Here is a 69,631-nt window from a genome sequence, read left to right as displayed (position 1 = left end):
GCGACCTGGGAAGAGCGAGTCACTCAGGCAATGGAGTTCTCTGGGTTGGAGGGAAATGGGAACTAAGGCTGAGGAGCTGCTAAGGGGCTGAATTCTCACCTTCTGGCCTGCTAATAATAATAATAATAATAATAATGATGATGGAAATTAAGTGTCCCACATAGTCTTAATCCCCATTTTAAAGATGATAATAATAATGATAATGATGGCATTTGTTAAGCATTTACTATGTGCAAGCACTGTTCTAAGCGCTGGGGGGATAAAAGGTGATTAGGTTGTCCCACGTGGGGCTCACAGTCTTCATCCCCATTTTCCAGATGAGGTAACTGAGGCTCAGAGAAGTTAAGTGACTTGCCTAAAGTCACACAGCAGACATGTGGCAGAGCTGGGATTAGAACGCATGACCTCTGACTCCCAAGCCCGGGCTCTTTCCACTGAGCCACACTACTTCTTCTCCAAATTCCTACTGTGTATCAAGCAGTGTGCTACATGCTAGGGAGGATACATTCAGATCAGACCCTGTTCGTGAACCCCACGGGGCTCGCAATCATAATGAGGGAGACCAGGCATTTAATCCCGGTTTTACAGATGAGGGAACTGAGGCCCGGAGAAGTGAAGTGACTTGCCCAAGGTCACACAGCAGGAAAGCGGCAGAGCTGGGACAAGAAACCTGGGACTCCTGATACCTAGTTCAGTGCTCTTTCCACTGGGCCACTTTGCTCCCTTGCATTTTCTGACTGTAGGAGGTCAGGGCTGAAGTGGGCAAGGACTAAAATCTCCCTTCGGCTTTTGTGCTTTTTGTCCCAAAGCTATTTTTGGGGCCTCCAGAAAATTCCCCAGGGACTCCCTGCCTCTCTCCCAGGTCCCAGGGCACTGGTGCCTTGCGGCCTGGGATAGTCCAGGGAAGGGGTGGCCCTTCTGCCCCCATTTCCTGGTTCATTCCTCCACTGATCCCTCTTCAGACTGTGATGATGATGATTATGATGATGACTGTTCCCAGGCTTGTGTTGGACCCCTGGTTGCCGATTTGTACTTCCCAAGCACTTAGTACAGTGCTCTGCACACAGTAAGCGCTCAATAAATACAATTGAATGAATGACTGAATGAACAATAGTAATAATTATGGTATTTGTTAAGTGCTTACTATGTGCAAAGCACTGTTCTAAGCGCTGGGGTACGTTCAAGGTAGTCAGGTTGGACACAGTCCCTGTCCTGCCTGGAGCTCACTGTCTTAATCCCTATTTTATAGATGAGGTAACTAAGGCAAAGCCAGGCTCCGGGGCTCAATCTGGGGGTTGGGGGGCTGATTAAGTGGGAACCTGCTGCTGCACTGGCCCTTCACCCCTCACTGGCTCTGCCGACTTGTTCAGGCCTAAGCCCGCTGCCTTCTTGCTACAGGGTAACACTCTAGCCCCCAGCCTGATTCCTTTTAGACCCAACCTTATTTCTTTCCAAAGTACTGTTCTAAGCACTGGTGTAGATACAAGGTAATCAGGTTGTCCTACCTGGGGCTCACGGTCTTCATCCCCATTTTACAGATGAGGGAACTGAGGCCCAGAGAAGTTAAGGGTCCTGCCCAAGATCACACAACTGACAAGTGGCAGAGGCGAGATTAGAACCCATGACATCTGACTCCCAAGCCCGTGCTCTTTCCACTAAGCCACGCTGAATAAAGGGAGCAAGTCAGGGCAATGCAGAAGGGAGTGGGAGAACAGGAAAGGAGGGCTTAGTCAGGGAAGGCCTCTTGAAGGGACAGAGACTGTGTCCAACCTGACTGTATTGCACGTACAGTGCTCTGCACATAGTAAGCGCTCAATAAATAATAATAATAATAATGGCATATATTGAGCCTTTACTATGTGCAAAGCACTGTTCTAAGCGCTGAGGGGGATACAAGGTGATCAGGTTGTCCCATGTGGGGCTCAGTCTTAATCCCCATTTTACAGATGAGGGAACTGAGGCCCAGAGAAGTTAAGTGACTTGCCCAAAGTCACACAGCTGACAATTGGCAGAGCCGGGATTTGAACCCATGACTTCTGATTCCAAAGCCCGGGCTCTTTCCACTGAGCCACGCTGCTTGCCATTGATTGAGCTACCCTAGCACTTAGCACAGTGCTGGGCACCTAGTAAGCTTAACTAATACCACGGTGTTCTTCATCGTCTTTCCTCCTCTCCCTCCCCCACGCCTCCCAGTGAGATGCCCTGCTCCAGCCTCCTGCCCTCCTTGCCCCCGTGGCTGACTGGTGGGTGGAATGGCCCAGGGCCTGGGCATCTCTCACCTGACCAGCCCCTGGGAGAGGTGGAGGTAGACCAGAGGGACAATAAGCCACTTCATCCCTGGCGAGCATCCTCTTCCCCAAGCGGTTCCTGGAGGCTCCGGGTTTCATCGGGCAGTCCGAGCTGCAGGGGACTCCAGGGTCCAGCTTGTAAAGCCGCTGCCCACCTCTGGCTGCCCGGATCCAGCGGCCCCCTGGCAACGAGACCCCAGTTGGGGTTGCAGGGGGGTCAGGGGCATCGGGGTGGGGGGCATCTCTGGGTTCACACAGCTCCCGGCCCCAGGCAGGCTCACCCTGTCTCAGGCTTTTAACACCCCTACTCTTTTCCCACTTCCGGCTCTGACTAGAGAAGCAGCGTAGCTCAGTGGAAAGAGCCCAGGCTTTGGAGTCAGAGGTCACAGGTTCAAATCCCAGCTCTGCCAATTGTCAGCTGTGTGGCTTTGGGCAAGTCATTTAACTTCTCTGTACCTCAGTTCCCTCATCTGTAAAATGGGGATTAAGACTGTGAGCCCCCTGTGGGACAACCTGATCACCTTGTAACCTCCCCAGTGCTTTGCACAGAGTAAGCTCTTAATAAATGCCATTATTATTATTAACCCAGGGGCCCAACCTGGAATTTTTCTGCTCCATACCAACATTTTCCGTGGTCAGGGAATATATGCCAAGCTAGCCAAGCTAGTCAAGATAGCTCTCCGCCAAGCTAGCTCTCTTCCTCCCTTCAAGGCCCTACTGAGAGCTCACTTCCTCCAGGAGGCCTTCCCAGACTGAGCTCCTTCCTTCCTCTCCCCCTCATCCCCTCTCCATACCCCCATCTTACCTCCTTCCCTTCCCCACAGCACCTGTATATCTGTATATATGTCTGTACATATTTATTACTCTATTTATTTATTTTACTTGTACGCATCTATTCTATTTATTTTATTTCGTTAGTATGTTTGGTTTTATTCTCTGTCTCACCCTTTTAGACTGTGAGCCCACTGTTGGGTAGGGACTGTCTCTATATGTTGCCATCTTGTACTTCCCAAGCGCTTAGTACAGTGCTCTGCACACAGTAAGCGCTCAATAAATACGATTGATCGATTGATATGCCTCGCTTCTGGTGTACTCTCCCAAGTCAGCATTTAGAGAAGCAGCGTGGCTTAAGGAAAGTCAGAAAACCTGGGTTCTAATCCTGACTCGGCCACCTGCCTGCTGTGTGACCTTGATCAAGTCACTTCACTTCTCTGGACCTAAATTTCCTCATTTGTAAAATGGGGACTGAGCACATCATGTGTGACAGGGCTGTGTCCGGCCCAATTACCTTCTCTCTACCCCATCGCTTAATACTGTTCTACTTATAGTAAGCACTTAAAGACCATGATTATTGGTGGAGTCTTGTCTTGTCTTATGCTGTCGAGTCGTCTCCGACCCGTAGCAACGCCACAGACTCATCTCTCCCAGAACACCTCACCTCCTTCTGGCAGTGTATCCATAGAGTTTGCTTGGTAAAAATACAGAAGTGGTTTACCATTGCCTCCTTCCGCGCAGTAAACTTGAGTCTCCGCCCTTGACATTCTCCCATGCCGCTGCTGCCCAGCACAGATGAGTTTTGACTTGTAGTAGATTGCCTGCCACTGGCTAGTCATGGCCAAGCTAGGAATGGAATGGGTAGGCCTTTGCTTGACTCTCTGTCCTGTAGTCGAGGCTGGTAGAGGACTGGAAACTCCAGGAACAACTCTGAGAGGGGCATTGGTAAAGTAGCACTTAAATACCATTCAATACAGAGCTTTTCACTCGGAAGGTCAGAAACACTGCTAATTTGCAAACACGAAGAGACACACTCCCCACCCACCCCCCATTTTTCCACCCTCTCCGGGAGATTTTCCCCTCCCAATCTTCTCTGACTCCTCTTTCTTGGGAATGAATGTTGGTCTCTCCCAGGCCCCAACGAAAAAGGATGCAAGGTCTGGACTTGGCCAGAGGCTCTGTCCAGGATTCCCTCTAGCCTGTAAGCTTGATGAGGGCAGGGAATGTATCTGTTTATTGTTATATTGTACTCTTCCAAACGCTTAGTGCAGTGCTCTGCACACAGTAAGCACTCAACAAATAAGATTGATTGACTGATTGACAGGATTCCTCACTCCCACTGCCCTCTGCCACTGTGGCAGGGCCGGCAGCGTCCCCTGCTCCGGGATTGTCTGCTTTTCCTGGATCTGGGTTCAGGGATGTGACGGGAAGAGGCAGGGGGCATCTGGGAAGGGGCAGGGGAAGGTTAGCCAGACTCGGCCGGCACTTGGCCCCACCTCGGCCACAGCTACGGTCCCCATCAGGAAGCCAACTTCAACCTGTACGGAAATCGGATAAGCCGTGGGTGGGAACCGGGGTCGTTCCCCAAATCAGAAACGAAACCGAGAGGCTGCTCCCTGATCCCTCTCTGCCCTGGGGTGGGAGAAGCCAGGCCCAGGCTTCTCAGGAATCACGAGGGTGCTGGAGGTGAGGAGGGAGCAGGAAAGCCAAACCCTTGGAGATCCGGCCTGTGGGGTGAGGAGATGGGACGGGGGAAGAACGGGAGACATAGGCAGGAACGGTGACTGCAACAACTTTAATCTCAGGCCCATTTGAGGTCAGGGCCGGTGGGGCCAAAGGGAGGCAGGGAGGTGGGACTGAGGGGGTGGGCAGAGCTCTGGCTGGGGGGCCAGGAGCCAGCCGGGGAGGGGCCGGGACCACCTCCCTCGGGGTCCACCCAAACACCCTCTGATATTTTCCCCTTCCCAACTTCCCGTGGAATCAATTCCATCACCACCCCCAGCCCCTCTCCCCCCAGTAATGATAATAACTGTGGCATTTGTTAAATGCTTACTTTGTGCCAAGCCATTGTTTTAATTGCTGGGGTTGATACAAGATCATCAGGTCCACGTGGGGCTCACCGTCTAAGAGGGAGAAGAGGTACTGAATTCCCATTTTGCAGATGAGGGAACTGAGGCACAGAGAAGTTAAAGATCTTGCCCCAAGTCCCCCAGCCGATGGGCAGCAGAGCCAGAATTAGAACCCAGGTCCTCTCTTTCCACTAGACCATGTTACTGCTTAACCAGGTGAAGACATTTCCTTCGGTTTTACTTCCCACCTTCCATCTTCCCATTTCAAAAGCATCATCTGGTCCAGCAGATCAGATTCCACATCCCCCCACCAGACTGGAGTCCTGACCACCCCCCCACCCCCCCAACCCCAGCCTCTCACGGAAGCTTCTCCATCCCCCCGGCCTCCTCCTCTGGCCTTCTTTGTCCAGGCTCTGGCCCCACCAGGTCCATTCGGCACTCACCCCTCTGGGAGGAGAGGACCCTCCGCAGCCTTACTGAGTTAGCAAAAATAACTCTGCCTCTTGTTTCCTTTCCTTCCCAATGAGGCTCTTTGCGGTGACCTTGGCTACAGCTCTCCATGCCCAACCCAGGCCCGAGACCCTCAGCTAGGAGTGTTTTGACAAACCGACCCTCATCCCACTTCTCAGCTCCTAAACCTGAATCCAAACCTTCCCAGAGGGCACTTTTCCTCCTGCCGGCAAACTGTTCCCAATGAGACTGGTGGAAGGTGCCTTACTGAAGGCCCACCTCCTCCAAGAGGCCTTCCCAGACTAAGCCCCACTTTTCCTCATCCCCCACTCCCTTCTGCATCGCTCTGACTTGCTCCTTTTGCTTTTCCCCCCGCTTCCCAGCCTCCCAGTATATATATATATATATATATATATATATATATATATATATATATATAAATATATATCTGCAATTTTATGTATTTGTATCTCCCCTGCCAGACTGTGAGCTTACTGTGGGCAGGGAGTCCATTCAATCGTATTTCACTTAATCGTATTTATGGAGCACTTACTGTGTGCAGAGCACTGCACTAAGCGCTTGCAAAGTACAATTCAGCAACAGAGACAGTCCCTGCCCACAACGGACTTACAGTCTAGAATGTCACTGTTTATTGTTGTACTGTACTTTCCCAAGCGCTTAGTACAGTGCACTGCACACAGTAAGCGCTTGATATATATAATTGAAGAATGAATGATTGAATGCCTGGGGTCTGAGAGGCCCTTCTGTGAGGGTGGGGCTGGGCATCAAAAACGACCACCCTCACCCCTTCCTGGGCTGCGCCGACGGTCCCGGCACCAGGTGCGGGGGAAGCCCAACAAGGGATGGCAGTTTCCTAGGGGGACCAGCCTCTCTCGGACCCCCTTGGCCAGATCCCAGGCCTCCCGCCTGCCAGCGGCCCCTCTTCCTGACGTCCTGGGTCGGGAATTCACTCGCGGTGGCTTTCCCTCCCCTTAGTTGGACCAGGATGCTTCCAGACCTCCTTGTCCATCCCAGGAAAGCTCCGTGAAGGACCCCAGAGAGCAGTTCTCCTCAGTAGGACCTCCGAGGACACAGAGCCAGTATTAAAATAAACAAATAAATTATATTACTCATTCTGTTAAATAACATTTAAACCAATAAATAGAAAAATAACCCGATAAATAAACAGATACAAAACGTTTCCAAAGAGCAACAAAAAAACCCCCAACAGAAGAACAGACGGACGGATGGACGGACGGTTGGTCTGACAGACAAGGGGGCAGCTCAACCCCCAGCGGTGTCCAGCTTTTCTCTCTCCACTGCTCACTTTGTCCACGAGGGCTAGAGCTGGGGACCCCCAAAAGCACACGGCGGGGGTCCTTGAGAACATCCAGCCGAGATGTTGGCTGTAGAAGGTGTGAACCCACTGGGGCCCCGGAGTGATGCACAGCCCACCCTGTGTGTGTGTGTCAGGGGGTGGGAGGAAGGGGCCCCACACCCGGGATGGACACCCACACACCTACACATATTCGCTCACACACATACATACATTGGGGGCAGCAGCCAAACAGTACCAGAATAGAAACCAAAGAGGAGGAGGAAGAGGAGGAGGAAGAGGAGGGAGAAGCGAACATGAGGATGAGGTGCAGGGAGGAGGAGCGGCCAGGAGTTGGCCGGGTGTCGGGGGGACCCTGGGCCGTTCCCCCTAAAGAGGCAGATCGGTGCTGTTGTGCCGGGTCTTCCTGGCTGTGCCGTCATCGCGGGGCAGGGCCCTTTGCAGGCTGGACATGGCCGCGGTCTTTTTGAGGTCGATCACGGCGTAGGAGTCCACTCTGCGAGCGGGGGCGGGGGCGGCGGGGGCAGGCCCGAGGGCCCAGGGTGCCCCGGGGCTCTGGAGGCTGGCTCTGGGGGCGTCGCCGCCCTGGCCCTTCAGCTCCACCTGGACGTAGTTGAGCTGGCGAGGCTGGCCCGGGCCCGCCCCGCGCAAGTCGAAGCTGAAGACGCGGGCCGGGGCAGGCTGGCGGGGCGAGAGCGGGAGGGGCGAGGGCTGGCAGGGCGAGAGCGGGAGGGGCGAGGGCAGGCAGGGCGAGGGCAGGCCGGCGTCCCGCTCCCAGGCCCGGTCCCGGGCACAGGGGGTGTTCACGTAGTTCCGCAGCGGGTCCTGGCCCCCAGCCCCGGGGGGGCAGCCGTTCAGGGCCGGGCTCCACCCCTCCCCGGCCCCAGGGCCCGGCCAGAGGGCCGGGCGCTCCCAGACGGGTGGCAGGGCGGGCAGGTTCTCGTAGTGGAGCACTGGGGCCCGGCGCTGGCTCCCGGCCCAGCTCAGCTCCTCCTGGCTCAGCCTCCAGCCGGCCCCGCGCCCTGGGGGCCCGGCCACATTCTCGTAGGCCCAGCCTGTCCCGGCCGGACACTCGTCCCCGTCGTCGTCGTCATCGTCGTCCTCGTCGTCGTTGGTGTACGGGGGGTGGGGTTCTCGCGGGTCGGGGCAGGCGGGGGCCACCCCGCAGAAGCTCCCACAGCGCTCCACGGGCCGGTAGGGGGGCGTGGGGCCCAGCACGAACTTCACCTGGCCTGGCTGCAGGAAGACCTGGGGGTCCCGCTCCTCCAGGGGGGCGCCGGGCCGCAGTGGGGAGAAGAGCATCGCGCCCATGGGCACCCCCAGATGGCTCTTCGCGCCCTCGTCGCCGCCGGGCGTGTTGATGTAGGTGTGCGACTGTGAGGGCAAGGCCGCTGGGTTTACACCAGAGCCAGCCCACCCCGGGCGGGGACGGGCAGAGTACCGCCTCGCCCGGGCCAGGGAAGAGAACCTCATCCCTCACCCTGCCCTGTCCCCGCAGCCGGCCTCCCTCCCTCCCTCCCTCCCGCCCTGCCTGCCCCTGTGCGCGTGCCAGGCCCCGGGTGTGCCGCCGGCCCCCACCTGCTCCTCGGGCCCGATGAGGGCATGCGTGGACTCCTCCCCGAGCGATGAGTGGCGCAGGCTGCCCGCCGACGGGGGCCGGGGAGCCGAGTAGGGGGGCCCATCCCCGGGAAGCCTCGGGAAGCCACCAGGGAAGCAGCTGTGCACAGTGTAGCCCAGAGCTGGGAGGAGACACGGCCCCGACCGGCTCAGAGCTGAGGCAGGCGGGGCGGGAGGAGGGAAGGGGTGGTGTGGATTGGGGGCCGGAGCGGGCACGGCGCTGCCCTTCGCTGACCTCTTTCATGGGGGTGGGATGGGAGTTTTCCGCCCGGTGCGCTTCTCCCACACCGTCACCTTCCCCCAGTGGGGACGATGCTCACCGGAACGGACTCCCACCCCGGTGACCCCGACGACCCCGGCCACCGCTAACCCCTAGGGCGGGTAACGGGTGGGCTCTAAGAATCAAGCGCAGCCTCTCCCTCCTTCCCCAGCCTCCCGTGAGTCCCAGGCCCAGGCTCTGGCCTCTCCCTCCGGTTGCTCGGAAGAGGAAAATGTTTTCCTCAGCTGTGTGACCTTGGGCAAGTCACTTAACTTCTCTGTGCCCCAGTTACCTCATCTGTAAAAATGGGGATGAAGACTGCAAGCCTCACGTGGGGCAACCTGATTACCTCGTATCCCCCACCAGTGCTTAGAACAGCGCTTGGCACATAGTAAGCGCTGACCAAATACCAACATTATTATTAATCTACATTTCGGTGCCCCGGGACCTACCGCTGGGAGCGTGGGGGGCCCTGGGAAGGGGCAGGTGGAGCTGGGTCGGGTGGCTGGTCCTGGGAAAGATGACTGGCTCTTCCATCACGTTGATACTGTTACATTGCATGAGCTCCTGTAGCAGATTGAAGATCTCCTCCGCCCGGGAGCACTTGAAAGCAAAGATCCCTGTGGAAGAGAAGGGACGGCCGGGATTCATTCATTCATTCCTTCAATCGTGTTTATTGAGCACTTACTGGGTGCAGAGCACTGTACTAAGCGCTTGGGAAGTACAAGATGGCAAGGTATAGAGATGGTCCCTACCCAACAACGGGCTCACAGTCTAGAAGGGGGAGACAGACAACAAAACAAAACATGTGGACAGGTGTCAAGTCATCAGAATAAATAGAAATAAAGCTAGATGCACACTATTTAAATAGAATAGTAAACATGTACAAGTAAAATAGAGTAATAAATCTGTACTAACATATATACAGGTGCTGTGGGGAGGGGAAGGAGGTAGGGCGGGAGGGATGGGGAGGAGGAGAGGCAAAAGGGGGCTCAGTCTGGAAAGGCCTCTTGGAGAAGGTGAGCTCTCAGTAGGGCTTTGAAGGGAGGAAGAGAGCTAGCTAGGAATGGCTGGGGTCGGGGCTGGGGGGTCGTCGGTCAGCCCAGCTGCGGCCTTACCCACCCTGGGGGTTCTGGAGAGCGACTGTGGCAGCCCCTGGTGGGAAAGTCTCTCCTAGAACCAGCCCCCAGGTGCAGCACTGTACTGTACTCTTTCAAGCGCTTAATACAGCGATCTGCACACAGTAAGCACTTAGTAAATATGACTGACTGAATGAATGAGCAGCCCCACCTCCATCCCAGCCTCTCCTGAGCGCTGACCACGTGCCTCTGGACACCTTTCCCCCTGGGGGGGGGTTATGGCCCAGGAGAGCCATCTAAGTAGGCGGGAACGGGACTGAATCCCCATTTTACGGATGAGGCAACTAACACTGAATTCATTCAATCATATTTACTGAGCACTTACTGTGTGCAGAGCAGCGTACTAGGCGACTAATTTGCCCAAGGGCACACAGCAGACATGTGGCAGAGGCGAGATGAGAACCCAGAGTGGCCTGGTGGCGAGAGTACGGGCCTAGGAGTCAAAAGAACCTGGGTTCCAAGCCCGGCTCCTCCACTTGACTGCAGTGTAACTTTGAGCAAGTCATGTGCCTCCTCTAGACCTCAGTTACCTCATCTGTAAAATGGGGATGAAGACTGCAAGCCCCATGTGGGACACAGACTGCATCTAACCTGACAACCTTCTATGTCCCCCAGCGCTTAGTCCAGTGCCCGGCACTTAGTAAGTGCTAACAACCACCATAAAAAAACAAAAACAAAAACAAAAACCAAACCCGAGGACCTCTGATTTCCAGGCCCGGGCTCTTTCCATTAGACCACACTGCTGGCCAAGCTCTGCGCTCTCTTCTCTGGAGGGAGATGAGAATGGGATATGGCAGCAGGGTCCAAGGTCAGGGGGCGGCCGGCCCTGACTGGCCAGAAGCTGCAACCAGGACAATCCAACTGGGGGGTTGGATGGGGCTCTCTCCTGGGCCTCTGGACCCGATCCACCCTCAGGAGGAAACTGGAGGACCAGATCCCAGCGGCTCCCACGTGTCAGCAGGGGAGACTTCTCCCTCAAGCTCCGCCCGGGTCTGCGTTTTCTCCTTCTTTCTCTGGGGCTGGGTCTCTGGGTCCACTTCCTACAATTCACTGGAATCTTTTGTCGCCCCTTCAGCCTCACAGGCAGGGATGGGCTACATCTCCTCTGTTGAATTGTTCTCTCCCAAGCGCTTAGTACAACGCTCCACACTCAGTAAGTGCTCAATAAATATCACTGATTGACTGGACCCCACGAGTGCACACACGCATGTGTTTTACGCACACGTGTCTGCCTGGCACGTGTGCTCTGTCTCTCCACCTCTGTGCCCCTGTCTCTTCATGTTTCCCTGTGTTCATCTCTCATTATTAATCATTATCAGTGGTATTCATTGAGCCCTCACTATGGGCAGAGCACTGTACTAAGCACTTAAGAGAGTACAATACAACAGAATTGGCAGATGTGTTCCCTGTCTACGATGAGTTTGCAGTCTAGAAGGACAATCATCGCTGGGCCTCTGTCTCTCCATCTCCCATCTCTCTACCATGTGCCTCCTTCTTGCCCTCTGTCTCTGTGCTTCCTTCTCGCGATCTGTCTCTGTGCTTTTGCCTCACTGTCTTTCTGTCTCTGTGCCTCCATCTCGCCATCTCTCTCTTTGCCTCTTTTGCCACCTCTCTGACTCTGTGCCTCTGTCTGCCAGTCTCCCCGTCGCCTGCCTCCCCCTCACCGTCTCTGTGTCTCCGTCTTGCTGTCTTCACCAGAGGGGAACGAGAAGGGAACGAGGACACGGGGGCGAGTAGAATGGGCTATTCCCGTTCTGCTTGCCTCCCACTCGTCTCCCACGTCCTGAAAGGGATGCCGCCCGCCCCCGCCCTGCCTGCCCAAAGTCCCAACCCCGGTGCAGAACACCTTCCCTGCTGCCCGCCCTGAGGCCGGCCCACTGAATCTGATTCTGTCGGCCTGGTCCTCCCGCTCCCCAGCCAGAGAACCGGCTCCCGCCCCACCCCTGCGGCTGTCTGCAGGCAGCCGCAGCGGAACCCGGGCCTCACCCTGGCCGGTCTGGCAGCGGCGCCCACTCTCGAAGGAGAAGAGGCTGGCATCGTAGCCGTAGCGGCGCAGGCAGAGGTAAGGCCAGCGGACGGCTTCGCGCCCGGGCATATGCAGCACCAGTTCCAAGCGGGTCAATTCCATGACCCCAGTGCCCAGCTCTGTGCCCGCGTCGTCCACGTTTGACACCTGTGGGGGAGGAGAAACTGAGGTCACTCCCCTGGTCCAGCTCTTGGTGCCATGTTGGGTCAGCAGACTGGCCGGAAGGCTCTCGGCCCTTTGGGCGCAAACCAAGGCGAGGGGAAACGGGCAGCCCGGACACTGAGCCCTAGATGAGCCTCGGGGGAGGGCAGAGTGATGCCAACTGGGGGCCTGTCACACCCCCCCCGGTCTCCCTCTGGCCTCCCCTGACACCTGCAGGGCCTGGCTACGCCCATCACCAGACGTGTGGTCTGGAACCTCCGGCACCCTCCGGGCCAGAACTGGAGGGGGCCGTGTCCACCCACATCCGTGTGGCAGAATTCTTCTAACTTGCCCTGGGACCCCACAGGCCCTTGCGGAGCAGGGGGTGGGATTCAGCCAAAACCAAACCCATAGCAGAGCCGGTGGAGCATCATGGCCACCGGGAAAGAGCTTGGGCCCGGGAGCCAGCAGGTCAGAGGGTCATGGGTTCTAAACCTGGTTCCACCACTTGTCTGCTGTGTGACCTCAGGCAAGTCACTTCACTTCTCTGGGCCTCACTTGTAAAATGGGGAGCTAGACTGTGAGCCCCACGTGGGACTGTGTCCAACTCAATTTGCTTGTATCTGCCCCAGCACTTAGTACAGTGCCTGTCACATAGCAAGCGCTTAATAAACACCATGATTATCGTCATTACTATCATCCTGTCTCCGCCAATCGCTCTGTCAATTGCTTTCTGTGTGACCTTGGACAAGTCACTTAACTCCTCTGCATCTCAGTTTTCTCGACTAAAAACTGGGGATTCGATATCTGTTCTCCCTCCTACTTTGGACTGCGATCCCCATGTGGGACAGGGATTGTGTCCAACCTGACCTGTACCTACCCCAGCGCTTAGAACAGCATCTGACACACAGTAAGTGCTCAACAAGTGCCACAGAACAAACAAACAAACAAAGCTGTCCCGAGAGGCCAGGCCCCGGGCGGCAATGACTCCCAGCCCCCGCCCGGGCCGGAAGGAGGGAGAGGCCAGTGGCGAGGACCTTGAACTTGGTGGGGTGGTCATCTGGGATGCCATCTTTGTCCAAGCAGCTGCAGCAGCTCCCCATGATGTCACACCAGCCTGGCGGGGGGCAGGGGACAAACAGAGCGGGACGTGGCTGGTCTGGCAGCCGGGGCGGCCCGGACTTTCGGACCCCGGCCCGCCTTCCACCAGCCCCTCGCGGTCAAGGGTCACCGAGGAAATCAGAGAGCGGGGTTCACCCCACCAAGACCCACTCCCCTTCCCCTCCTCCTGCTTCTTGAGGGACGGGATGCCCGGCTTCTCATCATCTCCTGCTCTGGCCCATCTTCTCCCCGCTACCCCAGGCCTGGCAACGACCTGCTCCGCCTGGTACACCACTCCCCGGGCCCTGGCTCCCCATCTGGCTTCCGGGGGGGCCCTCGGTTCCGGACCCCGACTGGGTGGGTGGTGGGGGGCCAAGGGGGCCCATGTGCTCACCTTGAGCCGGCAGCTCCGGGGTCCGCACAGGTCAGGCTCCGGGGCCGTCACGCTCGCTGCTGGTGGGGAGGGGGGCCGCCCGGGACAGGCCGGGGACGGGCCGGGGCGCCCACCCGGGAGTCGGGCTTGGGCATCTCGGGATGAGCCGGGTTCCCAGATGGGAAGAAGACGCAGGAGCCAAATGGAGGGAGGGAGGAAGGGCTGTCTGAGGGCCGGTCTCCAGCTGGAAACGAGGGGTCGCCAGCTCAACAGTGGGGGGGTCAGGGCAAACTCCCTCGCCCGGGGGGAACCTGGCAGACCCCTCAACCTCACCCCCGGACCCTCGGCTCTTACCTTGGCGGCGGGAGGGGGGACCCGTCTCCCTCTTCATCCCCACATACCTCGGCTCGGCGTCATGGTAACCAGGTGGCGAAGACACCATTGAGGACCAGAGGACCAGCTGGCTGACTTTCACCTGACAGGGAAGGGGAGGATGAGAAGAAAGAGGAGGAGGAGGAGGAGGAGGAGGAAGAGGAGGAGGCCGCTGGTCAGCAGAGAGAGGCCCCTACTCCCTCAGGGACCGGGTGGGGCTCCAGGAATCGAGGCGGGGGCCGAAACCCGGCAGGGAAACGGGCCAGGCCCACCAACTCCGAGTTGGAGGCCAACCCGGAGGAAGCGGCTCCTCCGCTGCCCCCTGAGACCCCTGGGCATCCCTCCTGAGGGAGTCTGGGGGCCAGAGTCCAGACCCTGCTCGGAGGCCCGGAGGGCTTGGTCTGCTCCCGACTGCAGGGCCGGAGGGGCTCAACGGTGGGCACTGGACGCATGGACGGGGCCGGGAAACGCCAGGAAAGGGCAGCCGGGTGGCCAAGGTCCGGTCCTGCTAACCCCCTTCCTCCCAGCTCCAGACCCCTGCGCTGGGGCGGGCAGGGGGCGGGGAAGGGAGCGGGGAAGGGAGCGGGCAGGGGGGCAGGGCCGCTGGCCGGGAAGAAGGGGGAGGGGGAGGGCAGGGAGAGGGCAGGGGGCCGGAGGGCCCGCACTCCTGCGTCCGGGCTCAGGGCCGGGGAGACGATGAGCCGCAGGGCACAGATGCTGGGCAGGGCCCCGGGCTGTCGGGCACGGGGAGGGCGGGGGGGGACTTAGGGGGCACGGGGGAGGGCACCTTGGGGGGGCGCATCGGAGGGGGGCACCGGAGGGGGTTGGGGTCAGGGCGGGGAGAGGGGGCGAGGGGCTGGCAGGGAGGGGGGCAGGGATGGCAGGAGGGGCCGGGGGTCCCGTGGGCACTCACATCGCGCCGGACAGGACGGGCTGGGGGCCTCCCCTCCGCTCCCCTCCGCTCCCCTCCACCCCGCGGCTCCGCCCGGCCGTCGCTCCCGGCGCCGGGGTCAGAGGTCACGCGGCGGAGAGGGACACACAGACAGGGACACACACAGAGACACACAGAGGGAGAGACGGAGGGGGGGACGGAGAGGGAGGAGAGAGAGACAGAGAGAGGACCAACGCCGCCGCCGCCGCCGCCACCGCCTCCTCCGGGGGTGCAACAGGGCGCCGCAGACGCCAGGGGGCGCCCCAGGACCGCCGCCGCCACCGCCGCAGAGGGCGCAATTCTGCGCCGGAGACGCCAGGGGGCGCCCCAGGACCGCCGCCGCCGCCGCCGCCGCCGCCGAGGGCGCAGCACGGCACCGGGGACGCCAGGGGGCGCCCCAGGACCGCCGCCGCGGGCGCAATGCGGCGCCGGGGACGCCAGAGGGCTCCCCAGGACCGCCGCCGCCGCCGCCGAGGGCGCAACACGGCGCCGGAGACGCCAGGGGGCGCCCCAGGACCGCCGCCGCGGGCGCAATGCGGCGCCGGGGACGCCAGAGGGCGCCCCAGGCCCGCCCCCGGGGGAGGGGGGAGAGCTTGGCCTTTAGGGAGATTGGTAGTGATGATAATAATAATGATGAAGATGATGGTGTTTGTTAAGCGATTACTATCAGTCAATCAATCAATCAATCGTATTTATTGAGCGCTTACTATGTGCAGAGCACTGTACTAAGCGCTTGGGAAGTACAAATTGGCAACACATAGACAGTCCCTATGCACATTTACTATGTGCAAAGCGCTGTGCTAAGCGCTGGGGAGGATACAAAGTGATCAGATTGTCTCACGTGGGGCTCACAGGTTTCATCCCCGATACAGATGAGGTAACTGAGGCCCAGAGAAGTGAAGTGACTTGCCCAAAGTCACACAGCTGACAATTGAGCAGACGGAGGAGGAGGAGGCGGCCTCGGGCGGACGGACGGTTCCTCGGGGCTGCAGGGGCCATCGCGGAGGGGATGGTTGGACCGGTCCCGTCCCTCAGGCCGGGGGGTGGGGAGCCGTGCATTCCATTATAATAATAATAATGACATTTGTTAAGCGCTTACTATGTGCCAAACCCCGCGACCTTGCCAACTTGTACCTCCCAAGCGCTTAGTACAGTGCTGTGCACACAGTAAGCGCTCAATAAATACGATTGAATGAATGAATGAATTGGTGGAGATGGGATTTGAACCCATGAACTCTGACTCCCAAGCCTGTGCTCTTTCCATTGAGCCACGCTGCTTCTTAGGGAGGTTGGTAATAATAGTAATGGTATTTGTTAAGCACTTACTATCAATCAATCAATTGTATTTATTGAGCGCTTACTGTCTGCAGAGCACTGTACTAAGCGCTTGGGAAGTACAAGTTGGCAACATATAGAGACAGTCCCTGCCCAACAGTGGGCTCACAGTCTAGAAGGGGGAGACAGAACAAAACCAAACATATTAACAAAATAAAATAAATAGAATAGATATGTACAAGTAAAATAAATAAATAATAGAGTAATAAATATGTACAAACATATATACATATATACAGGTGCTGTGGGGAAGGGAAGGAGGTAAGACAGGGGGATGGAGAGGGGGACGAGGGGGAGAGGAAGCAGGGGGCTCAGACTGGAAAGGCCTCCTGGAGGAGGTGAGCTCTCAGTAGGGCCTTGAAGGGAGGAAGAGAGCTAGCTGGGCGGATGGGCAGAGGGATTGGGGGCATTCCAGGCCCGGGGTCGATGGCGGGACAGGCGAGAACGAGGTACAGTGAGAAGATCAGCGGCAGAGGAGCGGAGGGTGCGGGCTGGGCTGGAGAAGGAGAGAAGGGAGGTGAGGTAGGAGGGGGAGAGGTGATGGACAGCCTTGAAGCCGAGGGTGAGGAGTTTCTACCTGATGCACAGATTGATTGGTAGCCACTGGAGATTTTTGAGGAGGGGAGTAACATGCCCAGAGCATTTCTGGACAAAGACAATCCGGGCAGCAGCATGAAGTATGGATTGAAGTGGGGAGAGACACGAGGATGGGAGATCAGAGAGAAGGCTGATGCAGTAGTCCAGATGGGACAGGATGAGATCTTGAACGAGGGTAGGGTAGGGTAGGGTATCTACTATGGTACTATGTGCCAAGCACTGTTATAAGCACTGGGGGGAGATACAAGGTCATCAGGTTGTCCCATGTGGGGCTCCCAGTCTTAATCCCCCTTTTACAGATGAGGGAACTGAGGCACAGAAAAGTGAAGTGACTTGCCCAATGTCACACAGCTGACAAGTGGCGGAGCTGGGATTAGAACCGATGACCTTTGAGTCCCAAGCCCGGGCTCTTGCCACTGAACTACGCTGAGCTTTCCTACTAAACGCAGAGCAGGACCTGTCAGCCCCCTCCTCAAAAATCTCGTGGTTGCCTATCCACCTCCATCAGCTTGCCCCCCCCTACCTCACCTCCTTTCTCTTCTTCTCCATCCCAGCCCGGACCCTCCTCCCCTCCTCTGCCGCTAACCTCCTCACTGTACCTTGTTCTTGCCTGTCCCACCATCGACCCAGCCTACGTCCTTCCCTTGGCTTGGAACGCCCTCTCTCCTCAAATCTGCCAGTGACTCTGCCCTGGTTCAAAGCCTTATTGAAGGCCCATCTCCTCTGAAAGGCCTTCGCCCACTAAGCCCCACTTTTCCTCTTCTCCCGCTCCCTTCTGCGTCGTCCCGACTTTCTCCCTTTGCTCTTCCCCACCCGCTCCCAGCCCCACGGCACTGGCTTCTGCACACCGAAACCACCCTCTCAAAGGTCACCAGTGACCTCCTTCTTGCCAAATCCAAAGGCTCCTACTCCATCCTAATCCTCCCCAACCTCTCGGCTGCCTTTGACACGCTATCCAACCTTGGCTTCACTGACTCCGTCCTCTGCTGGTTCTCCTCTTATCTCTCCGGCCGTTCATTCTCAGTCTCCTTCCCTCCTGCAAGGTACCTGTAACTGTCCCCTCCCAGGGCAGGGGAGCAGAGGCTCAGGGGGCATGAGGGGCGGCGTGGCTTAGTGGCTTGGGAGTCAAAGGTCATGGGTTCAAATCCCATCTCCGCCAATTGTCAACTGTGACTTTGGTCAAGTTACTTAACTTCTCTGTGCCTCAGTTCCCTCATCTGTAAAATGGGGATGAAGACTGTGAGCCCCCCATGGGACAACCTGATCACCTTGCAACCTCCCCAGCGCTTAGAACAGTGCTTTACACATAATAAGCAATTACCAAATGCCCTCATGATTATTATGAGGGGGGCCGGGGTCACACAGGGGAAGGACGAGGCCGAGCCGAAGCCGCCTCCGGACCAGGCCGCCGTCGGACGGAGCGCCCCCTGCTGGTGTCGCTGGGCCTATGCCGCCGCCGCCGTCGGGCGGAGCGCCCCCTGCTGGTCGCGCCTGGCCTATGCCGCCGCCGCCGCCGTCGGAGCGCCCCCTGCTGGTCGCGCCTGGCCCAAGCCGCCGCCGGCGGGATTGGAGCGCCCCCTACTGGTTTGGGGCGGCCCCTGCGGGCGCCGGCGCGATCGGAGCGCCCCCTGCTGGTTTGGGGCGGCCCCTGCGGGCGCCGGCGCGATCGGAGCGCCCCCTGCTGGTCGCGCCGGGCCCAAGCCGCCGCCAGCGGGATTGGAGCGCCCCCTGCTGGTTTGGGGCGGCCCCTGCGGGCGCCGGCGCGATCGGAGCGCCCCCTGCTGGTGCGGGCCGGCCCATGCGGCCGCCGGTGCGATCGGAGCGCCCCCTGCTGGTGCGGGCCGACCCCTGACTCCTGCGCGATCGGAGCGCCCCCCTGCTGGTATGAGCGGGCCCATGCGGCCGCCGGCGCGATAGGAGCGCCCCCTGCTGTTTTGGGGCGGCCCCTGCGGGCGCCGGCGCAATCGGAGCGCCCCCTGCTGGTGCGGGCCGGCCCATGCGGCCGCCGGCGCGATCGGAGCGCCCCCTGCTGGTGCGGGACGACCCCTGCCTCCGACGCGATCGCGAGCGCCCTCTGCTGGTGCGGCCTGGCCCATGCGTCCGCCGGCACGATCGGAGCGCCCTCTGCTGGTGCGGGCCGGCCCATGCGGCCGCCGGCGCGATGGGAGCGCCCCGTGCTGGCGCGGGCCGGCCCATGCGGCCACCGGCGCGATGGGAGCGCCCCCTGCTGGTGCGAACTATTGGGTAGGGACCGTCTCTATATGTTAACAACTTGTACTTCACAAGCGCTTAGTACAGTGCTCCGCACACAGTAAGCGCTCAATAAATACGGTTGAATGAGTGAATAAATGAACCGACCCCCCCTCCGGCGCGATCGGAGCGCCCCTGCTGGTGCGGGCCGACCCCTGCCTCCGACGCGATCGGAGCGCCCCCTGCTGGTATAAGCCGACCCCTGCCTCCGGCACGATCGGAGCGCCCCCTGCTGGTGCGAACTGTTGGGTAGGGACCGTCTCTATATGTTGCCAACTTGTACTTCCCAAGCGATTAGTACAGTGCTCCGCACACAGTAAGCGCTCAATACATACGATTGAATGAATGAATGAATGAACCGACCCCTGCCTCCGGAGCGATCGGAGTGCCCCCTGCTGGTGCGGGCCGACGCCTAACTTCGGCGCGATCGGAGCGCCCCCTGCTGGTGCGGGCCGACCCCTACCTTCGGCACGATGGGAGCGCCCCCTGCTGGTGCGAGCCGACCCCCGCCTCCGGCGCGATCGGAGCACCCCCTGCTGGTACGGGCCGGCCCATGCGGCCGCCGGCGCGATCGGAGCGCCCCCTGCTGGTGCGGGCCGACCCCTGCCTTCTGCGAGATCGGAGCGCCCCCTGCTGGTGCGGGCAGACCCCTGCCGCCGGCGCGATCGGAACGCCCCCTGCTGGTGCGGGATGACCCCTGCCTCCTGCGCTAACGGAGCGCCCCCTGCTGGTAGCACAGTGCTTTGCACATAGTAAGCGCTTAATAAATGCCATCATTATCATTATTATTATAAGCCGACCCCTGCCTCCGGCACGATCGGAGCGCCCTCTGCTGGCGCGGGCCGGCCCATGCGGCCGCCGGCGCGATGGGAGCGCCCCCTGCTGGTGCGGGCCGGCCCCTGCCTCCGACAAGATCGGAACGCCCCCTGCTGGTGCGGGCCGATCCCTGCCTCCGGCGCGATCGGAGCGCCCTCTGCTGGTGTGGGCCGGCCCATGCGGCCGCCGGCGCGGCGATCAATCAATCAATCAATCGTATTTATTGAGCGCTTACTATGTGCAAAGCACTGTACTAAGCGCTTGGGAAGTACAAATTGGCAACATATAGAGACAGTCCCTTCCCAACAGCGGGCTCACAGTCTAAAAGGGGGAGACAGAGAACAAAACCAAACATACTAACAAAATAAAATAAATAGAATAGATATGTACAAGTAGAATAAATAGAGTAATAAATATGTACAAACATATATACATATATACAGGTGCTGTGGGGAAGAGAAGGAGGTAAGACGGGGGGATGGAGAGGGGGGCAAGGGGGAGAGGAAGGAGGGGGCTCAGTCTGGGAAGGCCTCCTGGAGGAGGTGAGCTCTCAGTAGGGCCTTGAAGGGAGGAAGAGAGCTAGCTTGGCGGATGGGCAGAGGGAGGGCATTCCAGGCCAGGGGGATGACGTGGGCCGGGGGTCGACGTCGGGACAGGTGAGAACGAGGCACAGTGAGGAGGTGAGCGGCAGAGGAGCGGAGGTTGCGGGCTGGGCTGAAGAAGGAGAGAAGGGAGGCTTTGAAGTCAGAGGTCATCGGTTCAAATCCCGGCTCTGCCACTGGTCAGCTGTGTGACTTTGGGCAAGTCACTTCACTTCTCTGGGCCTCGATTACCTCCTCTGTAAAATGGGGATTAAGACTGCGAGCCCCACGTGGGACAGCCTGATCACCTGGTAAATTCCCCAGCGCTTAGAACAGTGCTTTGCGCATAGTAAGCGCTTAATAAATGCCATCATTATTATTATTAGGAGGGGGCGAGGTGATGGAGAGCCTTGAAGCCTAGGGTGAGGAGTTTCTGCCTGATGCGCAGAAACTCCTCACCCTGGGCTTCAAGGCTGTCCATCACCTCGCCCCCTCCTACCTCACGTCCCTTCTCTCCTTCTCCAGCCCAGCCCGCACCCTCCGCTCCTCTGCCGCTAATCTCCTCACCGTGCCTCGTTCTCGCCTGTCCCGTCATCGACCCCCGGCCCACATCCTCCCCCGGGCCCGGAATGCCCTCCCTCTGCCCATCCGCCAAGCTAGCTCTCTTCCACCCTTCAAGGCCCTACTGAGAGCTCACCTCCTCCAGGAGGCCTTCCCAGACTGAGCCCCTTCCTTCCTCTCCCCCTCGTCCCCCTCTCCATCCCCCCCATCTTACCTCCTTCCCTTCCCCACAGCACCTGTATATACGTATCTATGTTTGTACGTATTTATTACTCCATTTATTTTACTTGTACCTATCTATTCTATTTATTTTATTTTGTGTTCCCTCATCTGCAAAACGGGGATTAAGACTGTGAGCCCCCCGTGGGACAACTTGATCACCTTGTATCCCTCCCAGCGCTTAGAACAGCGCTCTGCACATAGTAAGCGCTTAACAAATGCCATCATTATTATTATGATTTTGTTAGTATGCTTGGTTTTGTCTGCCCCTTTCAGACTGTGAGCCCACCGCTGGGTGGGGACTGTCTCTAGATGTTGCCAACTTGGACTTCCCAGGCGCTTAGTACGGTGCTCTGCACACAGTAAGCGCTCAATAAATGATGATGATGATGGATTGGTAGCCGCTGGAGATTGTTGAGGAAGGGAGTAAGACGTCCACGGGGTTTCTGGACAAAGACGATCCGCGCGGCGGCGCGAGGTATGGATTCATGGGAGCGCCCCCTGCTGGATCGCGCCCGCGTGTGTGTGTGCGTGCGCGCCCGCGTGTGTGTGCGTGCGCGCCCGCGTGTGTGTGCGTGCGCGCCCGCGCGCCTTACTGATCGGTCAGTGCGGGCAGGGGAGCCATGGCGGCGGGCGGCGTGAGTGCGTCCGTAGGCCCCGGAGGCCCCGAGGGCTTGGGCCACTGGCTGCGCGGCGCCTTGCGCTTCGCCACCGACAGGAACGACTTCCGGAGGTAAAGGGCCGCCCCGCCTTCATCAGGTGAACGATTTGGACCTGTTTATTACTCTATTTATTTATTTATGTATTTTATTTGTACCTATCTATCCTATTTATTTGATTTTGTTAGTATGTTTGGTTTTGTTCTCTGTCTCCCCCTTTTAGACCGTGAGCCCACTGTTGGGTAGGGACTGTCTCGATAGGTTGCCAATTTGTACTTCCCAAGCGCCTAGTCCAGTGCTCTTTACATAGTAAGCGCTCAATGAATACGATTGATGATGATGATGATGATTTATTTTATTTTGTTAGCATGTTTGGTTTTGTTCTCTGTCTCCCCCTTTTAGACTGTGAGCCCACTGTTGGGTAGGGACTGTCTCTATAGGTTGCCAATTTGCACTTCCCAAGCGCTTAGTCCAGTGCTCTGCACATAGTAAGCGCTCAATAAATACGATTGATGATGATGATGATTTATTTTATTTTGTTAGTATGTTTGGTTTTGTTCTCTGTCTCCCCCTTTTAGACTGTGAGCCCACTGTTGGGTAGGGACTGTCTCTAGATGTTGCCAATTTGTACTCCCCGAGCGCTTAGTACAGTGCTCTGCACATAGTAAGCGCTCAATAAATACGATTGATGATGATGATTTGGACTCCCCAACCGCTTAGCACAGTGCTCCGCACGCGGTAAGCGCCCCATCATCAATCGTCATCAATCGTATTGATTGAGCGCTTACTGTGTGCGGAGCACCGGACTAAGCGCTTGGGAAGTCCATGTTGGCAACATAGAGAGACGGTCATCATCATCAGTCGTATTTATTGAGCGCTTACTGTGTGCAGAGCACTGGACTAAGCGCTTGGGAAGTACAAATTGGCAACATAGAGAGACAGTCCCTACCCAACGGTGGGCTCATAGTCTATAAGGGGGAGACGAAGAACAAAACCAAACATACTAACAAAATAAAATAAATAGAATGGATATGTACAAGTAAAATAAATAGAGTAATAAATATGTACAGACATATATACAGGTGCTGTGGGGAAGGGAAGGAGGTAAGGTGGGGGGATGGAGAGGGGGACGAGGGGGAGAGGAAGGAAGGGGCTGAGTGTGGGAAGGCCTCCTGGAGGAGGTGAGCTCTCAGCAGGGCCTTGAAGGGAGGAAGAGAGCTAGCTTGGCGGATGGGCAGAGGGATTGGGGGCATTCCAGGCCCGGGGGAGGACGTGAGCCGGGGGTCGATGGCGGGACAGGCGAGAACGAGGTACGGTGAGGAGATTAGCCATCAATACGGCTGATTGAATTCAGCCCCATGCACAGCTTGGGACAGGACAGTTCGGCCGTGAAGAGAGACCACCCCTGCCCACGACGAGCCCACCGTCTCCAGCGCTTAGGGATAATCACAGCGTCGGTATCTGTTAAGCGCTTACTACGTGCCGAGCACTGTTCCAAGCGCCGGGGAGGTTACAAGGTGATCGGGTTGGCCCACGTGGGGCTCACAGGTTTCACCCCCGTTTTGCAGATGAGGGAACTGAGGCCCAGAGAAGTGAAGTGACTTGCCCAAAGTCACACAGCAGACGAGTGGAAGCGGGGGTGGCTGAAGAGAAGGGCAGGGAGGCTGGGGTTGTATATATGTATATGTGTGTGTGTGTGTGTGTACGTGTGTACATATATATGTATATATATGTGTGTGTGTATATATATGTGTGTATATACACACCTGTATATATATGTATATGTGTGTATATATGCGTATATATGCATGTATATGTATATATAGTATATGTGTGTGTGTGTATATGTATATATATACACCTATATGTATGTACATATGTTTGTACATATTTATTACTCTATTTATTTTACTTGTACATATCTATTCTATTTATTTTGTTTTGTTAGTATGTTTGGTTTTGTTCTCTGTCTCCCCCTTTTAGACTGTGAGCCCACCGTTGGGTAGGGACTGTCTCTATATGTTACCAACTTGTACTTCCCAAGCACGTAGTACAGTGCTCTGCACACAGTAAGCGCTCAATAAATACGATTGATTGATTGAGTGGCGGAGATGGGAGTTGAACCCACGACCTCCGACTCCAAAGCCCGGGCTCTGGCCACTGAGCCACGCGGCTTCACAGTACAGTGCCTGGCGCAGTTAAGCGCTTAACAGATACCAACGCTGTTATTATTACTAAGCGCTGGAGACAGTGAGCTCATCGTGGGCAGGGGTTGTCTCTCTTTAAGGCCGAACTGTCCTGTCCCAAGCTGTGCACGGGGCTGAATTCAATCAACCGTATTTATGGAGTGCTTACTGTGTGCAGAGCACTGTGCCAAGCGCTGGGGAGGTTACAAGGTGATCGGGTTGGCCCACGTGGGGCTCACAGGTTGCACCCCCGTTTTGCAGATGAGGGAACTGAGGCCCAGAGAAGTGAAGTGACTTGCCCAAAGTCACACAGCAGACGAGTGGCGCGGAGACGGGATTTGAACCCATGACCTCCGATTCCAAAGCCCGGGCTCTGGCCACTGAGCCACGCGGCTTCACAGTACAGTGCCTGGCGCAGTTAAGCGCTTAACAAATACCATGATTTATTATTGTTATTATTATTAGAGGGGGCGAGAAGCCAAACTTCGATCCAAGCTAAGCAGCGTGGCGTAGTCGAGCCTGGGCCTGTGAGGCAGAAGGTCATTCTAGACTGTAAGCCCAGTGTCGGGTAGGGACCGTCTCTATACGTTGCCAACTTGTGCTTCCCAAGCGTTTAGTACAGTGCTCTGCACACAGTAAGCGCTCAATAAATACGGTTGAATGAATGGGTTCTAATCCCACCTCTGCCGCGTGTCCGCTGGGTGACCTTAGGCAAGTCACTTCACTTCTCTGGGCCTCAGCTACCTCACTTGTGAAATAAGGGTTGAGACGGTGAGCCCCACGTGGGACAGGGACTTGCATCCACCCCAGCGTTTAGTACGGGGCTTGGCACATAGTAAGTGCTTAACCAATCCCACAGTTATTATTATTATCATTATTCCGAGCTGGGCCGGGAGAGCACCCAAAGGAGCCGTGCTTCCATCCCCCGGGCCTGCCTGTCTGCCTGAGCTGGGCTGGCCAACAGGCCCCGGGGCCAGGGGAGGGGGGAGTCGCCTGGTTTACTCCCTTTCTTTGGCATCTGTTAAGTGCTCACTATGTACTAACCTCCTGGGTGGATCCAAGAAGCAGCATGGCCTGGAGGCAAGAGCACAGGCCTGGGAACAGAGGACATGGGGTCTAATCCCAGCTCCGCCATTTGTCTGCTGTGTGACCTCGGGCAAGTCAATCAATCAATCAATCAATCGTATTTATTGAGCGCTTACAGTGTGCACAGCACTAAGCGCTTGGGAAGTACAAGTTGGCAACATATAGAGACAGTCCCTACCCAACGGTGGGCTCACAGTCTAAAAGGGGGAGACAGAGAACAAAACCAAACATACTAACAAAATAAAATAAATAGAATAGATATGTACAAGTAAAATAAATAGAGTAATAAATATGCACAAACATATATACAGGTGCTGTGGGGAAGGGAAGGAGGTGAAGTGGGGGGGATGGAGAGGGGGAGAGGAAGGAAGGGGCTCAGTCTGGGAAGGCCTCCCGGAGGAGGTGAGCTCTCAGTAGGGCCTTGAAGGGAGGAAGAGAGCTAGTTTGGCGGATGGGCAGAGGGAGGGCATTCCAGTCACTTCACTGGGCCTCAGTGATCTCATCTGTAAAATGGGGATTAAGACTGTGAGCCCCACGTGGGACAACCAGGTTACCCTCTATCTACCCCAGTGCTTGGCACATAGCAAGTGCTTAACAAATACTAACGTTATTATTATTATTGTGCATGCCAAGAAGTGTAGTATAGTGGTAGGAGCACGGGCCTGGGAACCTGAAGGTCGTGGGTTCTAATCCTGGTTCCGCCACGTGTCCGCTGGGTGACCTTAGGCAAGTCACTTCACTTCTCTGGGCCTCAGGGATCTCATCTGTAAAATGGGAAATGAGACTGTGAGCCCCACATGGGTCAGGGACTGTGTCCAAATCCGATTTCACTGTATCCACCCCAGGGTTTAGTACAGCGCCTGGCACATAATAAGCATTTAACAAATACCATGTTTATTAAATTGGACACAGTCCAGGTCCTACATGGAACTCACGGTCATTCATTCATTGTATTTATTGAGTGCTTACCGTTTGCAGAGCACTGTACTACGCGATTGGAAAGTCCAGTTCAGCAAGAGAGACAATCCCTGCCCACATCAGGCTTCCATTCTAGAAGTGGGGAGACAGACTTCAAAACAAGTGAACAGACACCAATATAAATAAGTAGTATTATTGATATCCCCATTTTAAAGATGAGGGAACTGAAGCCCAGAAAATTTAAATGACTCACCCCAGGTCACAAAGTAGCTCTTCTCCTTGTGAATAATAATAATTGTGCTATTTGCTGAGCACTTACTATGTTCCAGGCACTGACGTAAGCCTTGGGGCAGGTACAAGCTAATGGGGTTGGACACTGCCTCTGTCCCACATAAAGCTCAGTCTTAATCCCCATTTATGCAGATGAGGGACCTGCGGCACAGAGAAGTGACTTGCCCAGGGTCTCACAGCAGACAAGTGGCAGAGGCGGCATCAGAACCCAGGTCCTTCTGATTCCCAGGCCTGTGCTCTACCCTTTAGGCCACACTGTAAAGTATTTACAGTCACCCTCATAGCCCAGCTCAGCCTCCGACTGCTTCTAGTCACACTCCCAGAGAGAGTTGAGAGGGAGCTCAGTATGTCAACTCGTCCAGCCCCCTGTCTGGGAGGGTGCCATAGAATCCCTCCTAAGGGCAGAGGCTGACAGGGTTCCGCTTACAGTGTCTGGCACATAGTAAGTGCTTAGCAAATACCATTAAAAAACCAAAAATCCCCCTCTTCCCCATGATCCACTTGGGCAGCCACGAAACCTCGGTTCATTCATTCATTCATTCAGTCGTATGTATTGAGCGCTTACTGTGTGCAGAGCACTGTACTAAGCGCTTGGGAAGTACAAGTTGGCAACATATTGAGACAGTGCCTACCCAACAGTGGGCTCACAGTCTAGAAGGGGGAGACAGACAACAAAACAAAGCATATTAACAAAATAAAATAAATAGAATAAATATCTACAAGTAAAATAAATAGAGTAATAAATACGTACAAACATATACAGGTGCTGTGGGGAAGGGAAGGAGGTAAGGTGAGAGGGATGGAGGGGAAGGAGGGGGCTCAGTGTGGGAAGGCCTCCTGGAGGAGGTGAGCTCTCAGTAGGGCTTTGAAGGAAGGAAGAGAGCTAGCTTGGCGGATGTGGGGAGGGAGGGCATTCCAGGCCAGGGGGATGATGTGGGCCGGGGGTCGATGGCGGGACAGGCAAGAACAAGGCACAGTGAGGAGATTAGCAGCAGAGGAGTGGAGGGTGCGGGGTGGGACGTAGAAGGAGAGAAGGGAGGTGAGGTAGGGGGTGAGGTGATGGTTATGGTTGTGACCCCTCCTGCTCCAGCACCGAGCTGGTTCAGGGATCCTGGCCTTGGGGCTGGAGAGCCCGGACCCAAGGGATCTAGGAGTCGGAATCCAAGCCGTTGGGCATGGAGAGGACAAGGCCAACTCCCCAGAGGGAGGCGGACCTTACCTGCCCCAGCACCCACGGATTTTGGTCTCTTTCCCCCAGGAATCTGATCGTCAACCTGGGACTGTTCGCCGCTGGCGTGTGGCTGGCCAGAAATTTGAGCGATATCGATCTGATGGCTCCTCAGCCGGCCGCGTAATGGAGCGAGGACGTAAGTTTCCCCGTCGGGGAGTGACCGCCGATCTGCCCCAAAGGTTGCGAGAAGCGTCGGTCCCTGCTTTCCTCTTTCCCGCGGTAGCGTTCCGAATTCGTCGAGATGAGTGTCTTCCAAGGAGTTTCTTTAAGAAGTCGCCCTCCCGTTTACATCCTCATCCTGCTGATTCGGCTCGTAATAATAATAATAAATAAGCTGGTATTTGTTAAGCGCTTACTATGTGCCAGGCACTGTTCTAAGCGCTGGGGTAGATACAAGCCAATCGGGTTGGACACAGTCTCTGTACCTTGTGGGGCTCACAGTCTCAATCCCCATTTTACTAGGTAGGGAACTGGGGCACTGAGAACTGAAGTGACTTGCCCAAGGTCACGCAGCAGACAAGTGGCAGAGCCGGGATTAGAACCCATGACCTTCTCACTCCCAGGCCTGTGCTTTAGCCACTAAGCCATGCTGCTTCTACAGTAATAAAATCACATCTCCAAGAGGCCTCCCCCTCCCTTCTGCATCACCCTCACACTTGGATCTGTATACCCTTCTAAGCACTTGATATTCACCCCACCCTCAGCCCCACAGCACTTATGTTCGTATAGTAAGAATAATAACTTTGGTATTTGTTAAGCGCTTACTACATGCCAAACACTGGGATAGATACAAGAAAATCGGGTTGGACAAACTACCCGTTCCACGTGAGCCCCATAGTCTTAATCCCTATTTTACAGATGAGGGAACTGAGGCACAGGGATGTTAGGTGACCTGCCCAAGGTCACACAGACAGATGGCACAGCCAGGATTAGAACCCATATCCTCTGGCTTCCAGACTCATGCTCTATCTGTAGTTTATTGTAGTATCTGTTTCCCCCTGTAGACCTTAAGCTCCTTATGGGCAGGGAGCCTTCCATCAACTGAGTTGTACTCTCTCAAGTAATCACTCACATTTATTGAGCACTTACGGGGTGCAGAGCACTGTATTAAGTGTTTGGGGGAGTATACTATAATAGACACATTCTCTGCCCATACTGAGCGTAGAGGTGTGTGCAGAGCATTGTACTAAGCCCTCACGGATCTTACAACAGAGTTGGTAGAGACGTGTTCCGTGCCCCCAACAACCATGGTTCAGTGCTGCGCGTAGAGTGCAGTCAATAAATACCATTGCTCGATCCCATCCCATTGTGCCGTCTGATTTCAGACCCCCGGAGACGGCGTGAAGGTTAACGCCTGCCTCGCTGATCCACTGAACAGTCGTCTACCAGGAGAGCTGCCGTGGACAGACCACCCCAAGGTTAACTCAGGACGTGGAAACCCCCCTTTCCTCACTTGATAACCCAACCAGCGAGCGATCCAGGCCGCAAGCAGCAGCCACAAAAGGCTAAGACGTTGCTCTTCGATGGGCGTAGCGAACGTATTTCCAAACTCCTTCGAGGGAGGGGCTGGGGCTTGCCACGGCAGTTGGAGGGAAGTGGCCTTGGTTTCTTTATTAAGGCAATGACGCTAAAGTTTATTCCCAGATGACTGAAATAAAGACAATATGCGTACACACACGGGCTCGGGCGTTTTCTTCTTTTAATAGGAAACATCAGCTTACAAAAACAAGGCGTAAAAAGAGAAGAGATTTACAAAAATCATAAAAACATGATTCGTATTTCACACCCAAAGAAAGAAGGCTGCGCCTCGGGCCAGGTTGGAACGGGGGCTGGTGGGGAGGGCGGGGGGGGTGATGGGTGTTCTCTCGACAGAAAAGGAAAACCCTAGTGAGGTGAAGCGGAGCCAACAGAGACCGAGGCGGGTGGGGCTGGTAGAGAAATTCCGATTTAGAGGAAGAAGCTGTCTGGTGTTGCATAGAGTTCTGGGTCCATTGTCCAATTTTACAATCACTGTCGCGGGGAGGGTTTGCTGGTGGTATATAAGAGGATGGACCAGTGAAGGTGGGAGCCTTATGCAGAAAACTGGCTTGGTCTAGCCAGGGTCCCCGCCATCTAGCCCAGTGGGGGTGAGGGAGGGGAGAGGGCCGTCACCGACGGTTCCTACTCCAACTGGAAACCACCCTTTCTGTCCTGAACTCCGAGGGCTGGGGCCGGCCTTCTTTGGAAATGACGTGAGCAAGGAGGTTGGCTCAGAGACCCTCCCCAAAACATGCCTTTTGAGTGGTTAGGATGAGAACGTAGCTGTGGGGTCCTTAATATGACCGCAAGATCGTCCTTCCAGGAAGTGGAGATGCTGGATTAGAAGTAACACCAGCTAGTTTCCTCACACACACTTGATCCTTTGAGAGAGACAGACACCCCTTCCGAACAGCTAGGTGAAGGTCCCTTTCTGGAACACGTCGGACGGGTTTGTCAGCAGCAGAAGGGAAGCCCTACTTACCAAACCCTTCTGCTTCTGGCTGGAAATCTAAAGGAAGGGCCATTGCAGCTACGAGTTCAGCACTAATGCTGTCTAATTGCCCATCGAATGCAGTATGACAGATTCCAGTCTGTTCAGGGTGAAAAGATGCTCTGGCCTTCTATCTGCAAGTGGATGGGAAAATGCTGGCCAGAGGAAGGCACAGAGCCGGGAAAAAAGTAGCAGGAATGGACCCCAAAAATCCTAAGACAGTTATTTTGAGCCAAGGGCGTCTGCCCCCGAATTAGACATGAGGGGGACCTGCATCCCAAAAAACAACTCATAATTTACTCAAGGTATTAATTAAGCGCGTACTATGTGCCAGGTACTGCACTAAGCGCTGGGGTGGGCACAAGCAAATCGGGTTGGACACAGTCCAAAATCTCCCTTGCTGGAAACCTTGCGGGTTGTGCTAATAGGCCGTTACGGTCTTCTGTTTCCACTGTGTTGGTTCCCTCCGATTCACTGAGGCCCATGTGTCAGTGAAGCCGTTGACCGATTTTAACCGGTCAGTGGGTCACTATGCATGCTGTCCCCTCCCTGAATATTTAACTGTGGCAGCAAGGGAGGTTTGCAGTTGTGCTAGCTAGACCTCTCCCGGGGTTATGACCTTATGGGAGGTGGGGGAGGGTGTTTGAAGACAGCCTAGCTTCAATGTCGCTGTTTCCAAAAAAGGAGCAGAGATCATGGCTTGAGCATCAATCAAGAATCCTTCACTGATATTTACTGAACACTTACTGTGGGCAGAACACTCTATCAGTAGAATAGATGGACACGATCCCAACCCTCTGGGAGCTTAAAATCTAGTGGTACCCCATGGGGTTCTGTGACTTTTAACACCCCTAACTCACTTCCTTCTGCCACGTGCTCTGTCCTGGCCTAGGCTCCTCAGCTCCAAGGCCTCGGGGTGGGGATGGGAGTGGTACGGGGCAATTTCAGGTGTGGAAAGGAGCCGGGCAGTGGCACCAGCAACGAGGTTCCATCGGGGCGTAGATTTAAGTGCCAGTGGGATTCTGACCTTGGGCTCATCGTTTCAACCCAGGGCAGTGATGGTAATCCCGTGGCCTCTTGAATTATGCATCACAATCATCGATCTTATCTTATCCCCTCCCCTCTTAGGGAGGGGACCGCACCGAGGCTTCCCGGATTTTGCTTAAAATCAGTCCCGAAACGTGGGACCCCCCAAAAAACCTGTTCTGGACCTCTGAGTCTGCAGCTGGTGACAACATCCGCCCGAGCTCCAGAAGACTCCGAAAACGGGCTGCGTTGGCGGATTTCCCAAGGACCGAGCATCATCATTCCAGTGTCGAAGCCTCAACAGACACAGTGAGAGGCAGCAAAAATTCCCTCTGTTAGGGCAGTTCTGGCGTATGGGCAAATTTAAGTCTCTGCCTTAAATTCGTGGAGCTGGTAGAATAAACCCCCGGATTTTGGAGGGAGGCAATTTTAGCTTTTAACGGCTTCTAAAGAATGGTGATGAGTAATAAAGTTGTGGCCCAGCTACCAGAAAATGATACACCAAAAGTCACCTCGTAAGCTAAATGGGGTCAGCCAGACCTTGGGGTCCCTTGGGGCCGAGCCGTGCAGTTTTCTAGCGGGGCTCCAGTTTCCGGTGCATTGTAAGCGCCTTCTGGGCCGTGAAATAGTCTACTGACTCTCGTTCTACTGTACTCTCCCAAGTAGTACAGTGCTCTGTACGGAGTAAGCGCTCAATAGATACCATTGATTGATTGAAAACACCAGGGCCCCGGGCTTAAAGGATCAGATCAGAAACGGCCCCGCGGAGAGCCTGCTAATCTACCCCCACCACCCCAGGCCCGATGATGAGCCTTTTCATCTTGCCTTCTCAGTGCCCACGGAAGCGGGGTCCAGGAAGACAAATTCTTAAGGGCTGTCTGGCTAGTAGCACCTGCCAGAGGGGGGCTTCTGACTACTCAAATATGCATTATAATTTAACTGGTCACAGGGAGGGGACGGCCAGTTGTACCGAGGCCTCCCGTATTTCGCTTAAAATCAGTCCCGAAACGCGGGACCCTGAAAGACCTGTTCTAGACCTCTGAGGTCTGCAGCTGGTGGCAACTTTCGCTGGAGCTCCAGAAGTCTCCCAAGACGGATTTCCCAAACTGCTAAAAAAAAAAGGCCTGAGTTACTGTCCGGAACATGGAAGGAGGGATCTGCCTTTGGGACACGCAGTCATTTCAATCCTGTAATCCCAAACGCCAAGGTCCTGGGCACGTATGCGACACGCCAAGCTGGGAGTTCGCTGGTGAACGGTATGCATTTGCACAGATCGACGGGCGACGGAGTCGGTGACACCTAATGCCCTTAAACAACCAAACGTTTGCCACTCGAATAGCCAGAGGAGAACACATCCTTTCCCGTAATCATTTTGTCCCATGCAAACTGTCGCTGGGTACAAGGCACCGGTTTCCATGAATCCTACAAAATCAGTTCACAAAAGTCTCTTCAGTTCATGCAACCAATCCCCTCCTTTCTCCCCACCTCAACTCAGCGTCCCCCACCCCCGCCCCCGGGCCTCACCAACTCCCCATCTTGGGGTTTACCCTACTGTCTGGCCAACCAACCCAAACCTCAGCCTTTCCTTGTCCTCGGAGAGGGGAGCACAAGTCAGAGCACGGATTTTTTCACAATCATTGACCCTAGAAGGCTGAGACGTTGAAAACAGAAATCATCGGCTTTTGAGTCCACAGGACAAATTACCGCTCTGCGGGTTCCACTTTCATTCACAACGTTTTTCAAAGACAGTCTCGCCGTTGTCCCAGCGCCCCTCCTCCCTGGCCCGGGCTGAATGATATGCCGTCAGGGTCTCTGCCAGCCTGAAGAGGGGGGGGGTCCACCTCCTACCTCCCTAGCAGCATCCCTCTTCTCTCACACATACGCACAGATGCAGTCATTCATTCAATCGTATTTACTGAGCGCTTACTGTGTGCAGAGCACTGTACTAAGCCCTTGGGAAGTACAAGTTGGCAACATATAGAGACGGACCCTACCCAACAGCGGGCACACGCACACACACATTCATTCAATCGTATTTATTGTGCAGGGCACTGTACTAAGCGCATGGGAGAATACAATATAACAATAAACGGACCCATTCCCTGCCCACAACACACACACGCTCACATAACCTTGAGAGGCAACCAAAAATATGAGGGTCCTGGACTATTTTGAGGTAAAACCCCTCTGGATGGGGGCACAGTGTCAATCCAAAGAGCAGGCACCATGTGGAAGGAATATCCTGGCCATCTGGAGGGTGCCCGGAGTCGAATTCTAATCAACCACTTGCCTAAGTGATGGCGTGGGCCATGAGGTTCTATTAGCAGATCTGGCACTTGATAGAATCCTCTTACAAATCTTACCTGCTCGGTCCAAAGCCAAGAGAATTACTGGGTGGGTTACCTCCGAGATTTACATCAGTGGTTTTTTAAGGAAGCTATGTCCCCAGGGGAGAATCTCACTTTCCCTGGGCCTCAGGCTGGGGTCAGTTGGCCTCCTCCCTGGAAGGCTCTGGTGGTCAGTCGTCACTACAGCTCTAAACTGAGAAACAGCGTGGCTCAGTGGAAAGAGCCCGGGCTTTGGAGTCAGAGCTCATGGGTGGAAATCCCGGCTCTGCCAATCGTCAGCTGTGTGACTTTGGGCAAGTCACTTCAGTGGGCCTCAGTTCCCACATCTGTAAAATGGGGATTAAGACTGTGAGCCCCCTGTGGGACAACCTGATCACTCTGTAACCTCCCCAGCGCTTAGAACAGTGCTTTGCACATAGTAAGCGCTTAATAAATGCCATCATTATTATTATTATCATTAACCTCATGCTGGCTTTGGATGCTGCCGCTGTCTCTGACAACTAGATTTCACCTCTAACCCGTACAGGTTTGGGTTTGATGGGTCCCTCCTCGGCGTGGCTGGTCCCTTCTTATCATATTTCGTCTTCTGCTTAAGTTTGAAACAAGCTGGTGCTCAGAAGAGTTAAGTGTAGTTGTTTTTTTTTTTTTTAAAAAAGAATCCCTCAGTCAATTTGAAATCTTTGTACTGCTGGTAGAAAACTGATGCTTAAATTAAATGGGAGGGTTTTGCATTTGTCTAATCCATTTTGGTGTCAATTTGCGTGGTGTGTGTGTGTGTGTTGGTGTATTAGTGGACAGACTGGCCAGAAGGATGGAACGGAGACTCTTATTATTAATAATAATAATAATACTGTACTAAGCACTGGGGTGGATACAAGCCAATCGGCAGTCCCTGTCTCACGCGGCGCTCACAGTCTCAATCCCCATTTTACGGATGAAGTAACCGAGACACAGAAAAGCAAAGTGACTTTCCCAGGGTCACACAGCAGACAAGTGGCGGAGCCGGGATTAGAACCCATGACCTTCTGACTCCCGAGCCCATTCTCCATCCACTCTGCCATGCTGCTTCTCTATTAGTTCTTTCTACCACTCAATCATCTTATTCTCTAGTCTTGATAGGATTTAATCAAAGGTGAGGCTCGATTCCTGTTTCCTTTGGCACGGGTTTCTAGTGGAGAGAGCACAGGGCTGGCAGTCAGTAAATCTGGGTTCTAATCCCAGCTCAGCCGCTAGCCTGCCATGCATTACTGTGCAAGTCAACTTAATTTCTCTTGTGCCTCAGCTTGCTCATCTGTAAAATGGGGATACGATAACCTGTCCTCCCTCCCTCTTGGCCTGTAAACCCCAGGTGGGATGGGGACTGTGTCTCATCGGTTTACACTGCACCTACCCCAGCGCCTAGCACAGCGCGGGGCGCAAAGTAAGCGCTTCCCAAATACCACGATTATTACGAATTATCATTATTATTACTCAAGTCATCTCTTCCTGGAGATGGTGTGCGAGCACCCTTCTCCAGCGACCTGGACCGAAAGAGATCAATTTCCCATCCAACCCCCCGGCAGAAGGCAGCTAACTACGACACTCTAAAACAGCGTCCAGCAGCGAGGCAGCTCTGAGCGGAGCTTACACAAAGAAGCCCGCAGTAGACAATATAAACCAGACAGCATAAAAAATGCTATACGCTATCGCTTCCAAATCAAAGCTAAGTATCACAGAAACCTCACAGGGTCGGAAAATGCCAGTTCAACTCAAAGCGCCGTCCTTCCCTCTTCCGTCCCAGGGCAAGCCACAATCTGTCGCCAGCTTCTCTGGGTTCCCCCGCTCCTCGGCAGGTCGCAAGGGAGAGGCCACCTCGGGAATCGCCTCTGGGAAATGCGGCCAAATCCATGGTCCCAGCTAAAGCCCCCCTCATCCATCCGCCTCTCTTTCCACTCTTCCGTCCTAGCCCCCCTCTCTCACCCCCCCCTTCATCCTACCTGCGCTCCAGCCTGAATGCGATTCACTCGGTCCAAAGCTGAGCGTTCGGAGTGGTACGCTGAGGATCCCGGCAGGCCCCAGCTGCGAGGCTGCCACGCGGTTCGCCATTCCTCTGGGCACCAGGTCCCCGAAGAAGGACGCTTTCGCGGGGATGCGCCCTAAGGTGGCCGGGGTGTAGACGGGTTTGCTTCCGGGGCCGGCTGGACCAGGCGATCTCATTTCCCGTGAGTCATGGGTGCGGGGGGCAGGGGGGACCGGCCTCCCTGTCACCCAGCCGGCCCCAGCGGGCCTCTGGCGGAGTAGCAGAAGGCCGTCTTCAAACGCCCCAATTCTCCAGGGATCGGAAGGGTGGAGCCAGGCCTGTACAGCTGGGCAAAGAATAGGATCCTGAATGCCCTCTCTCCCTCCCTATCCCGGCCCGGTGAAGAGCCCCAGGGTGCCGCCAGTGCCCAACTGTGTGTGCTAGACTGGGGCCTGCCCTGCCTGGTGATGGCCAAGCAGGTACGGACAGGGTAGGAGGGCTCTGCCCCGAAGACGCCCGGCCCTCTTGGCCTTGGTCCTGCGGTCCAGAGGCGGCCTTAGCCTGCCTCTCTGGCTCTGTCCTCGGGCCGGGGCGGGACTCAAGCATCTCCCTGGGTCTGGCATTGACCGGCTGCCTTCCGCTGGCTCCTCCCAGCCATGGCACCCCCCCTTTGGAGCTGCCCCATTTGGGAGTCGCCCAAAGCAAAGGACACCCGAGCCCGGGAAGGTGGTATTAAAGGCGCAGTGTGGCAAAAGGCTGGGGACAGCCAGGGGAGGATGGAGACCTGCGAGATTCCCTCCTGCTGCAAGTGGCTGCCTTTTGAGCTCAAATAGCCAGGTTTACACCTTTTCCCCCCAGCAGGAGTCAAAGTTGAAATGTTTGGAGAATTAAAAAAAGAAAAAAAATTCCACAGGCACTATGGGTTTGTGTGGCTCTACTTCTCTGAGAAGACCGTTTCACCTGTCGTCCAACCAAACCCATTCCTCCGGGCCGATGAGCCCGTCACACAGCCCAAACCTACCTCAGACCACCGCGGGCCCCCCTCGCCCCTCACACTCTCCCCGCCGGGGTCACGGCCGACCCTCCGGGGGTAGGGGTGGGCCGGGTATTCCCCCCCTCCTCCGGCACCTACGACGACACCTGTGCCCAGTCGCCGAGGGCCGGAGGCCCAGTTCTGAGGGGTCGAGGAGGGGAGAGGCCCAAACCGGGACAGTGACGGCATGGCTTTCTCTCCTGGTTCAACCCAACGGGTCACACCTACCTCTCCTCCAACTCACTCATCCCGGGGCTGAAAGAAGGCAGCCAAGGCTCACCAGCCTGGAAGCTCGTTTCCTTCGCTTCGGCTTTATGGAAGGTGGAGATTTCCACGGACATGACAAAGAAACCGACTACAATCTTATGGCGAGATCGAAAAAACCTGATATCTTCTATTCTAGGCCCTGCGGTGGCAAACCAGGAGATCCGTTTCCACATCCCAGCCTTCGTTCCTCCTGAGAGGAAAGTCGCGAACCCCAACGTGGTCCCGAACGAGCCGAGGCGCTTCCCTTTCAGGGGAAGGTCAGTCCTCTGTCCTCTTCGCGGTTCCCGGACGGCCCCTGAGCTCGGAGGTGGTTCGCTGAGACGTCCGCGCTGCCCTGCACTGTTCTCTGAGTGTAAAAAAGAATGTAGGCCTGGGTTTTGCACACTTCCTCCACACTACATACATTCAGCTTAGAGTCGTTACAGTGGACCCAGAAACCTAGGAAACCAAAAGGGAGAGAAAGAAAAACAAAAATGACGAGCCAATCTTGGGGCCTTCGGAATGCTGGTGGCGCCCCGGGCAGGGCCCGGAAGTGGGGAGGATGGGGTCTGGAGGGATCCAAGTCTGGGCTAAGAGAGGATAAGGCAACTCCTACAATCCCATGTCACCACCTTAGCCATTTCCTTCACTCTCCCCATTCAGAGCTGCTTTTTGGGAGCAAAGCGGAGAGGCTGGATTTCACTCATCTGTCTGCCTTGCCTGCTCTGGTGAGAGGGGATGAGATTAGCAGTGAAATGGCCAGGCGAGGGAGAGGCAGAAAGGGGATGTGGGTGGGGGGCTGGGAGGGAGGGGAAGGGGAGCAAGAATTGGCAGCATGGCTCAGTGGAAAGAGCTTGGGCTTGGGAGTCAGAGGTCATGGGTTCTAATCCCAGCTCCGCCACTTATCTGCTGGGTGACCTTGGGTAAGTCACTTAACTTCTCTGTGCCTCAGTTCCCTCATCTGTAAAATGGGGACTGAGGCTATGAGCCCCACACGGGACAACCCGATTACCTTGTGTTTGCCCCAGCGCTTACAACAGTGCTTACCACATAGTAAGTGCTTAACAAATACCATTATTATTATTATTATTATTATCACACGAAGTAGCAAAAGGTCTTAGATAAGGCATCCCTAAACTAGACCACCAGTCCCAGAGCCTGGAAATCGGTAGCCACAGGCTCTTGGGATTCAGGAAAAGCCGTCTTCATCATCATCAATCGTATTTATTGAGCGCTTACTGTGTGCAGAGCACTGTACTAAGCGCTTGGGAAGTACAAGTTGGCAACATATACAGAAAGTCCCTACCCAATAGTGGGCTCACAGTCTAAAAGACTTAGCCCCGTCTTAACCAGGATCTGAAGGATTCTGATTGGGTTCTTGGGCTGTGGATCAACTATGCTTATATTACATTTAGCAGTATAGTATTACGGCATTTGTGATTGCTGCAAGTGAAAATTCAAAATGAATGAAAATGATTCCATTTGGGCTCTCATCGCCTCGAGACATAGAGAAGCAGCATAGCCCAATGGAAAGAGCGCAGGGCTAGGAGTCAGAGCTCCTGGGTCCTCACCCCGGCTCCGTCGCCTACCTGCTGTGTAACCTCGGGCGGGTCACTTCACTTCTCTTGGCCTCTTTCCTCATCTGGAAAGTGGGGATAAGATGTCTGTTCTCCCCACTAGGCTGTGAGCCCTGTGGGGGACAGGGACTATATCCAGTCCGACTCCACTGTATTTATCCCAGTGCTAAGCAGAGTGCTTGGCCCACAGTAAGCACTTAACACCACCATTTATTAGTTATTATTATAGCCTGAGAGGCCTCCTATGCTCTAACCAGGGGCCGGAAGCCCACAGAGCTTCCATATAACATTCCCACAAGGCCCCTCTCTTATTTTTTGATTTTGTTCTAAATCCAGAACAGGATGGGAGAGACATTCCCTTCCCAGTTGAGCGGTTCTCTCAGGAGAGTTCAGAGGCCACCTTTAGAGTTCCAGGCCTCGCGACAAATGGCTACCAGGAGACGACGAGGGCCACACTCCCGTCTCTGGGTATCGACAGACTAAGGGCCCGGACAGCGGGCGAAGCCTGTACCGTTGGCCGTTTCTTTTCCCGGATGTAATTTATGCATCTTGGATATTTTTCTTGTGAAACCGCCAGCCTGCTGGCCTTCCTCCCCTCACTCACAGCCTCTCTGCTTTCTGGGGGCCCCTGCTTCGAGTGGCGGGGGGGGGGTAGGGAAGGCAGGGGGGTGGCAGGAGGAGGGCGGGCCTGCCCAGTGGTGATCCTGAGGGGAAGGTGGTGGAGAAATACCCGGAGATTTGGGGAAAACGACTTCCAAAAGTCAGGCAGCCCCCTCCCCAACCCCGCCATCCCCTCCCCGAGTCTGCCACGGCCCAGCGAAGGGGAGCGGGGGCCGGGGGACGATCAGGCGGGAAGGGAGGCAGTCTCAGTCCGGCCCTCTTTCCACTAGACCTCAGCGGACGAGGGCTGCCTCCGCGGAGGGAAGACCAGGGGAGGAGCCGGCTAGGCAGGCTGAGAGTCGGCACACGCACACCCCGTTTCAGGCGCGAAATCCCCGACAGACCGTCTCTGCCGGTCCCCTACCCCTGGAAAAAAGCACACGCACCTCCCTCTGTGTTGTAGCAATATGCTGTGTAGTGTCCTGAGCCAAACCCTTTCCCATGATGCATCACCACCGCGGAGAGGTCATAGGCAAAGGCCTCTTTCTCAAGAGAGGAGAGGGTGTCCCTGCAGCAGTAAGGTTCCATGGTTAATACCTGCTCAAAGACGACATGGACCCCGATCTTCTCCCGGTGATTCCGGCCAGACCACCTGGAACACAAGAGCGGCCACCCAGGTGGGAGTCTGGATTCATTATGTCTGCATTAGTGCCTGAATTCATATTCACGTCTGTCTCCCTCTCTAGACAGTAAGCCCTTCGTGGACAGAGAACATGTCTGGGGAAGCCGCGTGATGGAGCGGGCAGAGCGTGGAACCGGAAGTTAGAAGGTCATTCATTCACTCAGCTCTTGCTGTGGGCAGGGCACTGTACTGAGCGCTTGGGAAAGTACAGTACAACAATAAGCAGTGACATCCCCTGCCCACAATGAGCTCACAGTCTACAGTAGGTCATGAGTTCTAATCCCAGCTCTGCCACTCCGTCTGCTGCATGGCCAGGGGCAAGTCACTTCACTTCTCAGTGCTTCAGTTACCTCAGCTGTAAAATGGGGATTAAGACTGTGAGCCCCATCCGGGACAGGGACTGGATCCAACCCGATTTGCTTGCATCCACCCCAGCACTTGGTACGGTGCCTGGCACATACATAAGCAGCATGGCCTAGTGGCAAGAGCACGGGTTTGGGAGTCAATGGATGTGGGTTCTAATCCCAGCTCCGCACTGGTCTGCTGTGTGACCCTGGGCAAGTCATTTCACTTCTCTGTGCCTCAGTTACCTCATCTGTAAAATGAGAATTAAGACTGTGAGCCCCACGTTGGACAACCTGATTACCTGTATCCACCCCAGCACTTAGAACAGTTCTTGGCACATGGTAAGCGCTTAACAAATACCATAGTTATTACTATTATCATTAATAAATACCACAATTATTATTGTTATTATTGCTAATTCTGTTGTACTGTACTCTCTCAAGCTCTTAGTGCAGTGCTCTGCACATAGGAAGCACTCAATAAATACCATTGATTGATCGAGTCTTTCAGAGATGACAGATGGGGCCTAGGTTTCCTCCCACACAGCAGCCCACTGCCATCGAACGGGGATGGCAACAGGAACAGTTACTGCCTGAGGAGGAGGAGGAGGAGGAGGAGGAGGAAGAGGGCTGGTTTTAGCACGGGACAAGGGATTTATCCCTGAATTCTTCTACCTCCCTGTCCCCTACTGAATTCAGGTGACAGCCTCTTTCTTACCACCTTATAGGAGGGCTCTAAGGGTTGATTCACCAATGGCCATAAATGCTTCGATGAGCAGTGTGGCCTAGTGGAAAGAGCACGGGCCTGGGACTCAGAAGCCCTGGATTCTCTGCCACTTGTCTGCTGGGTGACCCTGGGCAAGTCAACTTCACTTCTCTGGGCCTTAGTTCCCTCATCTTTAAATATGCCATTATTATTATTATTCAGGAAACCGCCCCACCTCAATCGATCAATCCCCCGTATTTACTGGGTGCTTACAGTGTGCTAAGCACTTGCAAGAGTACAGTATAGCAGAGTTGGTAGACACGTTCCCTGCCAACACAGAAATTGAAAGCAGACTAGTGAATCAAACAGGGGGTTTGGATCCCCGTGCACCTTTTCGGGGGCCAGACACTCTGAGGCGGGGTTGGGAAAGGGGGTGTTGGGGAGATGCAGGGGAGAGCCCCCTCCCACCAAGATGACAGACCTCCGCTCAACCCGAGCCACTAGTTCCTGGGCCCCGAGACGCCATGCGGAGAACTTACCTGAATCGTTTAAGGTGCAGTCGGAGGACCTGAGGTAGTCTGTAGATCATTAACTGCTTTTTAGCTTCACTCAGAAGGAGAGGTTTGGGAGAGGATTTGCGCCTTTTGCCTGGATGGTTTGGGGAAATGTAAAAGAGACACGCTGATTCTTGAATTTCACTGTCAGCACTTTGGAGGGTACTATTGTTACTACTACTACTACTACCTGGTTCCCCCAATTTCTGGTCTTCTGCACCCACCAACTTCCTAGGATAAACCTGAGAAGCAGCGTGGCTTAGTGGCAAGAGCATGGGCTTGGGAGTCAGAGGTCATGGGTTCTAATCCTGCCTCCGCCATTTATCAGCTGTGTGACTTTGGGCAAGTCACTTCACTTCTCTGTGCCTCAGTGACCTCATCTGTAGAATGGGGATTAAGATTGTGAGCCCCACATGGGACAACTTGATTACCTTGTATCTACCTCAGCGCTTAGAACATTGCTTGGCACATAGTAAGCGTTTAACAAATACCATCATCATCATTGTTATTATAAACCCACTTTGGGGAACAAGGATTTACAAATTCCAAACATATGAAGCAGCGGGGCCTCGTGGAAAGTGTAGGGGCCTGAGAGTCAGAGGACCTGGATCTAATCAGCGTGGCTCAGTGGAAAGAACCCGGGCTTTGGTGTCAGAGGTCATGAGTTCAAATCCTGGCTCCGCCAACTGTCAGCTGTGTGACTTTGGGCAAGTCACTTCACTTCTCTGGGCCTCAGTTCCCTCATCTGTAAAATGGGGATTAAGACTGTGAGCCCCCAGTGGGACAACCTGATCACCTTGTAACCTTCCCAGCGCTTAGAACAGTGCCTTGCACATAGTAAGCACTTAATAAATGCCATTATTGTTATTATTATTATTAATCCTGGCTCCACCGTGTGTCTGCTCTGTGACCTTAGGCAAGTCGCTTCAAATCTCTCTTCCTCAGTTGCCTCATCTGTAAATTGGGGACTAAGACTGTGAGCCCCTTTGTGGGATGGGGACTGTGTCCAATCTGATTAGCCTGTATCTACCCAAGTGCTTAGTACAGTGTCTGGCACATAATAAGCTCTTAAATACCATATTGACTGAGGTGAGGAGCACAAGCTGCAAAAATTCCTGAGGGGAAGGGAAGAGAGTGGGGAATGGAACAAGGAATCCTAATTTTCACAGTTCCTCTGTTCCATGAAGGTCTGCTCCTGGTTTTTTTGTGTGTGTTTTTTTTAACGTTTCAAGCACTAAGCACTCAAGAAAGTACAATACGACAGAGTTGGTAGACATGTTACCTGCCCACAAGGAGCTTACAGTCAGGCTCATTTCTTCAGGCAATCAATGGTATTTATTGAGCGCTTACTGTGTGCAGAGCACTGTGCTACGTACTCAGGAGAGTATAATACGACAGAGTTGGTAGACACGTTTCCTGCCCACAAAAGAGCTTCCAGTCGGACTCACTCCTTCCCTGCTTCCTCCTTCCGGACCCAAACCCAGCATGTGCCTGCTTTGAAGAACAAAAGGAGAAAGCGCTTAGTACAGTGCTCTGCACACAGTTATAAGTGCTCAATAAATACGATTGAATGAATGAATGAAAGGAGAAGCTGCTTTGGGCCTAGACCCCCAGATCTCCTCTGCTCTGCGACTCCAGCTCCAAATGGGAAGAGCAGATATGAGCCGATTTCCAGAATGAGATGCCTGTGGTCCTGGAGGTGGCATGGGGATGTTATACGCTGAAAACGGGGTCCTCAGATTATTTATGACAAGGGTGCTCTTTCGTCAAAGAGCAACATCTGTTTGGCAGATGGATTTATAAAAAACGTTCTTTCACGTAATCAATCAGTCAATCTCTGGTATTTATTGAGTGCTTTCTACGTGCAGGTACCGCACTAAACACGTGGGAGAAGACAACAGAGTTAGCAGATATGTTCTTGCCCATAACGAGTTTAGAGTCTAGGGTAATAAAATGAAATATCGCTAGGAGGTTTTTAAAAACCAACTGGGCCAGCTACAAGTTCATTTCAGATTTAATAATAATGATGGTATTTGTTAAGCATTTACTATGAGCCAAGCACTGTTCTAATAGATACAAGGTAATCAGGTTGTCCCACGTGGGGCTCACAGTCTTCCTTCCCGCTGCCTCACTTCTGTTTGGTTTTCTCCATTCTTCCCAACTCAGAAAGGCCAAGGGCAGGAAATGTGTCTGCTTATTGTGATGGCATACTCTCCCAAGCGCTTAGTACAGTGCTCTGTACACGGAAAGCACTCAATAAATACAATTGACTGACTGACTGACTGACAATCGCGAGCTTACAGAGTGTTAGCTTGCAGGCTCGGTAGGAGCGGAGAGTCCTGGGGCACAGTTGAATCGGTCTGGCTTAAGGGAAGCAGACAACTGCTTCGAATGAGTTTCGCTTTTTGAAACCAAAACTGAGAGGAAAATTCCCATCAGCCTATGCTGAGCATTTGGAAAGCAGGCAGTGGTGGGGGTGAGGGGTGACCACCTTTTGGCTGAGAACTGAACAGCTGGATTTCTACATTCCCTATCCCAGTAGCAGAAGAGTTAGGGTTTCAACCGGAGGGTTTAGGTGGACCACATCTCACCTTTATTTTTGATTAAATTAATTATATCTACCCCAGGGTGTAGTGCAGTGCTTGGCACACAGTAAGTGCTCAACAAATACCACTAACAAGAACAAGGGCAAATTGCCAACCTCCTGACCCACCCGTCCTACTCCTACAGCCATGGGGGGGTTGGTCTCTGTCTATCTGTCTGTCTGTCTCTCTCTCTCTCTCTCTCTTTCTCTCTCTCCTCCAGTTTGTTAAGCACTTAGTATGCATATTAAGCACTAGGGTAGAGACAAGCTAATTAGGTTGGACACAGTCTATGTCCAAGTACTCAGTACAGTGCTCTGTACTAAGCACTATAAGTGCTCAAGCTGGGATTAGAACCCAGATCCTTCTGACAGCCAGACCCGTGCTCTAGCCACTAGGCCATGCTGTTTTTTGGTCTCCTCAGCCGTCCCAAGCCAAGGTCATCGCCTCAGATTCCTCACCACAGGGGCCACCCCCAGATTTTTCTCCTGCCCAAAGAGGATCCCGCACCCCTTTAAATAAAACTTAAAGAAAAACCACGGCGTGAAGAGACTCCTCAGAGAGTAAGGGGAACCGCGGCTTAAACTCCAATCGGCTCCGCCTGCCCCTCTCCTCTCCAGGGCACTGAGACCAGGACTCCGTCAGGGCGACCGCTTCCGTCTCACCCCCGGCTCCGAAACCCACCCCACCCCCTGCCCCCAAGGGCACACTTACTGTTACACTGGTCACACGCGTAGATCCTCCCTTCCAGAGCCTCCGTTTCTGTGAATTTGGCCAACATCTCTGTGAGCATGCACTCGGTCTGATTGCAAGGGACAATGCCCTTCTCTAGGCAGTGATAGCGTTCGGGAAACTCCAGGGACAGATCCCAGAAGGGCTCTATGGTGTTGGATTTGTAGTCGCACGTGATGCAGGTGACCTACAATAACAATAATAATAATAATAATAATAATAATGGCATTTATTAAGCACTTACTATGTGCAAAGCACTGTTCTAAGCGCTGGACGACAAGGTTCATTCGCATGGCAGGGGCGCTCCCCCCTAGGCTTCCCCACGCACACGGTGGCCGCTTCACCGGCTTAGAGAAGCTGCGCGGCTTAGTGGCAAGAGCCCGGCCTTGGGAGTCAGAGGTCGTGGGTTCTAATACCGCCTCCGCTGCTTGTCAGCGGGGTGACTTTGGGCAAGTCACTTCGCTTCTCTGGGCCTGTTACCTCATCTGCAAATGGGGATTGGGACTGTGAGCCCCACGTGGGATGACCCGCTTAGCTTGTATCTATCCCAGCGTTTACAGCAGTGTTCGGCACATAGTAAGCACTTAACAAATACCATAATAATTATTATTATTACACAGTCAGTCAGTCCATTGTATTTACTGAGTGCTTACTGTGTGCAAAGCACTGTACTAAGGGCTTGGGCGAGTACAATACAACAATACAACGGATACATTTCTTTACAGTCGAGGGGGAGACAGAGAAGCAGTGTGGTCTAGTGGCTAGAGCATGGGCCCTGGAGTCACAAGGACCTGGGTTCTAATCCCAGCTTCGCTGCTTGTCTGCTATGTGACCTTGGGCAAGTCATTTGCTTCTCTGGGCCTCAGTTCCCTCATCTGTAAAATGAGGATTGAGACTGGGAGCCCCATGTGTGACAGGGGCTGTGTTCGACCTGATTCGCTTGTATACGCCCAGTGCTTAATACAGTGCCTGGCAGGTATATACAAATACCACAACAAATACCACAGTAATTATTATTAGAAAACCCACAGCCTCATGGGCAGGGAAAGTGCCTCCCGATTCTGGTATACTGTACTCTCCCGAGTGCTTAGTACAGTGCTCTGCCCACAGCAAGGGCTCAATATATACCACAGAGTGATTGATTGATTCCCAAATTAACAAGAAGCCGGGGGAGATCTTTGAGGTTGGTTTTAATAGTGGGGATATTCAAAAACAAAATACCCCAAGCAGAATTGGTTTGGGAAATCCTATTTTCTTGTTCTGAATTATGCATTGGAAGACAGCTGGTAGGAAATGGCTCCGTAAACACTTGGAGCGGAATTGCTCTCTTTTAAATGTTTATCTGGGGAAAGGCTGCAGGAATACGAAATCGAAGCTACAGGTTCTTGCGGGCACTCACAGTAGGTGAGCCCGGGATGTTTCAGACATGTACAACTTAGCGGGGCTGGGTTGACGTTTCCGAGCAAAGACTAAAGTCAGGCAGAGTGGTGATAAATCCACCCATCCATCAGTCAATCAATCAATAGTAGACAGTAAGATCCCTATAGACTGTAAGATCGCCCTAACAATAATAATAACAATAACTGTGGCATTTGTTAAGTGCTTACTGTGTTCCAGGTACTGTAGTAAGTGCTGGGGTAGATATAAAGTAATCAGGTTGGATGCAATCCCTGTCCCACATGGGGCTCACAATCTTAATCCCTCCCTCTGCCCATCCGCCAAGATAGCTCTCTTCCTCCCTTCAAGGCCCTACTGAGAGCTCACCTCCTCCAGGAGGCCTTCCCAGACTGAGCCCCTTCCTTCCTCTCCCCCTAGTCCCCCTCTCCATCCCCCCCATCTTACCTCCTTCCCTTCCCCACAGCACCTGTATATATGTATATATGTTCGTACATATTTATTACTCTGTTTATTTACTTATTTATTTATTTTACTTGTACATATCTATTCTATTTATTTTATTTTGTTAGCATCATCATCATCATCATCATCAATCGTATTTATTGAGCACTTACTATGTGCAGAGCACTGTACTAAGCGCTTGGGAAGTACAAATTGGCAACATATAGAGACAGTCCCTACCCAACAGTGGGCTCACAGTCTAAAAGGGGGAGACAGAGAACAAAACCAAACATACTAACAAAATAAAATAAATAGAATAGATATGTACAAGTTAAATAAATAAATAAATAAATAGAGTAATAAATATGTACAAACATATATACATATATACAGGTGCTGTGGGGAAGGGAAGGAGGTAAGATGGGGGGATGGAGAGGGGGACGAGGGGGAGAGGAAGGAAGGGGCTTAGTCTGGGAAGGCCTCCTGGAGGAGGTGAGCTCTCAGTAGGGCCTTGAAGGGAGGAAGAGAGCTAGCTTGGCGGATGGGCAGAGGGAGGGCATTCTAGGCCCGGGGGAGGACGTGGGCCGGGGGTCGATGGCGGGACAGGTGAGACCGAGGTACGGTGAGGAGATTAGTGGCAGAGGAGTGGAGGGTGCGGGCTGGGCTGTAGAAGGAGAGAAGAGAGGTGAGGTAGGAGGGGGCGAGGTGATGGACAGCCTTGAAGCCCAGGGTGAGGAGTTTCTGCCTGATGCGCAGATTGATTGGTAGCCACTGGAGATTTTTGAGGAGGGGAGTAATATGCCCAGAGCGTTTCTGGACAAAGATAATCCGGGCAGCAGCATGAAGTATGGATTGAAGTGGAGAGAGACATGAGGATGGGAGATCAGAGAGAAGGCTGGTGCAGTAGTCCAGACGGGATAGGATGAGAGCTTGAACGAGCAGGGTAGCGGTATGGATGGAGAGGAAAGGGCGGATCTTGGCAATGTTGCGGAGCTGAGACCGGCAGGCTTTGGTGACGGCTTGGATGTGAGGGGTGAACGAGAGAGCGGAGTCGAGGATGACACCAAGGTTGCGGGCTTGTGAGACGGGAAGGATGGTAGTGCCGTCAACAGAGATGGGAAAGTCAGGGAGAGGGCAGGGTTTGGAAGGGAAGACGAGGCGTTCAGTCTTGGACATGTTGAGTTTTAGGTGGCGGGCAGACATCCAGATGGAGATGTCCTGAAGGCAGGAGGAAATCCGAGCCTGGAGGGAGGGGGAGAGAGCAGGGGCGGAGATGTAGATCTGGGTGTCATCAGCGTAGAGATGATAGTTGAAGCTGTGGGAGCAAATGAGGTCACCAAGGGAGTGCGTGTAGATCGAGAACAGAAGGGGACCAAGCACTGAACCTTGGGGAACCCCCACAGTAAGAGGATGGGAGGGGGAGGAGGAGCCTGCAAAAGAGACTGAGAAAGAACGACTGGAGAGATAAGAGGAGAACCAGGAGAGGACGGAGTCTGTGAAGCCAAGGTCAGATAGCATGTTGAGGAGAAGGGGGTGGTCCACAGTGTCAAAGGCAGCTGAGAGGTCGAGGAGGATTAGGACAGAGTATGAGCCGTTGGATTTTGCAAGCAGGAGGTCATTGGTGACCTTTGAGAGGGCAGTTCCTGTGGAATGTAGGGGATGGAAGCCAGACTGGAGGGGGTCGAGGAGAGAGTTGTTGTTGAGGAATTCGAGGCAGCGCGTGTAGACAACTCGTTCAAGGAGTTTGGAAAGGAATGGTAGGAGGGATATGGGGCGATAACTAGAAGGTGAGGTTAGCATGTTTGGTTTTGTTCTCTGTCTCCCCCTTTTAGACTGTGAGCCCACTGTTGGGTAGGGACTGTCTCTATCTGTTGCCAACTTGTACTTCCCAACCGCTTAGTACAGTGCTCTGCACACAGTAAGCGCTCAATAAGTACGATTGATTGATTGATTAATCCCCATTTTGCAGATGAGGTAACTGAGGCACAGAGAAGTGAAGTGACTTGCCCCAAGTCACACAGCAGATGTGGAGGAGCAGGAATTAGAAACTGGGTCCTTCTGACTTCCATGCCCACGCTCTATCTACTAGGCCCCACTCCTTCTCTAGACTATAAGCTTACTGTGGGCAGGGAATGTGTCTGTTTATTGTTATACTGTCCTTTCTCAAGTGCTTTACACACAGTAAATGCTTGATAAACACGACTGAATTGAGTTGAATTAATTACTGAGGGCTTACTATGAGCAGAGCACTGCACTATGTGCTTGTTAAGCGATAGACAATTACTCTCCCCCTGCCTCCAAAGCCCTATTGAAGGCCCACCTCCTCCAAGAGGCCTTCCCTGACTAAGCCCTCCTTTCCTCTTCTCCCACGCCCTTCTGCATCACCCTGAATTGCTCCCGTTATTCATCTCCTCCTCTCAACCCCACAGCACTTATGTGCGTAACTGAAATTTCTTTATATTCATGACTGTCTTCCCCTCTAGGCCGTTAGCTCATCATGGGCAGGGAATGTTTATTGATTGTTGCACTGTACTCCCCCAAGCGCTTAGTACAGTGCTCTGCCCACAGGAAGTGCTCAATAAATCCGACTGATTGACTGGCTTGTATAATACGACAGGATTAGCAGACACATTTGCTGCCCAAAACAAGCTTACGGTCTAGAGGGATCAGTGGTATTTATTGAGCACTTACACTGTGCAGAGCACTGAACTACATGCTTGGGGGAATATAACACAACAGGGTTGGTAGACACGTTTCCTGCCTGCAGCAGGCTTATAGTCTAGAGCGTAGTCATCTTCTGTAGATCCGTAGAGAAGCAGTGTAGCTTAGTGGAAAGAGCACGGGCTTCGGAGTCAGAAGTTATGGGTTCTAATCCCAGCTCCACCAATTGTCAACTATGTGACTTGGGGTAAGTCACTTAATAATAATAATAATGATGGAATTTATTAAGCACTTACTATGTGCAAAGCACTGTTCTAAGCGCTAGGGAGGTTACAAGGTGACTAGGTTGTCCCACGTGGGGCTCACAGTCTTAATCCCCATTTTACAGATGAGGTAACTGAGGCCCAGAGAAGTGAAGTGACTCGCCCAAAGTCACACAGCTGACAAGTGGCGGAGCCGGGATTTGAACCCACGACCTCTGACTCCAAAGCCCATGCTCTTTTCCACTGAGCCACGCTGCTTCTCTGTGCCTCAGTTACCTCATCTGTAAAATGGGGATTAGGGCTGTGAGCCCCACGTGTGACAACCTGATCACCTTCTACCTACCCCAGAGCTTAGAACAGCGCTTGGCACATGGTAAGTGCTTAACAAATACCGTCGTCATCATTATTATTATTATTATTGTTATCAAAGCGAGTCGTTTTGGGGAATCCTATGTTCTCTCAGTGGAGAGATATTACCGGGACTGGGAACAGCAAGTTAATCAATCAATGGTACTTAATGAGCGCTCACTGTGGGCAGAGCACTGTGCCAAGCGTTTCGGAGAGTCCAGCATAACAGAGGAAATGCAGTCTTAGGGTGGAGCTAGAAAGAATAAACTGGATTTCAGTTAGGCGGTCTGCAGTCACCTTTGGCTTTCTATTTTACACTACATAACTGTCTTCTGGGGTTGGAAGATGACGTTAAGGGTGAGATCTTATCGGCGGGTGCGACTGTGGTTAATAAAACCAAGGTATGATCGGCAATCTCTCCCCCAGGTTGAATGCACAGTCTTTTAGACTGTGAGCCCACTGTTGGGTAGGGACTGTCTCTATATGTTGCCAATTTGTACTTCCCAAGCGCTTAGTACAGTGCTCTGCACATAGTAAGCGCTCAATAAATACGATTGATGATGATGATGCACAGAAAGATGGTCTCCGTGTGGTAGTGTTGCACGTGTTCCCTGCGACGCCTCCTCGTTCTGTCTTTGCCTCTCCCCCCGGTTTGGGTTCTGCGGGAGAGCGGCTCCTTTTCCAACGGCTCTTTCCCAGACGGTTCTGCCTATGTTTCTATATGTTGCCAACTTGTACTTCCCAAGCGCTTAGTACAGTGCTCTGCACACAGTAAGCGCTCAATAAATACGATTGATGATGATGATGATGACCTATGCCCACTGATCTGAGATCTGTGCTTCTTTGTCTCTGGAGAGCGTATCTGAGGTCCAGCTCCATATGCTGTAGCTGTTTAAGTACCCTATGGTCATCCGTTCTCCACATAATAATCATAATGATAATAATAATGGCACTTGTTAAGCGCTGGGGGAGGTACAAGTTAAGCAGGTTGGACACAGTACCTGTCCCACATGGGGCTCACATTCCTAATCCCCATTTTACAGATGACATAATGGAGGCCCAGAGAAGTGAAGTGACTTGCCCAAAGTCACTCAGCAGACATGTGGCAGAGCCGGGATTAGAACCTGTGTCCTTCTGATTCCCAGGCCCGTGCTCTGTCCACTAAGACACGCTGCTTCTCTGAAGTCCTGCCCGTTGCCAGGGTGATGCACTTCCCAAGCGCTTGGTACAGTGCTCTGCACACAGTAAGCGCTCAATAAATACGATTGAATGAATGAATGAATGCGCTGAGCACTGCTTTCCTCTAGACTGAAAGCTCCTTGTGGGCAGGGAACACGGCTGCCAACTCTGTGATACTGTCTTTATTTTTTTTTTATGGTATTTGTTCAGCGCTTACTATGTGCCAGGCACTGTACTAAGTGCTGGGGTAGATCAATCAATTAATTGGATCATATTCATTCATTCAATCGTATTTATTGAGCGCTTACTGTGTGCAGAGCACTGTACTAAGTGCTTGGGAAGTACAAGATGGCAACATATAGAGACGGTGCCTACCCCACAACGGGCTCACAGTTTAGAAGGGGGAGACAGACAACAAAACAAAACATGTGGACAGGTGTCAAGTATCATATGTATTTATCATGTTTTTACTGTGTGCAAAACACTGTTCTAAATGCTTGGGAGAGTACAATATAGCAGAGTTGGCGGATACGTTCCCTGCTCACAACGAGCTTATAGTCTAAAGGCATGAGCTTACGGACACAAGATAATCAGGATGGACACGGTCCCGGTCCCACATGCGGCTCACAGTCTTAATCCCCATTTTACAGGTGAGGGAACTGAGGCACAGAGAAGTTCAGGACTTTCTTGAGGTCACACAGCAGGCAAGTGATGGATCTGGGATTAGAACCCATATCCTCTGACTGCACAGAGTAAGCCCTCAATAAATATGATTGATTGATTGATTGATTTGAGGCTGGGGGCCTACGAAGAACCCATTCATCACTGGTGGTTCTTTCTGGCCAGTTGATGTGAAGTATTCATTCAAGCGGTCATTCAATCGTTATTTATTGGGTGCTTACTGTGTGCAAAGCACTGTGCTAAGTGCTTGGGATAGTACAACAGCGTGGCTCAGTGGAAAGAACACGGCCTTGGAAGTCAGAGGTCATGGGTTTGAATCACGGCTCAGCCACTTGTCAGTTGTGTGACCTTGGGCAAGCAACTTAACTTCTCTGTGCCCCAGTTACCTCATCTGTAAAATGGGAATTAAGACTGTCAGCCCCATGTGGTACAACCGTATCACCTTGTATCCCCCACGGCGCTTAGAACAGTGCTTCGCACATAGTAAGCACTTAATAAATACCACCATTATTATTATTATTATTACAATAGAACAAAACACAGACACATTCCCTGCCCGCAGTGAGCTTACAGTCTAGAGGGGGAGACAGACATTAATATGAGACATTAATAGAGAAGCAGCGTGGCTCAGTGGAAAGAGCCCGGGCTTTGGAGTCAGAGGTCATGGGCTCAAATCCCGGCTCTGCCAATTGTCAGCTGTGTGACTTTGGGCAAGTCACTTCACTTCTCTGTGCCTCAGTTACCTCATCTGTAAAATGGGGATTAAGACTGTGAGCCCCTCATGGGACAACCTGATCACCTTGTAACCTCCCCAGCGCTTAGAACAGTGCAATGCACATAGTAAGTGCTTAATAAATGCCATCATCATTATTATTATTATTAATATAAATAAAGAAATTACAGATAAGGACCTAAGTATGGATATGCATATATAAATATGATGTATAGGTGGTGCTGATGGGCTTGCTCTGGAAAATGGGTGTCTAAGATCGGGTCTCACCACTGTAATAATAATAAATAGTGATGGTATTTGTTAAGCGCTTTCTAATGTACCAAGCACTGTTCTGAGCAATGGGGTAGATACAAGGTAATCAGGTTGTTCCCCATGGGGCTCACAGTCTTCATCCCCATTTTACAGATGAAGTAACTGAGGCCCAGAGAAGTGAAGTGACTTGCCCAAAGTGACACAGCTGTCACGTGGGGGAGTCGGGATGTGAACCCGCAACCTCTGACTCCCAATCCCAGGCTCTTGCCACTGAGCCATGCTGCTTCTCTGCTTCACCGTAGAGAACAGGGGCGGGCAAAATAAGGCCTAGGGCTCCAGTAATCAATCAATCAATCAATCAATCGTATTTATTGAGCGCTTACTGTGTGCAGAGCACTGTACTAAGGGCTTGGGAAGTACAAGTTGGCAACATATAGAGACATTCATTCATTCATTTATTACTTTTTTATTCATTCGACCGTATTTATTGAATGCTTACTGTGTGCAGAGCACTCCACTAAGTGCTTGGGAGAATATCTGGCATATTGGGTAGAGCACGGGCCTAGAAGTCAAAAGGTCATGGGTTCTAATTCCACCAGTTGTCTGCTGTGTTATCTTGGGCAAGTCACTTCACTTCTCTGGGCCTCAGTTCCCACATCTGTAAAATGGGGATTGAGACTGTGAGCCCCACATAGGACAGGGGCTGTGCTTAACCTGATTCGCTTGTATCCACACCAGCACTTAGTACAGTGCCTGGCATATAGTAAGCGCTTAACAAATGCCATAATTATTATTATTACAATCCAACAATAGACACGTTCCCTGCCCACAACGAGCTTAGAGTCCAGATCAATCAATCAGTGGTATTTATTGAGCACTTAGTACGTGCAGAGCGCTGTAGTAAGCGCTTGGGAGAGTCCAATCCAACAGAATTAGCAGACACATTTCCTGCTCATTTGTGGCCTACCAGGAGATTACATAATAATAATAATAATAATAATAATAATAATAATAATAATGATGGCATTTATTAAGCGCTTACTATGTGCAAAGCACTATTCTAAGCACTGTGGAGGTTACAAGGTAATCAGGTGGCCCCACGGGGGCTCACAGTCTTAATCCCCATTTTACAGATGAGGTAACTGAGGCACAGAGAAGTGAAGTGACGTGCTCAAAGTCACACAGCTGACAATTGGTGGAACTGGGATTTGAACCCATGACCTCTGATTCCAAAGCCCGGGCTCTTTCCACTGAACCACGCTGCTTCTCTGCATCCATCCCACAGACCCGATCCTGCCTAGCGCAACTGCAGATGTAGTAGGTAATCAATCAATCAATCATATTTATTGAGCGCTTACTGTGTACAGAGCACTGTACTAAGCGCTTGGGAAGTACAAGTTGGCAACATATAGAGACAGTCCCTACCCAACAGTGGGCTCACAGTCTAAGAAACAGTGGGCTCACCCGTACCAAAAAGAGGAATTTATTTATAGTAATATTTGTCGCCCCCCTCTAGATAGTTAGGCTCCTTGTTTTCTTTTTTATGGTAACTGTTAAGCTCTTACTATGTGTCAGGCACTGTACTAAGCACTGGGGTAGATACAAACAAATCGGGTTGGACACAGTCCCTGTCCCACGTGGGGCTCCAAGTCTTAACCCCCATTTTACAGATGAGGGAACCGAGGCCTGGAGAAGTGAAGTGACTTGCCCAAGGTCACGCAGCAGACGTGTGGCGGAGCCGGGATCAGAACCCAGGTCCTTCTGAGTCCCAGGCCAGTGCTCTGTCCACTACGCCATGCTGCTTCCCTTATAGTCTGTAATAATGATAACTGTGGTATTCGTGACGCGCTTACTGAGTGCCAGGCACTGTAGTAAGCTCTGGGGCGGATACACGCAAATCGGGCTGGACACGGTCCCTGTCCCACGTGGGGCTCACATGTAATAAATACCGTTGATCGATTGATCGATAGATTGCCTGAAAGCATTGGTTCCGGGGAAAACCCGCTCCGTGAGCCATTCTCCTCTCCTCGGAGGCTCCCAGATAAGCCGTGTGGCTTAGTAGAAAGAGCCCGGGCTTGGGAGTCAGAGGTAGTGGGTTCTAATCCCGCCTCCGCCTCTTGTCAGCCGTGTGACTTGGGGGAAATTACTTAACTTCTCTGTGCCTCAGTTACCTCATCTATAAAATGGGGAGTCCCATGTGGGACAACCTGATTGCCTTGTACCTACCTCAGGGCTTAGAGTACATAGCTATTCTATTTATTTTATTTTGTTAGTATGTTTGGTTTTGTTCTCTGTCTCCCCCTTTTAGACTGTGAGCCCACTGTTGGGTAGGGACTGTCTCTATATGTTGCCAATTTGGACTTCCCAAGCGCTTAGTACAGTGCTCTGCACATAGTAAGCGCTCAATAAATACGATTGATGATGATGATGTTGGGCACATACAAAGTGCTTAATAAAGGTTATTATTATTATTATTATTATTATTATTATTATTATTAATGAGCATGGAGAGCACCCCCCTGCCCATCCTCCATTCCCAGACACGGGGGGGCACCTCACAGCTTGCCCTGCAGAAGCAACAGAGACTACACAATCAGCAAGTTCAGCCCAGTGCCCCAGGGGGATGTTCATTCAATAATAATAATCATTGTGGTATTTGTTAAGTGCTTACTGTGTGCCAGGCACTGGGGTGGATACAAGCAAATCAGATGGGACACGATCCCTGCCCCACGGGGGACTCATAGTCTCAACCCCTATTTTATAGATGAGGTAACTGAGGCACAGAGAAGTGACTTGCCCAAGGCCACACAGCAGACAAGTGCTGGCTCAGCTGCTTGTCAGCTGTGTGACTTTCAGCAAGTCACTTCTCTGTGCCTCAGGTACCTCATATGTAAAATGGGGATTAAGACTGGAAGCCTCACATGGGTTAACCTGATCACCTTGTATCCTCCCCAGCGCTTAGAACAGTGCTTTGCACATAGTAAGCACTTAACAAATGCCATCATTATTATTAAGTGGCAGAGCAAAGATTAGAATCCATGACCTTCTGACTTCCTGTCCACTATGCCATGCTGCTTCTCCCATGCTATGCGCTTAGTACAGTGCTCTGCACACAGTAAGTGCTCAATAAATACGATTGATGATGATGATGATGCTACTTCCCCTATTTAATTATATTTATCGAGCACTTAACTGTGCACAGAACATTGAACTAAGCGCTTGGGAGAGTATAACATAACAATAAACAGACACATTCCCCGCCCACGATTAGCTTACAGTCTAGAGGTCAACTGGGGGATCTGTCCCCGATGCCCTGTGAGAAGCCCGGGGGTGGCCTGGAGCCCAAGCCCTCTCTTCTCTAGTAATGATGGTATTTGTTAGGCACTTACTATGTGCCAAGCACTGTTCTAAGCACTGGGGTAGATACAAGGTAATCAGGTTGTCCCACGTGGGGCTCACAGTCTTAATCCCCACTGTCCAGATGAGGTAACTGAGGCACGGAGAAGTGAAGCGACTTGCCCAAAGTCACACAACTGATAAGCGGCAGAGCTGGGATTAGAACCCACGACCTCGGACTCCCCAGCCCGGGCTCTTTCCACTAAGCCACGCTGTTTCTCTACCCTGGCCTCTGTTGCAATGAAGGGCTGCACGTGAGAGTGGGGAGTCCCCATGGCTGGAGGGTCTTTGTACCCCACCCCGATTAGTTTGCAAGCTTGGAAGCTCCCAGAGGAGCGGTCCAAAGATTCCTTTGGTGGGGGGGGGGGGGGGGTGGCTAATAGGAGGGAATAGGATTTAATTCCCATTTTACGGGTGAGGTAACCAAGGCCCAGAGAAGTGAAGCGACTGGCCCGAGGCCCCACAGCACAGATCCGTGCCAGGGGCAGGATTAGCACCCAGGTCCTCTGCCACCCCCTTCCCCCCAGCCCCGTGCTCCCTCCGCTAGGCCACGCCGCCCGCCCTGTAGGCGGGGAACCCTTCTACGGACTCCGTCACGTCGGGTACTCTCCCAAGCGCTTAGCAGAGCGCTCCGCCCACAGCGAGTGCTCGACAGATCCGGCCGGAGGCGCGACGACCGGACGCTGGGGCGGACCGTCGGGGCCGAGCCGGGGGAGGCCGGCGGGGAGGACGAAGGGAGCCGGAAGACCTACCTGGCTGAGCAGCTGGCCGTGAAATATGGTGTTGACCACTTTGAGCACCTGCTTGGTGAGCTTCCTCTGGGAGAAGGGGATGAGGATCCTGCGCTTGGTGCCCTCCGACTCCAGCTCCTGCTGGACCTTGTCCAGCAGTTCGCAGAGGAACTCCTGCGCGTCCTGCTGGTCGTAGCCGCGGAAGGCGGGGATCAGGCTCCACACCGAGTGCAGCATGGCGAACGGGGACACCAGGGCCCACTTCCCGGACCACATGACGCGGAAGAGGGTGTGCAGTTCGTGGCAGAGGGAGATGTGCTTGGAGCTGGGCTCCTTGGGCTGAATCAGCTCCAGGCTCTGGCCGGTGGCCGCCCCGCCGTTGAGGCCGCCCGGCGGGCCCGACCGCTCCCGGGCCCCGGCCGCCGGGCCGCCGGGCGACCTGGCGAAGAGGTCTTCGGTGTCGGAGAGGTCCAGGGTCAGAAAGCACTCCCGGAACTTCTGGAGGTGGCTGAGCACCTGGAGGATGGAGTTCATGTAGCAGGTGTTGCCAAGGTTCCTCAGGCCCGTGACCCCCGGGGTCATGGCCGGCTCGCGCCGGATGGCGTAGAGCCGGCGGTACGGGCCGCCGCCCGCCGCCCGTGTCCTTGAGGTAGAAGAGGAAGTGGCAGCACCCCCCGGGAAGGACCCCTCCCGGGGGGCCAGCAGCCGGGCGCTCTTCCTCAGGGGCGTGTTGGCCAGCTCCTCCAGGAGCCGTCGTTTCATCTCCCGCCTCCGCTGCCTCGTGGCCTCCCTCTTCCTCTCCAGCTCCTCGGCCCGCCTCTTCTGTTCCAGCTTCAGCCGGCCCCGCGAGCTCTTCTGGAACCAGACCCTCAGGGCCTTGGCGAGCAGGCACTGCCGCCGGTGCCACAGAGCCGTCAGCATCTGCGGCCGGCCCTGGGGGGCCCGGCGGGAGCGGGCCGCGGCCTCCCCCGAGGCCATGGAGCGCAGCGTCCGCCCGCTCCGACCCGCCGGGTCGGCCCCGGGGTTGCGGATGGCGGAGAGGGCGCTCCGCAGCAGCTTCAGGTCGCCCTCGGGGTTGTCGTTCAGGACGTAGTCCTCGCAGAGGTAGCAGAACACGTACAGGTCATTCACCTCCATCGCCAGCGGGTGCCTGGTCTCCTCGAAGTGCTTGAGCGCGTGTTCCTCGATGTACCGCCCGCAAGCTACGTGGGAGCACTTGAGGCAGGCCCAGATGGACTCCGTGGTATTACAGTCGATGCACTGCCACTTCTGGGGGTTCAGGATGGAGTGGTCCTGGGCGAGTCGTAACCGCCCCACGTGCTTGCATCTATCCATGTCTCACAGATGGCTCCGCTCCTTTAACCTGCCGAGACCAAGCCGAAAGTTGGGTTCTGGGGGGAAAAAAAAGCGATCGCAGAGCCATTCTGTCGTTTGAAGGGGAACTCTCTTTCCCCCTTTACCTCTTTTTTCTAACAGGGACCCAAAGATGTCTTCGTTCCTGGAATCCCCGGTCTAAAATTTGGTTCCCGAAAGATACTGCACTCCGCTCGGCCCTCGGAAGATGCTACTGAATGACCGCACCATCTGAAGTTCCCACAATGCTTAAGGGCAGAGACCGCGCTCCCTCCGTCCCTTGATAAGAAATCACCTGAGACGAGATGGGCCGATATTTCCCCTGGGTTCAGGCTGAAACCGAAATGCATTTATTTATTTTTTTTCACAGCTTTTGTTAAGCACTTACTATGCGCCAGGCACTTCACTGAGCACCGGGGTAGACACGAGCTAATCAGTTTGGACACGGGCCGGGTCCCACAAGGGGCTCACAGTCTTAATTCCCATTTGACAGATGAGGGAACTCAGGCCCAGATAACTGAAGTGACTCGCCCGGGGTCTCAGAGCAGACAAGTGGCGGAGCTGAGACTAGAACCCAGGTCCCTCTGAATCCCAGGCCTGTGCTCTATCCACTAGGAGATGATGAATTTCCTTGGGATTCCAGGGACCCTCCATCCCCACCACCCAGCTGTGGTTGGTTCAGTCTGTTCAGGAAGAAGTGAGGGAGCTCTTCGCCTTCACCCGCGCCCCCAGGGACCTCATTTGAGGGATAGCCTGAGCCTGGGAGTTAGAAGGTCATGGGTTCTGATCCAGGGTCCACCACTCCTCTGCTATGTGACCTTGGGCAAATCACTTCACATCTCTGGGTCTCAGTTAACTCATCTGTGAAATGGGGATTAAGACCGTGAGCCCTATGTGGGACAGGGACTGTGTCCAGCCTGATATGCTTGTACTCTCCCCCACTCCGCCCTTCCCTCCCAGTGCTTAGTACAGTGCCTGGCACATAATAAGTGCTTAACAAGTATCACGATTATTATTATTATTATTATTATTATTATTAGTTCCTTTGGGTTCTACCAACCTGGACTGCGTGGGAGCTGATAGACACAAGGGTCTCCACATTTCATTCCGGGTCCCTTGGATGGGTGGGCCCGGAGGAGAGAGGGCGTGGGGAAGTGGAAGGAATCTCTAGAATCCGTCCTTACCCTGCCACCCAAACTGTTACCACCCTGAGCCAAGAACTTATTTCCCACCTTGACTATTACATCAACCACCTTGTTGACCTCCGTGCCTCCTGCCTCTCCCAGTTGATTCTGCTGCCCGGATCATTTTTCTGGAAAACCATTCAGTCCCTATCTCCCCACTCCTCAATAACCTCCAATCATTGCCCATCCACCTCAGTTCCCTTAGACCATGAGACCCATGCAGGACAGGGACCGCGTCTACCATGATTGACCTGGAACCACCCCAGCGCTTAGAACAGGGCTTGACACATTGAACAGGTGCTTCACAAACACCACAATTAGAGCAGCGGCATGGCGTAGTGGATAGAGCCCACACCTGTGAGTCAGAGAAGCCGCGTGGCTCAGTGGAAAGAGCAAGGGCTTTGGAGTCAGGTCATAGTTTCGAATCCCGGCTCCACCACGTGTCTGCTGTGTGACCTTGGGCACATCACTTAACTTCTCAGAGCCTCAGTTACCTCATCTGTAAAATGGGGATGATAACTGTGAGCCCCATATGGGACAACCTGATCACCTTGTATCCCCCCAACGCTTAGAACAGTGCTTTGCACATAGTAAGCGCTTAACAAATGCCATCATTATTATTATTATTATAGAAGGTCATGGGGTTCTAATCCCAGCTCCGCCATTTGTCTGAGACTTCACTTCTCTGCGTTTCAGTTACCTCATCTGTAAAACAGGGATGAAGACTGTGAGCCCTTTGCAGGACAGGGGCTGTGTCCAACTCGATTTGCTTGTATTCACCCCAGCGCTCAGTAGAGTGCCTGGCACACAGTAAGTGCTTAACAAATACCATAAGTATTATTATTATTGCCTTTAAGGCACTAGATCAGCTCTCTCCCTCCTACCTTACCTCTACAACAACTTAATCTGCACGTTCTGCTCCTCTAACAGCAATCTAATCTGTGCATTCCACTCCTCTTAACAACAACTTAATCTCCACACCTCGATCTCTTCTATCAGCCTCCTTCCCCTTGCCCACACCTTCCCTTGAGCCTTGAACTCCCACTTTGTTCATACTGGAGAGTCCGCCTCTCTCTCCTACCTTCAAAACCCTCCTAAAATCACATCTCCTCCAATGGGCCTGTCCAAATTAAGCCCTGGCTTCCCCTATTTGCTTTCCCCCCTGCGTCGATTCTGCATTTGACGATGTACCTCATAAGTACTTCGACCCTCACCTCAACCTCATGAGACTAATGTAAATAGCCTTACATTCTATTTCCCCGCTCCATCATTTATTTGAATGTCTGCCTCCCCCTGTGGACTGTAAGCTCGTTGTGGGCAGGGAATGTGACTGTCCCAAGCCCTCAGTACAGTGTTTTGTCCACAGTAAGTGTTCAATAAATACGACTGAATTAATCAATTAATTAATGGGCTCTTGTCTTGTCTGCCCACCGACTCGATTATATTGTACTTTCCCAAGCACCTAGTACAGAACTCGGCACACATCAAGCATTCAATAATTACCACTGACGGGATGAAGGATTCAGAAAACGTTTCTCACATAACTTATTGGAGGGAAGCTTAGTACCAGAAAAGAAGCTCGCTTATGCCAGTCTAAATGTACTTCCCAGAAGCTGATAATAGGAGCAAGTGAAAAGGGGAAAACAAAATCGGGAATTCATCAGTGGGTGGAAATCATTTGGAGGCATCAAACTTGAGGTTCAATCCAAATGATTAAAAAGGAAAAGATCTCGTGTCCCAGGGATTCCAAGGCTCACACTGATGGATTGATCTGAAAGTGTCTGGCTGGCGGGGGTCTCAGTCCCACTATCTTGGAAAGTGTCTCAGGGCAGAGAACATCTAATAATACAAATAATAATAATAGTAATAACAATAGTATTTGTTAAGCGCTCACTACTCTACTAAGAGCTGGGGTAGATACCTCATGGGAAGCAGCAGGCCCTAACAGATAAAGCATGGGCTTGGGAGTCAGAAGGACCTAGGTTCTAATCTCTGCCCTGCCACTTGCCTGCTGTGCAACCTTGGGCAAGTCACTTCACTTCTCTGTGCCTCAGTTCCCTCATCTGTAAAACAGGGATCAAGACTGTGAGCCCCATGTGGGACAGCGACTGTGTCCAACCTGAAGAGCTTATATCTACCCCAGCTCTTAGAACAGTGCCTGGTACATAGTAAGAACTTAACAAATACCACAATTATTATTATCATACAAGCTAATCAGGATATCAGGATAATACATGATAAATATATGATACAGAACCAGGTTGGACAGAGTCCCTGTCCCACACAGGACTCACAGTCTAAGCTGGGAGGAGAACAGGTACTGAATCTTCATTTTACAAATGAGGTAGCTGAGGCCCAGAGAAGTGAAGTGCCTTGCCCAAGGTCACACAGCTGACAAGTGGAGGACCCAGGATTAGAACCCCCTTCTATGACTTCCAGGCTTGGGCTCTTCCCACTAGGCCACGCTGCTTCAGGCTGGTGTGGGCAGGGATTGTCTCTCTTTATTACTGAATTGTACTTTCCAAGGCCCTAGTACAGTGCTCTGCACACAGTAAGCACTCAATAACTATGATTGAATGAAGATACAGTGCTCTGCACACAGTAAGCGCTCAATAACTACGAATGAATGAAGACTGGAAGTGTTGGGGAAAACCTGGAGTGGACCCCTTCCCGGCTTCCGGAAAGAGACTCTCCTTGTCACTGAACTCCCAGAGCAGCAAAGACACCCTTCATGGTCTCAACTTCTCACTCCCCACCTTCATCTTTGCCTCCCTCCTTCCCCTGGGCCACCCATACCCCCTAGGAGTTTGTTGAGACCTTAGTAGGTCCATGAAATGCGCTGAATCTACCTCCTAACGGTAATGAATCAAATATCACCCCATCTTCCATCTCCCTCCTACCATTCCTTTCCCAACTCCTCAAACGAGTTGCGGACACTGGCTGCCTCCACTTCCTCTCCTCCAACTGTCGCCTCGACCCCCTGCTCTCTGGCTTCTGTCCCCTCCACTCTACTCCACTGAAACTGCCATCTCAGAGGTCACCAGTGACCTCCGTCTTGCCAAAACTAATGGCCGCTATGCCATCCTAAACCTCCTCGACCTCTCAACGGCCCGTGACACTGTGGACCCTTCTCCTAAAAACACCAGTCCGATCCAATCCAATCCAATTGTATTTATTGAGCGCTTACTATGTGCAAAGCACTGTACTAAACTAACAGCTGTACTGCTGTTTGTTAACCACAAACAAACACCAGCCAACCTTGATTTCAGTGACACTGTCTTCTCCCGTCTCTCTTCCTATCGCTCTGGCCTCTCCTTCTCAGTCTTTCTTGTCAGCTCCTCCTCTACCTTTCGCTCTCTAACTATGAGGGGCAGAAGGGGCTCTCGCATGGCTCAAGCCCGGATCCCCTTCTCTCTCCATCTACACCCACTTGGAAAATTCAGTTGCTCCCATGACTCGAATTACCACCTCCACAAAGATGACTCCTAATTCTACCTTTCCAGCCCAGACCTCTGTCCTTCTCTACAATTTCACATTTCCTCTCAAGTCTGCGGCTTGGGGATTATCTCGACATCTCTCTCATTCAATCAATCAATCAATGGTATTTATTGAGCACTTACTATGTGCAGAGCACTGTCGGGAGAATGCAATACAACTGAATTAGCCTACCCGTTCCTGGTCTGTCATCAAATCTCATCGGTTTCACCTTCGCGACACCTTTAGAGTCTGTCCTTCCCTCTCCATCCTAAATGCTTCCCCGCTGGTCCAAACACTTGCCATATCCTGCCTCGACTACTGCATCGGCCTCCTGGCTGACCTTCCTGGTTCCACCCTCTCCGCTCTCCAGTCCATACTTCACACTGCTGCTCCAAACGATCTTCTGAAAAATGATTCCAAACCCTCCAATCGTTGCCCATCTGCCTCTGCATCCATCGGAAACTCCTCACCGTTGGCTTTAAGGTACCCAAAACGGCTTTCTCTCTCCTAAAGAACCACCGTTCCTCTCCCGTTACGACCCATTCCACACACCTCACTCCTCTGACACCAACTTACTTACTGTGCCTTAATCACATCTCTCTCACTGTCGGACCCCTTGCTCACATCCCCGCTCCCTGCCTGGACCTTCCCCCGCTTCATATCTCTCCCTTTCTTCTAAAATCACAGCTCCTCTGGGAAGCCTTCCCGGACGAACCTCTCATCTCCCTCTCTTCTCCCTCCCTTCTGTGTTTCCTATGCAGTTTTTAATGGTATTTGTTAAGGGCTTACTATGTACGAGGCACTGTACTAAGCTCTTGCGTAGATGCTAGATAATCAGGCTGGGCACAGCCACTCTCCCACACGGGGCTCACAGTCTCAATCCCCATTTCATGGATGAGGTAACTGAGGCAGAGATTAGTAAAATGACTTGCCCAAAGTCATCCAGCAGACAAGCAACAGAACCAGGATTAGAACCCAGGTCCTTTAACACCCAGGCCCGTGCTCTCTCCACTAGGCCACGCCACTTCTTCACACTGGGTCTGAATCCCCTAAGCGCTTTGATAGTCACCCCACCCCACCGTCCGTCTGTACGGATTCACTTTCCCTATCTGTAATTTCTCTTAGTGTCTGCCTCCCCCATTGGACTGTAAACTCTCTGAGGGCAGGGAGCGGGCCTACCCACTCAATTGTACTCACCCAGGCGCCAAGTACAGCGCTCCGCACGTAGTAAGCGCTCAATAAATACCCGTGACGGATGGGCCCGACGTGGCCCGCCGGGGCCACTTCTCGTGCCTTGACATCTGCGAGAGCCGACCTCCCCTCCATCCCCGGGGCCCAGGAGCGTCCTCCCCCTTAACACGCAGACCGCACGGCTGTCTTGTCTCAAACTCCGCTGACACACACGCGGAACAAAAGGCACAATAGAGAGAAGAGTTTTTGGCTCAAGCATCGCTCCGGCACCAACCAATGGGGCAGGTTCGAGAGAGATTAGTACCCCCTCAAGTCTGGCACTCTGCCCGCGGTAATCTGATTGGCACATCGGAGAAAAAGTCTTTAATTTGCTGTTCTTTCAAAAACCGGAAATGAAGACAAAGCATCGGGAGATGTACTACGGTGCTTCCAAGAAACAAGCCACTAAATTATTATTGCTCCTTCTAACGCCACGTTTTAGACCCCGTATTTACTCTATCTGGTCTTTCAGAGGAGGGGAGGAAATTCTCACAGAAAGCCCAAACGGCATTTCTCCTGCAAAATTCTCCCACCTGGACCGTTCAGGGTGAAAAACCACCTCCACCCCCTTCAGTTTTGTCATTATTTAAAGATGTTTCAATACTCACTGAGTCATATTTGAACAGCCTCTCCTTCGCAACTCAGAAACCAGTGGCTGGAATATCCCCATTTCAGCCAATGGGTGCCTTGGCAGGTCTTCAGGAATTTAATTGCTACCGAGATCTTTACCACATGAAACAGAGCCCCGTTTCGAAGCCCTGTAAAGGAAGAGCATTTCTGGGTTAGGAACACGCAAACAAAATACCTTGACTCAGGCTGCTTGCGGAGTACATCTTCTCACTCAAAAAGTATATCCTCCCCCCCCACCCCAGCCCCCCGAGAGGGGAACTGAGCACCTGAAAGACAGGCCCATCCGCCCACCTCTTGACCCCCAGACTTTGCCAGGAAGCACTATCGGACGAGCAGCCCACCCTGGAATTCCCTTTCCCGATCCATCAGTCTGCAGATCACGTGCATCCTCTCCCGTTATAAGTCTGTCGTGGTCCCTGGTTGACCTAACCGTATGGCACGGGAAAATTCAAACAGGAAAACTCGACAAAATCCTGAACCTCACCCCTCAGATCCGAGTTAGGCTAAAGCAGGTTCTTGAAGGGGAGGGGGCGGGGGGAGGGCGGAGGAAATCAGTTTGCCAAACCAAGCATTGTATCTGTTCTCTGATTTCAGGATACAATCTGTGCCGATGAAGGGCCCTCGAGGGGAAATCTACCGTTCAATGAAATAAACGAGGCTCGGAGAAACCGGGGGGCAGGTGGGGGGAACGACCGAAGAGAATGTCATCTGCCCTCAATCCGGCCAGAATGAGAACGGGTCGCTCTGCCCCGTAATCTAGGAACGGGGCTTACTCACCTCACACTGGCTCTGACTACGGGGCCTCAAAATATGGCCCAACAGGCTGAAATCCATCTTCACTGACAGAAAGAGGAGTTCTCACTTGAAAAGGCGAAACACGAAGCTTTTCCTAGATAGAGTCTCAGACGCTACGAGGGGCCACCATCCACGATGAAAACGAACATACCGGTTTAGACACCACGGCCAACCAGAAGCCTGAAAGCCAAATGCTAATCAATGGGGGGGGAAAGGGGGGGCGCACCAGCAATAAAATCAGAAAAGGATCCGACAGTTTCTAGCTTTTCCATCCTTCTATGAAGGGGAAAAGCGGGCACGGAGTTGGTGGGGGGCAGGGGGAGAACAGCAGCAAAATAACTAAAAATAATGTCTGATAATGTCCCCAGAACCAAACTGGGAGGCAGCGGGAGGGTGAGGAGAATCCAATAAATTGCTTTTCTACAATTATGAAGGCTTAATTTTAAAAATTTCCAATCACCTCCAATTAGGAAATACTTAGCCTAAAGGCTGAATATTTAAAAAAAAAATTAAACCTTTCCAACTCTTTCATTTGCTTTCCTTTTTTTTTTTTTTGCTGAAGACTTCTAGATTTGTCCTGTCAATAAAAGGCTCTCTATCTATCGGAGAGGTTTCTCTGTTTCCAAAAATCCAAGTTCAAAATTTTGATGTGCTTTTTACTGGGGGAGTTTCAATCCCCTCCCATAACCAATTTCTTAGCATAGCTGTACAGTTTAACTAGTCCCTGAGAAACGAAAATCTGCAAAGAGCCAAGAGGAGAAGAAAAAGGAAAAAAAACAAAACAATGAAATGGAGGGAGTCTGTTTATAGGTGGTTTGTGTTTTTCCCCTTTTCTTCTCATTGGTTTCTTCTCCATTCTTAACTAGGGACTTTGGAATATTGTCTGATCTTGGTGCGACCAAATGGCATACATTGTAGCTTGAAAGGGAGTAGTCACTGTGGTAACATTCTGACAGCCTTCATTTACATAAAAGAATACTAATTACGTGGTATCATCAACATCTGTGATTCTGCTCACTGCCATATGCGACAGGGTTGGGTGTTTTAACCCTTTCTTCTACCGAACGGACTCGGGATTTCTCCGACCACAGAACCCCACGGGGGTTGCGTGGAAATTGAAATGCCGGCGAAGCCCTGGGATTTGTTAACGTGTTATTTCTGGGCAGTGGAGAACGCACGTTTTAACGTATCGAAACAGCTATCCATTTTGAACTGGAGGAAAAGGAGAAGGTCAAAAATCAGCCCCAAGAGACCAAATGGGACCTAAAAAGTATCCAGGGATCAATCGGTGTTTCCTTTCAGGATCTGTGTGGGTATCTTTTATAATAATAATAATAATAATAATGGCATTTGTTAAGTGCTTACTATGTGTGAAACACTGTTCTAAGTGCTGGGGGGGGTGGGATACAAGGTGATCAGGTTGTCCCATGTGGGGCTCACAGTCTTAATCCCCATTTGACAGATGAGGGAACTGAGGCCCAGAGAAGTTAAGTGACTTGCCCAAAGCCACACAGCTGACAAGTGGCGGATCCGGGATTAGAACCCATGAACTCTGGCTCCCAAGCCCGGGCTCTTTCCACTGAGCCATGTCGTTAGTAGCTTATTTACTGGTGCTCATTAAAATATTAGCACCAGTAAATAACCTAAGTGACAGGGTGGGGACAATTTCTTGAGTCACCTAATAACTGTGGTATTTCTTTGAGCAGAACCACAGATGATACCACTCAAATTACTACGGGCCAAATGCTGTACTAAACGCTCGGTAGATACGAGACCATCAGGTCCGACATGGGGCTCACACTGTAAGTACGAAGGAGAACAGGTACTGAATCCCCATTTTACAGCTGAAGTAAATGAGTCCCAGAGAAGTTAAATGACTTGCCTAAATTTACACAGCGGATAAGTGGCAGAGATGACATTAGAACCCAGGTCCGCTGACACCCAGGCCCGTATTCTTTCCACTAGATCATGCTGTTAGAAAGCCGGCTTCTTCGCCGTTGCCGTGTTTGGGTGCCCGCCAGCACTGTACAGTATTAAGGCATTGCGAGTGAACTCTGTGATCTGTGGAATTTTTTTTCTTAATGGTAATTGTTAAGCACTTACTATGTGACAGACACGGTTTCAAGTGCTGGGGTAGATTCAAGCTAATCAGGTTGTACACAGTCCATGTTCTCACATAAGGCTCATGGTCTTAACGCCCGTTTTAAAGATGAGATAACTGAAGCACAGGGAAGCAAAGTGATTTGCCAAGGTCGCACAGTGGACAAGTGGCAGAGCAAGGATTAGAACCCAAGTCCAGGCCTGGGCTCTATCCACTAGGCCGTGCTGCTTCTCAATGCTCCCTTATTATTCCACTCTGGCCGAAAACCTGGGCTTTCCTGGGCTGAGGGAGCTGTGGCCACGGGTAGCCACGCCGTCGCTCACTCACGCCTTCCAAGCAGCGTGGCTCAGTGGAAAGAGCCCGGGCTTGGGAGTCAGAGGCCGTGGGTTCTAATCCCGGCTCTGCTGCTTGTCAGCTGTGTGACCTTGGGCAAGTCACTTAACTTCTCTGGGCCTCAGTTACCTCATCTGTAAAACGGGGATAAAGACGGTGAGCCCTATAATAATAATAATAATGATGGCATTTATTAAGCGCTTACTATGTGCAAAGCACTGTTCTAAGCGCTGGGGAGGTTACAAGGTGATCAGGTTGTCCCACGTGGGGCTCACAGTTTTAACCCCCATTTTACAGATGAGGTAACTGAGGCCCAGAGAAGTTAAGTGATTTGCCCAGAGTCACACAGCTGACAATTGGTGGAGCCAGGATTTGAACCCATGAACTCTGACTCCAAAGCCCGTGTCCCTATGTGGGACAACCTGATGACCTTGTATCTCCCTCAGTGCTTAGAACAGTGCCTGGCACATAGCATAAGAATTTTAGACTGTGAGCTCACTGTTGGGTAGGGACTGTCTCTATATGTTGCCAATTTGTACTTCCCAAGCGCTTAGTACAGTGCTCTGCACATAGTAAGTGCTCAGTAAATACGATTGATTGATAAGAATGAGGCAGAGCAGGGTGGGTGATTGCTGGCCTCATTAGTGAGAAGGCAATCCAGCCTTTCCCTGTTTGGCTCTCTCACCAACCCTTCTGCCCCTCCGCACCCAAACTCCTCTGGGCTGGCTTCCTCTGAGGTTAGAAGTTATTATGAACCAAACACTCAACTAAGCACTGGGGCAGGCTATCAGATTGATAAACAATTTATTCACATTCATGTGTGTCTCCTCCTCTAGACTGTAAGCTCCTTGTGGGCAGGGAATGTGTCCACCAACTCTATTATACTGCACTCTCCCAAGCACTTAGTACAGTGCCCTGCACGCACTGAGCCTCAATAACTATGACTGAGTCATTGATTGATTGAAAAGTGTCTTGGAAAAGCACAAGCACCCTACAAATTTGAGGTGTTGTTATTTCTTGTTTGCTTCGGGTCCTTGAAATTCAGATTACAGCACGGAATAGTGGATAGAGAATGAGCCTGGGAGTCAGAAGGTCACGGGTTCTAATCCTGGCTCCTCCACTTGTCTGCTGTGTGACCTTGGGCAAGTCACTTCACTTCTCTGTGCCTCAGTTCCCTCATCTGTAAAATGCCGATTAAGACTGTGAGCCCTATGTGGGACAGAGACTGTATTGAATCCGATTTGCTTCCATCCACCCCAGCACTTAGTACAACACTTAACAAATACTATTATTATTATTAATGCACCAGGGCTTTCCTATCCCCCTACCTACTCCAAGGGAATGGCTTAAGCACAGAGGTATACTGGGGCTCAATCTCTCAACCTATGGTAACTGAAGAGCAGTATGGAAAGTAGCAATAATAACAATAATTGTGGAATTTGTTAAGCTCCTACTATGTGCCAGGCACTGTATTAAGCGCTGGGATAGACATGAGCTAATCAGGTTGGACACAGTCCCAGCCCCAAATGGGGCTCCTAGTCTTGTTCCCCATTTTACAGATGAGGTAACTGAGGCCTAAAGAAGTGAAGTGACTTGCCCAAGGTTACCCAGCAGACAAACACCGGAACCAGGATTAGAACCCAGGTCCTTTTCACCCCCAGGCCCGTGCTTTATCCACTACACCATGCTGCTTCTTCATTCTCATCTGAATAAAGAAGTTTTTTGTGAAAGAAAACTCTGGAGTCTGTGCCTTCTCTCTTACTCACCCAAGGTGGATTTATACAACTTTGGGCTCTGGACCTGATGTGAAGAATGGGTTTCCTGCATCATCATTAATTTGAGTGGTAGAGTTGGATTCCAAAGTTACAGATGCCTTGAGGAAATGGTCCAAGTCAAATGGA

At 52.9% G+C, this 69,631-nt stretch overlaps 3 protein-coding genes across 10 annotated transcripts; 1 reads left to right on the top strand and 2 right to left on the bottom strand.

Moving 5' to 3' along the window:
• Positions 1-6,684: 6,684 nt before the first annotated feature.
• Positions 6,685-15,019, bottom strand: FRS3 (fibroblast growth factor receptor substrate 3). Of its 4 annotated transcripts, none has more exons than XM_038749782.1 (8): positions 14,859-15,019; positions 13,928-14,048; positions 13,595-13,817; positions 13,137-13,216; positions 11,919-12,105; positions 9,246-9,413; positions 8,496-8,689; positions 6,685-8,291 (listed from the first exon to the last, which is right to left on the bottom strand). In XM_038749782.1, the coding sequence occupies exons 4-8, from the start codon at positions 13,200-13,202 to the stop codon at positions 7,287-7,289; spliced, it is 1,620 nt and encodes a 539-aa protein (XP_038605710.1). In that variant the 5' UTR covers positions 13,203-13,216; positions 13,595-13,817; positions 13,928-14,048; positions 14,859-15,019; the 3' UTR covers positions 6,685-7,286. The 4 variants fall into 4 exon arrangements, with proteins under 4 accessions (XP_038605710.1, XP_038605711.1, XP_038605713.1 ...); XM_038749783.1 differs by lacking the exon at positions 14,859-15,019 and adding an exon at positions 14,320-14,365; XM_038749785.1 differs by lacking the exon at positions 14,859-15,019 and having other exon boundaries at positions 8,496-8,656; positions 13,928-14,105.
• Positions 15,020-21,838: 6,819 nt separating this feature from the next.
• On the top strand, positions 21,839-29,281 carry TOMM6 (translocase of outer mitochondrial membrane 6). Its single transcript, XM_038749786.1, has 3 exons — positions 21,839-21,968; positions 27,634-27,742; positions 28,932-29,281. Exons 1-2 carry the CDS (start codon positions 21,859-21,861, stop codon positions 27,728-27,730), a joined length of 207 nt encoding a protein of 68 aa, XP_038605714.1. The 5' UTR covers positions 21,839-21,858; the 3' UTR covers positions 27,731-27,742; positions 28,932-29,281.
• A 7-nt stretch (positions 29,282-29,288) lies between these two features.
• On the bottom strand, positions 29,289-65,476 carry USP49 (ubiquitin specific peptidase 49). Of its 5 annotated transcripts, none has more exons than XM_038749777.1 (9): positions 65,279-65,476; positions 64,480-64,629; positions 56,649-58,018; positions 44,527-44,731; positions 41,216-41,324; positions 39,391-39,596; positions 36,750-37,134; positions 35,466-35,834; positions 29,289-32,563 (listed from the first exon to the last, which is right to left on the bottom strand). In XM_038749777.1, exons 3-8 carry the CDS (start codon positions 57,960-57,962, stop codon positions 35,783-35,785), a joined length of 2,271 nt encoding a protein of 756 aa, XP_038605705.1. In that variant the 5' UTR covers positions 57,963-58,018; positions 64,480-64,629; positions 65,279-65,476; the 3' UTR covers positions 29,289-32,563; positions 35,466-35,782. The 5 variants fall into 5 exon arrangements, with proteins under 5 accessions (XP_038605705.1, XP_038605704.1, XP_038605706.1 ...); XM_038749776.1 differs by having other exon boundaries at positions 56,649-57,990; XM_038749778.1 differs by lacking the exons at positions 29,289-32,563; positions 35,466-35,834 and having other exon boundaries at positions 36,885-37,226; positions 56,649-57,990.
• Positions 65,477-69,631: the final 4,155 nt, after the last annotated feature.

The sequence above is a fragment of the Tachyglossus aculeatus genome, chromosome 7 (assembly GCF_015852505.1).
Source record: "Tachyglossus aculeatus isolate mTacAcu1 chromosome 7, mTacAcu1.pri, whole genome shotgun sequence".
Taxonomy (NCBI): Eukaryota; Metazoa; Chordata; class Mammalia; order Monotremata; family Tachyglossidae; genus Tachyglossus; species Tachyglossus aculeatus.
The sequence above is the reverse complement of the archived record's forward strand: the minus strand, read 5'-3'. Positions and strand labels throughout refer to the sequence as shown.

Coding starts and splice junctions, on each gene's coding strand:
- TOMM6 (XM_038749786.1), top strand. CDS start 21,859: ATGGCGGCGGGCGGCGTGAGTGCGTCCGTAGGCCCCGGAGGCCCCGAG. Junction 21,969..27,633: donor GACAGGAACGACTTCCGGAG/GTAAAGGGCCGC, acceptor TCTTTCCCCCAG/GAATCTGATCGTCAACCTGG.
- FRS3 (XM_038749782.1), bottom strand. CDS start 13,202: ATGGGGAGCTGCTGCAGCTGCTTGGACAAAGATGGCATCCCAGATGAC. Junction 12,106..13,136: donor ACCACCCCACCAAGTTCAAG/GTCCTCGCCACT, acceptor CCTCCCCCACAG/GTGTCAAACGTGGACGACGC. Junction 8,690..9,245: donor GGCCCCCCACGCTCCCAGCG/GTAGGTCCCGGG, acceptor CGCCTGCCTCAG/CTCTGAGCCGGTCGGGGCCG.
- USP49 (XM_038749777.1), bottom strand. CDS start 57,962: ATGGATAGATGCAAGCACGTGGGGCGGTTACGACTCGCCCAGGACCAC. Junction 41,325..44,526: donor CGCGTGTGACCAGTGTAACA/GTAAGTGTGCCC, acceptor CAAACCATCCAG/GCAAAAGGCGCAAATCCTCT. Junction 37,135..39,390: donor TTGCTACAACACAGAGGGAG/GTGCGTGTGCTT, acceptor TTTTACACTCAG/AGAACAGTGCAGGGCAGCGC.